The sequence below is a fragment of the Rhineura floridana genome, chromosome 11 (assembly GCF_030035675.1).
Source record: "Rhineura floridana isolate rRhiFlo1 chromosome 11, rRhiFlo1.hap2, whole genome shotgun sequence".
Lineage (NCBI taxonomy): Eukaryota > Metazoa > Chordata > Lepidosauria > Squamata > Rhineuridae > Rhineura > Rhineura floridana.
The window spans coordinates 25,073,139-25,125,466 of record NC_084490.1 but is presented as its reverse complement, the minus strand read 5'-3'; the positions used below and the strand labels follow the sequence as shown (position 1 = coordinate 25,125,466).

General features: G+C 40.6%; 3 protein-coding genes across 3 annotated transcripts; all 3 read right to left on the bottom strand.

The window, feature by feature from the left end:
• Positions 1 to 9,367: 9,367 nt before the first annotated feature.
• LOC133367564 (vomeronasal type-2 receptor 26-like) lies at positions 9,368 to 27,204 on the bottom strand. Its single transcript, XM_061591658.1, has 6 exons — positions 26,984 to 27,204; positions 19,640 to 20,006; positions 18,133 to 18,933; positions 15,240 to 15,467; positions 11,272 to 11,398; positions 9,368 to 10,269 (listed from the first exon to the last, which is right to left on the bottom strand). The coding sequence occupies exons 1-6, from the start codon at positions 27,202 to 27,204 to the stop codon at positions 9,368 to 9,370; spliced, it is 2,646 nt and encodes an 881-aa protein (XP_061447642.1).
• An 11,391-nt stretch (positions 27,205 to 38,595) lies between these two features.
• Positions 38,596 to 39,495, bottom strand: LOC133367563 (vomeronasal type-2 receptor 26-like). The gene has a single exon (XM_061591657.1). The coding sequence runs from the start codon at positions 39,493 to 39,495 to the stop codon at positions 38,596 to 38,598; it is 900 nt and encodes a 299-aa protein (XP_061447641.1).
• A 2,678-nt stretch (positions 39,496 to 42,173) lies between these two features.
• LOC133367562 (vomeronasal type-2 receptor 26-like) lies at positions 42,174 to 51,940 on the bottom strand. The gene is made up of 6 exons (XM_061591656.1): positions 51,726 to 51,940; positions 49,087 to 49,378; positions 47,533 to 48,390; positions 45,412 to 45,639; positions 44,719 to 44,845; positions 42,174 to 43,075 (listed from the first exon to the last, which is right to left on the bottom strand). Exons 1-6 carry the CDS (start codon positions 51,938 to 51,940, stop codon positions 42,174 to 42,176), a joined length of 2,622 nt encoding a protein of 873 aa, XP_061447640.1.
• Positions 51,941 to 52,328: the final 388 nt, after the last annotated feature.

Sequence of the window (52,328 nt, the reverse complement as noted above, 5' to 3'; positions counted from 1 at the left end):
AAAGAAAACAAAATCCTATTTTGTTTGTGGCCTTTGCAAACACCACAGGGCTGTTTGAAAAATAGCAACATTAATTACAGCCTTCTCATAATTAAAGGACTAGATAATCACCAGTTCAAAGTTGAGGATCCTCCACAGAATTATTGAAGAAAATATTTGTCATATTTGTGCTGATTTTTTTATAACTCACTCCTGAAACTAATATGGATTTCAGAGTTTCAGTTGACCTAATAAAGATATTGCCCTATTAAGGATTATAGAGCAAAGTTAATTCCTTTTATGCCCCCAACAAAAGCCCCTGAACCTTTTTGCCTGCAATGTGTTAGACTCAATCCAGTTGAACCTCAAATTACCTCAAACCTTCCAATATTAGGAGGAAGCACTTGGATTATTTCTCAGTTATCCAAAGCATGTCAGAGAGAATCATCCATCTCTTGCAGTATTCTGAGCTTCCTCACCATCAGCATTTGGGCTAACGAATTTATAGTGTGTCAGGGTTCTGGAGAAGAAAGCTGACTAATGTAGCCTCTGACCCGAGTAGAGCTTTTTAACTCTTTCTACATTTTGACCGTTTTTTTCTGCTAAGCCATCTTATACAGAGTGATATTACAACGAAAACATGCTATATTTGATATTGTTCACACACACACGGAAAATGTAACCAATAATTGGTGACATCCAGTGAAGTCTGTCCATTTATACTTTGGAAATCTTCTTGCACAATGGGAATTTTGGGTTTCCCTTCTCCCCACTGCAGACCCTCAAAACCTCCAAAATCTCCTGCAGAGGGGGCTGCAGAGAGAAGGAGAAGCCCCATTGAATGAGTGCACAGCCACTCATGCTACATCCACTATCAAGCATACAGTACAAAAAGTAAGGTAGAGTTTATCAGCAGTAGATACCTTTTTTTACTCTTTTAATTAACAGACCAGCATAGTTCATATGAAAACTTGCCAAATTTCATTTATGCCATACACATTGCTTCCAAGTTGTTATCATGTTGTCACAATGACTGTGTACTCTACTGACTCAAGTGTGACCACTGAGTGAAGTGGCATACATGTATCTTGGCAACTCAAAGGATTTCCTAAGCCATAGCTCTAGATTATTATTTTTAAAAAAAATTAATTTAAGACAGAAACTAAGATGGTTGCAAATTTGGTTACGTACAGAAAAGCATGGTGTCCAATCATGACATCTCAGAGAGCTGATAACTTTCCAACAGTAAAGATGTGTTTTACAAGGCAATCCTTACATGTCTACTTACTTTTTTATTTTTATTTAACAAAATGTATTTGATGTATGTAATGTATGTATATTAACAAAATGTACTTGATTGTAAAATACCTCTTACCATGGTGGTGTGATATTTGTTGTGGTTGTTATGTGCCTTCAAGTCGATTAAGATTTATGGCAACCCTATGAATCAGCGACCTCCAAGAGCATCTGTCATGAACCACCTTATTCAGATCTTGTAAGTTCAGGTCTCTGGCTTCCTTTATGGAATCAATCCATCTCTTGTTTGGCCTTCCTCTTTTTCTACTCCCTTCTGTTTTTCCCAGCATTATTGTCTTTTCTAGTGAATCATGTCTTCTCATTATGTGTCCAAAGTAGGATAACCTCAGTTTCATCATTTTAGCTTCTAGTGATAGTTCTGGTTTAATTTGTTCTAACACCCAATTATTTGTCTTTTTAGCCGTCTATGGTATGAGCAAACCTCTCCTCCAATACCACATTTCAAATGAGTTGATTTTTCTCTTATCCACTTTTTTCACTGTCCAACTTTCACATCCATACATAGAGATCAGGAATACCATGGTCTGAATGATCCTGACTTTAGTGTTCAGTGATATGAAGCCATAGAAAAGCAGCTTTCTTGCTGTCATGACCCCTGAATTCAGGAGCAATTCAGGTGCAGAGTTGGAAGCTGCAGAGATAGCAGATAAAGAAGTGGACCAGGCTGAGAGCTCTGAGATGACTGATGGAGATAAGGAGGCCACTGCCCCTGATGCTTCAGAATGTCGTTCCTAATTAGGGGCGTATTTGCCTCCACCATAATTACAGGGAAGACTTGGGAACATTCTCAATCAAGTGCTAGGAGCCACGTGAGATCAATCATCCTATCAGGGAGGGTGCTGAGCAGCAGATATAAGGCTGCTCCGTTCTTCCCGCTCTTGCCTTTTTTGCCTCGCGGCACTTACTGCTGGTTCACGCTTGCAGGGGCTCTTTCAGCGTTCTGTTGGTGATCGTTTCCTTGCTAAATACCTCGTTTACCCTTCTCTGCTCTTTCCTCCTGGTCCCGTCGCTCTTCATCAATCTCTGTTGTTGTTTTGAGCCCCAACGTGCAGCTGGGCTGCAGGCCTCCGCCCACGCCCCCTGCGGCTTCTCCCCGGCTTGCAGGCTGTTTTCCTTTCTATTGCCGGTGCTTTAAAGCATTTGTTGCTTGTGTAGAGCCCAGCTTGTTTTTTCTTAAGGTGTTAGTGGGTGGCGACGTTCCTGGTTGGGGTATTCCCTTGGTTATATATACAAATTTTGATTCCGTTTGTTTTGCCCCCCCCTTTTTTTCTTCTGGTTTGTCTTTAAATTGTTAAAGTTGCTTGCGTTTGTGTGCCTTGTTAGTTAGTTTCAGTGCTCTTTGGTTCTTAGATATATATATATTTCGATTGTTGATATATATATTTTTATTTATTTGCTATTGTGTTATAACCCCCCCTCTTCCCTCCGTTCTATTATTCCGCTGAGCAGCTGTGAGGCTGGAGCATCTGTGAGGCGGCGTGGGAGGCTTTTCCTTGCTTGCCTCCAGCCGTTTGTGTTTGTTTGAATTTCCCGTCTTTTGGTGTTATCCCCAGTTTGGTTTATACTTTATATTTGCAGCGTTTCCCCCACCCCTTATTTGATTTAGCAATCAAGTAGTGTTTAATTAATTGGATTTTGAATTAATTATAAATAAATAATAAATACATAAATAAATTTTAAAAAAATATTTCTTTGTTAACAATTTTATATACATATAAATAATATCTGTGTTATATTGATAGTTAATTAATTTGTAAGTTGTTTTAATATATATTGGGGTTTTCTTTGGCATAAATTGTTAATTATCGTAAGTATTGGGAATTGATTGGTGTTTCATTCTTTACCCCCCCCCATTATAATTATGTTTGTACTTCTACATTCATGTTTGGTTTTAAAATGCTGTTCTTGATCAATTAGCTTCATAATTTTGTTGCATTTATTGTGCATGGAGAAAAAGTATAGATGCTTATGTAATATCATCTAAAGGGCAATAGATAATTTATTTTAAGGTGAGTTCATTGGAATCCCACATCTCAGACTTCTTATGTGGCTTCAAAATATGTATAAGTGTGATTCAGAGAAAGGTAATTTATGCTATGCAAGCATAAAGGAAATGCTCTACAGCCAGGTGAACTCATTGTTGTGGCTTTCTGAGAGCCAATACGTTAAGGTTAATGGAAAAATAAATAAATAAATAAGTAAATAATTATATATATATATATATATGTTTGTTAAATCAGTGTTTGTTGGCTTTTTGAGTGATTAAGTTTTAACTGTAATTTTCTTTATGGATCTCTAGTAGTTAATAAGCTTATAACAATAGTTTTTCTACAGCAGGAGGGTAGCAGGAATGTTTTAATATGTTGGTTGCTTAAGGCATTCTATTGCCTGTAGTTTTGAATGCTTTTGTTTTATCCCTGAAATAGCTAAATGAAATATACAATATGCCTATTTTAGGAATGATAGCTTATTGGTTCTTGCTTAACCTGCTCCTCTAGCATTTGGTAAATCTATATCATGAAGCTTTTCCAAGGCATTTTTAATTCAATTTAACTTTATTCCAAAAATATGAATAGTATACTGTTTGTTTCACAAGATACAGGTACCCTCTTCAATCACATCTATTTCATGGCAGTCTCGTGCATACTAGGCGCTGCTACCTGTTAGATTCACATTCATTCATACGTCAGGATGGCAGCACTTGTTTACATCATATGAAGAAGAACCATCTGTGGGAAACCTGCATAGGTTGTGTGGGCTTTTGCGTTATGTCCAGGCTGTCGTCTAGATCCTGATCACTTCTACTGGGTTGTGCAAGTGCTGCTGGCCAGATGTGACTTCAACGGCCATTCTTTCTTCAAGAACAAAGGACTTGCTCCTGTAGCTTGAACTGTAGGTAAGCTCTGATGCAGTCGGTGGTTGATATTTTGGTGTCAGTTTAGGATCTTGGGTGTGCCGAATAATGGCTGGCTGCTTTTAAGGGGCCTGGGGGCTCACAATAAAATTTAATTTCTGGACTATTTTCCAACAGTGCTTGCGGTATATATGTGGCCTTCTGCCCTTCTGATCCGCATGATACGTTCAGTGCAGCACTTGGTTATGGTTATGTGGTAAATCCCCAGAACCTCAACGTGATTTGAGCTATGCGCCTTGTGCATGCGTTTATTCCGCAAAGTACCGTTGCATTCCACTCGAATGCCACCTGATCATATGAGGCTATCCCCCCCATGTATGAATGATGTACACCTTGTTGCAGCCCATGCTCTACTAAGGGGGGGCAGGACATTACCGTTGGGAATATATCCTGCCTCCTTTTTGCCTTTTTTCTTTAATTTTCAGGCCAAATGCATTCAAGAACCCATTTTATGAAAACCAAATGAGGCTAGTCGCATTCCACGCTGATACCACCTGGTCATACGTGGCCCCTGTTATACTGTTGATGTTCCTGCCTTCGATGATTCTTAGTGCCCCCCCCCTTCCAGGCCGGTTATCCTGGGCGGTGGCCTTCCCAATAATTTTAGGGAGCCTTTTGCCCTGGTAAAATTAGCTTTCCGGGCAAGTCATTGTAATATTTGAGCCCTGCACTTACATTGCTGTGCTGTTGTCAGCGTATATGTTTAAGACGGACCAGTGGGCTTGTGATTGAGTGTTGAAGCTGAGGGGCTGCCCATCGCCCTCTCTGTCCCTGGTTCGCTGAGGGACCTTTCTCTCTGATTAGGCCAGTGGGCCAGTACTATCTTTTCATGTATCAATGGCTACGCATTGATTCAGTTTTGATTATTGCTATGTTGTTCGCAAGGCCATTATGTTTAAGGATTACATTTCTTTCATACAGGAGCAGCTGCAACAGTTGTCATCGTGGGCACGTGTTCTGGAAGTATTCTGCTATTTATGCTGTATTCAAAGGGCAAAAACTTATTTCTGTCATAACTATCGCTTGACACTTCTCGGCGCTGGCCTTTAATCCAAGGCAAGAGGAATGCAGGATCATTCTGTGGATTTAGGGTCAGTAAGGTCCTTGTGGGTTGGTCACGTTCCGCTCCTAGGGCCTCTGACCGGAGAAGGCTAATCACGCCCAATGTCCTCCTTCAGATCCTGCCTTTATTTAGGTCAATGTGCTCATCTTGTATGAGACGCACCTGTTCGCCGCAGTAACTCTGACGATGTTCTATGGTGCTTTTCGCCCTAGTGAATTATTGGTTTCCTCAAAGTGCGATGTGTCCCATCGGGCCTTATGCTCTGGCGATTGCACGTTAGGTGCAGATTTAGTGAGGTTCTCCTTAAAAGTCTATAAGACTGATCAAAAGGACCATGGCAGTTTTGCTTCTTTATAGTTGCCAGGTACCTGACTTATGCCCATTTTCCGCTATGCAGCAATGTTTGTGTTTCAGGCCAGCTGGCTAGCGTTATATCTTTATATATGCAGATGGTTCTGCCCTGACTCAGTTTCAATTTTGGGCCGTTGTTCGGCGGGCCTTGTTGGCCAGTGGTTGCGATGTTGGAGTCTATGGGCTGCATTCCTTTCGACTTTTCGCATGGGCACGGAGCTGCCGTTGGAGTGGACTATTCCTGTGGAGCATCTATTGCAGTTTATGATACATTTAAAAGGGCACAATAATTCTGTTTCTACTATTGCCGGTCACCTCTCGGCGCTAGCCTTTATTTCCAAGGCAAGGGGGCTGCCGGATCATTCTGTAGATTTTAGGGTCAGAAAGGTCCTTGAGGGTTGGTCGCGTTCCGCTCCCAGGGCCGCTGACCAGAGGAGGCCAATCACGCCCGATGTACTCCTCCAGATCCTGGCACTATTTAATTCTTTATGCTCATCTCAGTATGAGTCACACCTGTTCGCCGCAGTAACTCTGACGATGTTTTATGGTGCTTTTCGCCCTAGTGAAGTATTGGCCCCTTCTAAGCGCGACGTGATTCATTGAGCCTTATGCTTTGGCGATTGCACATTAGGTGCAGATATAGTGAGGTTTTCACAGAGGGTCTCTAAGACCGATCAAAAGGGCCATGGCAGTATCGTGCTTTTACGAAGTAGCCAGGTCCAGGTATTGTGCCCTGTGTCTGCAATGCGACAATTCTTATCCATTCGGCCAGCGGGCCAGCGTTATTTGTTCATACATGTGGATGGTTCTGCCCTGACTCAATTTCAATTTTGGGCTGTTGTTCGGCGGGCCTTGTTGGCCAGTGGTCGCGATGCTGGAGTCTATGGGCTGCATTCTTTCCGGATTGGTGCGGCTACTGCCGCGGCCCTTGCGGGCATGAGTATCAGCGAGATACAGGTGATTGGCAGGCGGCGTTCCGATGCATTTAAGTCTTATGTCAGGTTTTAACAGATGACTTTGTTTCTGTTTCCTGTAGGTTTGAAAAACATCCCAATTCCCGTCAGGATCGTCTTGTGTGGCCACTCAATTGTGTTTTGGGCTCACCGGAGGGCGTCCTCGTCTGTTCATGGAACACAGTTGCAGCTTTCTGCCACAGCTACAGTTCATTGGGAAGCCCGGAGGGGCATGTTATGGGATGCATTGTTACCTGCTGTGTGCCGGATCATGTCATTGACTGACAGGCCGCACATATTGTTAATTCATTTGGGTGAAAATGATTTGGTGCAGTGTCCTGGGTTGGATTTGCTGCTAAAAGTTACGCGTGATCTCACATGGCTTATTAGATCATATCCCCACCTTCTGCTTGTATGGTCTGAAATGCTTGTTAGAAGGGTTTGGAGGGGTGCTGTTCACCCCAATAAGATAGATAGAGCTAGGAAATGGGTCAATAGGAAGGTTTGAGATTTAGTTTTGTCTTTGGGTGGGGCAGTTATTCCTCATGATAGGATTAGGTTCCATGCCCCACATCTATTTTGAGATGATGGTGTTCATTTTTCTGAGCAAGGGTGTGACCTGTTTTTGGAGGATCTTATGGGGGGATTAAGGGGATTGTTATCTTCATTGGGTGGAGGGGACCAAGCTTAAGCTGATCCCCTCTTGTGGCATAGAGTTCGGGCAGGTGAGGTATATGGAGGTTAAAATTAGGTGGTTAAGGCATCATGAAAAAGGGGCACTTCCTAGGGAACCATCAGGGCTTTGTGTCCGGTGGGGATCTGTGTTGTGTCCTTGTGGGACCTGCTTGCGCATCATGGTGAACGCCTGTACGGCGGGGCCATGGTGTGGAGGTTGGAACCACACAGCTGGCTCCAAGAGCAAGGAGGGAGGAATTCACCCACGTCCTTGACTATGGAGTCACGTGATGATGAGAAGTGATGCCTTAAGAAGGTGAGGGTGTAATCCCTCGTTGTTAGGTTTAGCCTCACCTGCCCGAAAAGATATAGATTTGAATAATTGGCTGTATTGCATTGGATTTAGGATGTTATATTTTAATAAATATAACATTATACCAGTTTGGTGTCACAAGTCTTCTTTGTGTGGGGGCAAAGAGCCGCAGAGGAATCTGTCAGACCCCCCCAGAGCCTGTACAGCCAGATTCCAATCCTTCTGGACATCTTCCCCTGTGCTTGAGGGAGACTATGGAATGGAGGAGGAGTGCCTATCTTCAGGTCAGGGGATTTACCTTTTCAAGCTCTGATGCTCTGTACAAGGAGATGGAGTTTCGAGGAGGTCATTTGGAGGCAGGCTTAAAAGGCACCTGTCTGACTTCATGCTTGCTACTTTCTCTGTGATTCCACATTGGACCAGAACATGGCAGTTGCCATTTCAGTGATTTCAGTGATATATAAATAAATTAATAGAAAGCACTAGATATGCCACAGGCTACTGTTACTTTCCAATAAAACAACAGCAACAATAATAATGTGCATGTTAGAAAAGTGATATGGCATTATCTGCTTATAACTCTAACACATTTTGAAAATTCACCAATTCTAAATAATGGGTTGGATCCAAAGGAGAGGGCTGGAACCAAAGTTACCCTTTGTCTCCCATGACTGAAAGGCTTCCATGATGAGGAGGGCACCTTTGGAGTCAATCAAATGTTATTTCCTATCAAAGCATGTTCCTGTATGATACACAAAATAAACCATTAATGCTGTGTTCCATACTTCATTAAACTATTCTGATACAGTAGAAATATAAGAACATAAGAACATAAGAAGAGCCTGTTGGATCAGGCCAGTGGCCCATCTAGTCCAGCATCCTGTTCTCACAGTGGCCAACCAGGTGCCTGGGGGAAGCCCACAAGCAGGACCCAAGTGCAAGAACACTCTCCCCTCCTGAGGCTTCCGGCAACTGGATTTCAGAAGCATGCTGCCTCTGACTAGGGTGGCAGAGCACAGCCATCACGGCTAGTAGCCATTGATAGCCCTGTACTCCATGAATTTGTCTAATCTTCTTTTAAAGCCATCCAAGCTGGTGGCCATTACTGCATCTTGTGGGAGCAAATTCCATAGTTTAACTATGTGCTGAGTAAAGAAGTACTTCCTTTTGTCTGTCCTGAATTTTCCAACATTCAGCTTCTTTGAATGTCCACGAGTTCTAGTATTATGAGAGAGGGAGAAGAACTTTTCTCTATCCACTTTCTCAATGCCATGCATAATTTTATACACTTCTATCATGTCTCCTCAGACCCGCCTTTTCTCTAAACTAAAAAGCGCCAAATGCTGCAACCTTTCCTCGTAAGGGAGTCGCTCCATCCCCTTGATCATTCTGGTTGCCCTCTTCTGAACCACAGGAAACAGCAGGAAAGTTGACTTTAAAAAAAAAACCCAGTGAGAATAAAAATGTCTTTGGTGCAAAAAAGACATTGAGGAGAGGCTTGGCGATTTTCTCTGAGGAGGGCATCCTATAAACAGTTAAAAAGGCTCAAAAAGACAATGTTGAAAAGACTTTTTCATAGCCACTTGACAAATTTCAGCTTGTGGGGCCTTTGTTAGTGATATGAGGGCATGGGTAGGTAGATATATTTGTGAAGATGTGACCCTTGCCCTTGGGAAGCACATGGAGAGCTTTGGATATATCTACACAGGGCATTGCTGAAGAGAAATTCTCAGAAAAACACATAATGGACTGATGCACACAAAACTCTGGATTGGAGACAAAAACAGACGACACAGATACTTTCAGTATTTTCTTCTTAGTAGTTGTTCCCTGTTGTTCAGCTCAGGCCTCAACAAAATAATGTAACATTTGGGGGCAAAGATGCAACCCAGCAGGCCGACACTAGAGGCTAAGATAGAAAAGATCTCAACAGCCACCATATATTGGCCCTTGGTGCTCAGATAGGTTGGAACAAAGGACAGCCAAACACTGCAAAAAATCAGCATGCTGAAAGTGATAAACTTGGCTTCATTGAAACTGTCAGGTAACTTCCTGGCCTGGAAAGCCACACAGAAACTCACAAAAGCCAGGAAGCCCATGTAGCCCAAGACACAGTAAAACATAGTAATGGAACCTACATTACATTCTTGGACAATTTCTTCAGCCACTGAGTTCATGTCAACATCTGGGAAAGGAGGAGAAGAAACTAGCCACACAGTGCAAATAATTGCTTGAATAAGGGAACAGGAAAGAACAATGGAACTGGCCACTCTTTTTCCCACCCATTTCCTCATGCTGCTTCCTGGTCTAGTGGCCATAAAAGCAAGAACAACAGTGAAGGTTTTTGCTAACACACAAGAAACAGCCACTGAAAAGATGATGCTAAAAGCAGTTTGCCTGAGGAGACACGTCACCTTCTCTGGTCGGCCAATGAATAGCAAAGCGCAAAGGAAGCAGAGGAGGAGGGATATGAGGAGAGCATAGGTGAGGTCCTGATTATTGGCTTTGACAATGGGAGTGTCACCGTGCTTAATAAATATTCCCAGCACCAGAGCTGTGATTAATGAAAAGGAAAGAGCAAAAGCAGCTAAAGTGAATCCCAAAGGTTCTTCGTAGGACAAGAAACTTGTATCCTTGGGAATACATATATTCTGATTTTTGTTGGGGTATTTTTCAGCTTTACATTCATAACAGTCATCCATATCTGAGAAAGAAAAGATTTGGTCTTACTTTCAAAATATGATACAGTACATGTACAGATGTATGGAGGCGTCTCTTTCATTTCATAAATTCCTCTCCAGCCAATTTTTTTTCTATGATGTTTGATAAACTGGGGGGAAAGCCCACCTTGGTGACTGCATGATTTTACATGCATATTGTTCTTGGCTATAGGGTGGGGCTGGTGGTGTGTATTTGTGAAAGGAGCCCCTGACTGAAGGTTGTGTTTTTTCCCCTCTACAGGTATCTATTTAGACTCATGCCTGGCAAGGGTGCAAGCTATTGGGGAAGGGCGAGAGCAAAAGGGCTCTTGTCCTGTGGCTCTCAGCTGGGGGTCAGCAGCCTGAGCACAAGATGCTGGCCTGTAATGCATTAATGGAATATGCCAGCTTACTGGTGGGGAAGAAAAGTGTTGTTGTTGGATGGTTTCAACAAGATGCATCTCTCAATCCCAGCCCAGGGACATACAACTAGTGCTACCACAGATCAGCATTTTTGGATTACCCTCAAGATGAGGGTGCACCCACTGTTGTTGTTTCTGTTATTATGGGTGTTGTGTGGGGGAGGATTGATTGTGGGTGCTCCCTGGTGAGAGGAAGAAGCTCCAAGGGTGGGAAGTGTGTAGTTTTGGCCTGCCTTTTGTTGAAAGCATATGTTGGGGAGGTAGCAGCAGAAGTGGGAGTAATGCTGCTACTTGTACAAATATGCTTGTGGGGTTGGCTGCCGCTGTTGTATTTTTTGTGCTTTGATCTGCCAGTAGTTGTTGTGATTACTTGGTTGTTTTAGTTTATATTGATTTTTAAGAAGATCTTTTAAAATGTTTTCTATTGTTTTCAATGTGCAATTTTGTTTTTATTGTATTTGTGATTTTTTTTAATTATACTATAGACAGTGTAGAGGCTTCTCTTGAAATATGAAGCAGTATACAAATAAAATAAATAAATAAATACAGACAAGAAGCTATAAATTTGTACTGTAGATTTCATACCCTCTTGATCTGAAATCTTCCTTTCTGGGCATGGAATACAATCATAGCAGCAAAATGGCTTCCCCTCCTTCACTTTCTTGCTAGAACCAGGATGGCAACTCTCAGTACATACAGAGTTAGGCTGTGTCTAGTTCATAAATGAAACAGATAAAATGATAAATCTGAGAACAACATGTTTGCCACCCTCACAATTTGGAAAATTTGCTTGTCTTGATGAAGTAGCAAATGAAGTTTCTATTCTGTGACTTCATCCTATACTACCATACTTTTGATAGATGTTCCCATGATGTTAATTGTCTCCTAAAGCACATCTGATATGCCACCGGTGTATTAGCATTAGCATTTCACTACATAATTAATCTGGGAAATGCTCTTATTAATGAAAAAATTGGTTTTACCTTGTGTTTAATTTAAACCAGCCTCTTGCGTTAACTTTGTTTTTGTCACAAAAGATGCCTATAAATGTGTAAAATGGGTGAACTCAAACAAACTAAAAAGAGAATGGAAGCTCCTTCTTAGGGGTGTACAAAAAAGTTTCATTTCAGTATTTTTCTTCATTTAATAGCTTGCTTCAATTCCATTCTGATACATTTTTAAACAATTCCCATTGATCACAATGTGCAAACTTCAATTCACTATTATTTTTCATTCTGTTCTCATTGTTAAGAGAGCCAGTATGGTGTAGTGGTTAAGGTGCTGGACTACGACCTGGGAGACCAGGATTCAAATCCCCACACAGCCATGAAGCTCACTGGGTGACCTTGGGCCAGTCACTGCGCCTCAGCTGCAGAGGAAGGCAATGGTAAACCCCTCTGAATACCACTTACCATGGAAACCCTATTCATAGGGTCACCATAAGTTGGGATCGACTTGAAGGTAGTCCATTTCCATTTTGTGTGACCAGGTATGTATAGCTCATTCTGCCACAATGACATTAAAGGGTCATGAGATTGCCCCTTAGTCGAGCAGAAAAATAAATAAAAAGGTCCCACCATTATAACCCTCAAAGTTCTAGAGTTAATTTAAAATATACTTGTTGAGCTAATAGCTTGAAATCTGACATGCATAATCTGCCTAATGAGGTCTACAAATGTGCCATTTTTAAGCCAATTTGATAAAAGTTGCCACACATACAGCAAATTAACAAGTGCTGAAAATTGACAAATTGTCCCTTTTTAGTGCAATATTTATGCTGGCATATCATATTTATTTCCAATTTTGATGAAAACTACAGATGTACGTTATTCAGGTTTATCAACAAACACACACTTCATTGGTATCATGACATTCTGAGCAGCAGTTCAAACATCATTAATGTTTTCCTGCCTGATTAAAGCAACTACTGGCAAAATAATGCAGTGTGTGCACAATAAAAATCTTGACACTGTTTTTGCTGGTCTGCAAAGCTTGCAGAGGGTGCCAGCTACTGGATGCTATGTGCAATGCCTATTTCTTTAGTTACAGAATATGATACTGTTGTGCAATAAGCATAGTCACATACTTTTTTGGGCCAATGGACACACACCGGGCCTCCACAGCAACCCCATATACATCACTCTACAATGCAACACTACACAATGTCTGCTCCTTTAGTTGTTAAATATGGAGATATTGTGCATTGTGCAGTGTTGGGCTGTGTGCAATGCCTACTCCTTTAGTTATGGAATATGCAGTGTAGTGCATTAATAAGACATGGAGATGCCAGCCTTTTTGTCCTGGTCTTGTATTGCCTTATGCAGCATCTGACCCTTACTGTATTGCTAGAGGAATCCTCCTGAGAGTTAACAAATTTCCTGGGTTTGTGGAGCTTGGGCTAACATGAATTGAGGTCTTAAAATGGCAGGTTTAAAAATATTTGAATAACAATATTAAGAACTCTTCAGTAGTTTTAGTGCTCCAGTAACATTTAGGAAAATTCAAACCTCTTTTTATGGGCAAAGGTGATTTAATGCCTATGTATGTTTATGATCTTGTAAAGAACATTTTAGATATCAAACACTATAACCTGCTCTTTACTTCTATCTAGGAATATAACAATCAGACAACAGGACTAAGGGTTTTATTTTGGTGCTTATGTAAAAGTTGATGTCACATCATGTGGCTTCCTTATGTAGGCATTAACTAGGCATAGATTTGGAGAAGAGGCAAAGATTTGTGACAGCCCAAGTGTTTCAAGCATTATTTAAGGTGACCCATTGAATGGAATTTGGTTATGATATGTTCAGTAAGGTCAATATCTATTTAGACTTCACTTCTCCAAGGTAATTAATATATTAATATTTAGTGAATACCACTTACCATGAAAACCCTATTCATAGGGTTGCCATAAATCGGAATCGACTTCAAGGCAGTACATTTATACTTTTTTTTATTCAGTGTAACAGGAACCAGTGTAGAAGCCAAGGGCCTAGATTGTTACGTTGATTCATACATTTTATTTTACTTATGTAACAAAATTTATATACCAGTTGAATGTAAAGACCTCTAAGCAGTTTACGAAAACACTGAAATTATCAATAAAACTGTTGAAAACAAGTAATTTAAAAACATTTTTGAAACAATTAAAACAGCTACTTACTAAAAAGATTAAAACAGATGAACATCTATGGGTCTGAATAGGTTTCCCTAAACTAAACAAAAAAGTTTTAAGCAGGCACCAAAAGAAATAGAGCGGAGTCACCTGCCTGATGTCAATAGGCAAGGAATTCCAAAGAGTAGGTGCTGCCACACTAAAAAAACAATTTCTTACAAGTGAGGAATAAATATTACATGCACAGAGTGAAGTGCTTGAATGGGCACACATGGGGTAAGGCAGTCTCACAAGTAAACTGGTCCCAAGTTGTTAAGGGCTTTATATACCAGTAGTAATACCTTGAGCTTGGTCCTGTAACAAATTGGCAAATTGTGTAAATCTCTGAGCAGAGGTGTTATATGCTGACAGGTTATCACTCCCATCAGCAATCTGGCTGGAGCATGCTGCACTAATTGCAGTTTCCGTGTCAAGTTCAAGGGAAGCCCCACATAGAGTACATTTCAGTAATCCAGTCTTGAAGCCACCAGTGCCTGAACTACTGTGGCCAAGCTCTCGCAGTCCAGGAATGGTTATAGATGTCTTACCAGGTTCAATTGATAAAAGTCACTTCTAGCCAATGAGACGACCTGGGCCTCCAGTGACAGAGCTGGATCCAGAACCATCCCCAGACTGTATACCAAATCCTTTGGGGGAGTGCAGTCTCATCCAGGGTAGGCAATTGACCAATTTCTCAGACACAGGAACCACTCACCCACGGTGCCTCCATCTTGCCACCACTGTGACCAGACACTGGTCCAGGCCCTGCATAGCCTCTCCTGATTCAGATGTTATGGAGAAATAGAGCTGAGTGTCATCAGCATACTGATGACACCTTGCCCTGAAACTCCTAATGACTGCTCCCAGCTGCTTCATATAGATATTAAACAGCATTGGGATAAGATGGTGCCCTGCAGCACACCATAGCACAACTGCCAGCTGGCTGAAAAACAATCATCCAATGGTATTCCCTGGACTCTGGACTCTGTAGGTAGGACTGGAACCACCAAAACATTGTGCAACCAATTCCAATTACATGGAGCCAGTCCAGGAGGATGTTGTGGTCACTGGTATTGATAGCTGCAGAGAGATTGAGAAGCAGGACTCCTTCTGTCCTGCTCTCTGTCAGGGCAACCAAGGCTGACTGAGTCCCATGGCCAGGCCTGAACCCAGATTGGAATGGATCTAGATAATCCATGTTGTCCAAGAATGCCTGCAACTGCCCCACAACTACTCTCTCTACTATGTTCCCCAAGAAGGGGACATTTGTGACTGCTTGTGCTACCTTTAGTCAAAAGACATGGCTGAACAATGTCCACTGAAATTAACTTCATATGTTAAGTTAGACAGCTAACTGAAAATGTGAAAACTTCACAAATGGGTGACAGTTACATCCTACCTGGTTAAACCAGTTGGGCCACGTTATGGCATTTTCACTGATGGTAAACACTTGCTCTGGAGCAGCCTGGGGATTTATCCTCCCAACTTTCACTCTATGGAAGGATTGGTTTGAGAATACAATCCAATTGTTGACATCAAATCCGGCTACTATCTCACCATTCTGGTCAAAGGAGACCTCGTCCCCAGCACTGTTGTTAAATGAGACACCCCTTAGAAAATGATGGAGCTAGATTGAAAAAGAAATGGCAAGAGTTTAGAAAAAGCTGCAATTCAGGAAGGGATAATGGTGTTTTGCACCTTTTAGACTGAGCTTTCTAACTGTCCCCTCTGGATGGAAGCAATTTTCTATTTATTTTTTTTGCAAGCAGTCATGCTTTAAATATATATTTTTTCAATCACTATGGCAGCTGTTTCAAAAGACTGTTTGAAATGTACACACAGCTATAAAGACTAGGGCAATTTACAGAAAGGTACTCTGTGCATTTCATTGTTTATACATTGTGAGTTTATATAAATAGCCTCTAAATACCAGGTTCAGAGGTAGACATGGATCCTTCTGCAAACAAAACAGTACCATCCACATGCAGGAGGAAGGTATGGGGAGACTTGGGGGAACCCCAAGCTTTGCAAAAGTACAAAACAAAATTTTAGGGGGAAAATACTCTGAGGAGGGCAGGAAACTCCAGAGTAACCCAGTGAGGACTAAACGTGCTTAGCATCCACAGAATGTGTATCTGTTAGGGAGAAAAACTGGAAAAAGGAGGGAGGGGTGGAATTGTTGTGATGTGTGTTCTATAAATAAGTTCTTACACCCCAGTCAAGCTAAGCAAACCCTGCGTTGCTTGTGTTAGCCATAAAGAATGTACACCTCTATTTTATGTGGGTCCTCACAGGCACTGAATGGGCATTAAATATGAAAGGTCCTTATAAAAAACCCTATTTCAATTAAAAAATCAAACAAAATTTGCAGGATACAATGAGACACCTGCCAGAAACTGAAGGAGCTAGATTGAAAAGGAAATGGCAAGAGTTTAGAAAAGCCTGCAATTCAGCATGGAATAATGATAATTTACACCTTTTAGATTGATGTTCCTGCTTTCATCAGGGACAGATTTGCTTCATTCTCTCATGCTGATGTCTGCTGATGCAGACAGAAGTGAAGATGGATGTCCCTGAATGCTGCAATTCTAAACACACTTACTAAGCCCCAAAGAAATCAATAGGACTTACTTCTCAGTAGATATGGTTAGGAGTGTGCTATTGGTAAGGCTTGACTAGGGTTTCTCTGCAAAGATATCCATATCCAAGCAGGGTAGGCAACCCCCTGCCTGGAATACCCTGCCCCTACCTTTTAACATGGCTGCTTCAATATTCTTTACAGACTTAGCCCTCAAACCTCTCTCTGAAGTGGTTTGAGAAATGAGTAAGAAAATTATCTACCCTGTCCTGCCTACCCTGTGGGCTGCTATAAACTCACTTTGACAGCCAACCCAATTCCAGTGAGTAACAACTGACAGAGAGAAAACACACATGGTTTGGTCTACTTCACAGACAGTAGCTTGGGAACAACAGCAATTGCAGCCACACTTTCACTTTTACCACTATTGGGCAAGAAACAAGCCATCATGCAACCAACAAAGTGCATCATCAGTGGATTTAAGAGGGTTGAGCTGAGCCATTGTAGAAAGAAAAGAGCCTAGTGTTGTGGAGATGTTAGATGGGAGCACTCTGGAGTAAAGATAGATGTCCCTGAAGGCTGCCATTCTAACATACTTACCCATATAACTCAACAGGACTTATTTCTGAGTAGATATAGTTTGGATTATGCTGTTGGTAAGGCTTGACTAGGGATCCTCTGCAAAGATATTGATATTCAAGCAGAGTTGGCAATAAAGTTGGGTATAACCTTTCCCCCCCTTAAGACCAATAGGAATGGAACAGCTGTCCTGTCTAACTCTAGAACAGCTTTCCAGATTTCTAGAATTCACTGCACTTTTTAAAAAAAGAAGAGGTGCCAGCACTCAAATCTCCATGAAGTTCCAGTTCCAGTTTATCATAGAAGGCTGTGTTTCCCCTCTCCCTGACCTGCTATGTGAGAATCAGTGTGCTAAAGACACTTCTCACATGCTCAGACATTAAACTTTTTAGATAAGATGATTGACTTAAACTGATAATATTGAAATCTTTACTTCTATCTGTTTTACAAGTTATAGTGGTGTGTTCATTTCACATTTCTTAACTGTTGTTAAAGCAACATCTAGGTCACAATATTTCTTTTAATTGATGCTTTGCTGACTTTTTGTTTTATTCTGGATTTTTATACTGCTGTATTGACTTGTTTTATGCTTGTTTCTATTTTATGTTTTATTATATTTTTATATTGATTGTGTATTTTTATTGTTTTTATTATGTTTGTAAGCTGTACTGAGCTCTGTTTTTAACAGTGGAAGGGCAGGATATAAATAATCTTAAATAAATATTTCATAAATAATAAACTAGAGTCTAGGCATTTAAGGCTGAAAATGTAAGCTTTTTTTTAGATTCGTCACATCCTCCTATCATTTTTGGTGGTAATTACTAGGCACAAAAACAAAACAACTGGACAATGCAACCATTAATATGCTTAATCTGCATAATAAGCAAATAATTTGCATAATTGCCCAGATTTGTGGAACTTGAATATGGCAACCCTAAAATCATGGCCAAGGGGAAAGTGAGGAGAGAAGATGCTCAGAAGCTTTGTGGGCACCAGGGAAAGATCTTAAGGTCATCACTGCACCCACAAATGCCATGCTAGTGACCCTGCTGTAGTTGCATGTGAAAGTGAATGATAGAAAAAACAAGCAGAATATGTTTTGCTCCTCACTGAGTAAGGATCTTCAGACCATTACCTGCCATAGTTGATGATTCTGAAGCTTCATTCCTGCTCTGTCTGCCATTCCTCTCTGTTTAATTCTGGATATTGACATGGCATGTAAAGCATGGGCCACAGCATAAACAGCATTGTAGATGTTGTAGCTGTGGCCAGTCAAGCTCATTTCAAAAAAAGGCCCAGGAAGGCTCTCCAGCTTCTCTTCCCCAGTACACATATCACCCTCTATGTTACCAACAAATTGATTTGGGAATACACAGCTGAATGCCTGTTGCCAGAAGTCCATAATAAATCCATCCCCTTTTGGGCTGGCAGGGTTTTTGCTCTCAGCAAATTGGTGAAATCCTGGTGAATTATTAGAATGAGTGGTGAAGGAAAGAACCCCATGGAGTATTTCTGTATCCCAAGTTCTTTGATAGACAAATGAAGTGAGCTCCACCTGAGCTGTCATTATCCACACTTTACTTACTGGCTTACTTGGCATGTGTTCTCGTTCTGATAGGTATGGCAGCCATCTCACAAATGACACAGTATATGATTCTCCATAGACCACCACTACATTGGCTTTACTGTCATTGATTTTATCATGTATTTTTGCCCCTTTTTGAAACAAATCATTCATTTCAGTGGCATAAGTAACTTTGTGACTTCTTTCTATGAAGGCAAAACAGATACCACTCTGGGAAAACAATGGAACTACTGCTTGTACAAATCTTTCTCCACTCTCATCGTTGAAAGTAAGGATCCCAATCCATGTCCACCTGAAATGCAGGAGTAAAGAAAGAATCCCCTCATACTGATGGACTTCCTTAGGAGCCATCTGATAGAATGAAAGGCCTGGGGTTTTATTGTTCATCACTGGAGCAGGTCCATATATGAACTAAAGAGAGATGTGCGGGGAGGAGAAAGAGAGAGAGTAATAATATTTGCATTTCAGTTTCAAGTATTTAGAGCCCTTGAAATATGTCAGCTGTCCTTAAAACAGCCCTGTAAGGTTGATGACTGGTATGCACAGATAGAGAGCTGAGTCAGAGAGAACATAAGTAATCCCAGTAGGTTCAAGGCTGAGGGGAGAACTGCAACTATGGTGAGGAGAGACAAAACCTCCACTCAAAACCTCCACTCTTTAAATAATTATAACAGTTGTCAGAGGTGTGTTTTTTAAAATCACAAGTGTATATCTTAGAAGCAAGCCAAAATCTCTTGGAAGGTTCAGAGTTCTGCCACCACACACATACCTCCCATCACCCATTGCACTTTATTTTATAGCAGGGTGGAGTAGCAGCAACAGCAGCAGTACTGTTTCAGGGATAAATGTGTTGTAGTAGTAGTTATTGCTGCTACTATTGTTGTTTAATTTCCCCCACCAACAATGCCCTAATCCCCTAGATGTAGACATTCCAAAAGATTTTGCTGTAAAACATGTGGCACAAATGTTTATTTAGAAATGCACATATTTCTTTCTCCAAACTATAAAATCCAACCTGGATGTGTTGTTCCCATAACGAGAGAAAGAGAAAGCCTACCTGTGGAACCTTATAGATATCCAAGAGTGTTGCCACATGAAGGGAGGTTTGGGAGTCCAGTCCCCCAATTACGGCTATCAGGTTTTTCTTGATGACACATATGTAGTTGGGGGCAAATGTTTCCAGTGCAGACATAAGTAACATTGTGGCATGGTAGGTCCATTTGGCATTGAAATAGCTGTCATAGATGCGGAAGCCTAAAGTGAGATTGGGTAAGAACTGAGGGTTCTCATTTATCTGCTTCACTGCAAATTGCAAGGCCAGGATGTGCTGGTAATTCTTGGGCACTACACTAGAATGAAAGTTGCATTCTGTATGAGAAGGATATGTCAGTTTATCACAACTATGTTCTACATCATCCTCACAACTATAATTTATAATACTATTTATATAACAACATTACTTAAGGCAATCCTTATCCTGAAAGGGTCTGCACTACACTAGGATCTGATAAGTTAAAAGAACATACCCTACACTTTTTCAGTAAAATACCTATTTAGAGTTGATTGTACCAAAACAAACTATATTATTCAAAATCATTGGAAGATACTATTTAATACATATACACATGTATGTATTTTCTACAAAATATCTACAAAATTATTATTATTGTACATTATAGCTGCTTACCAATACCTTGTGAAGACTTAACTTTAGAAAGACTTTTAATTTAACAAAGTTGCAGAATATGATGAAATCAGAGTAAGGGAAGACATTATAGAGGTTTATTAAGATTAGGCATGATATAGAGAAACTGGAATCTGGATAGACATTTTTTTCCTTCTTTCATAAAATCACATCCCAGGGTCATCCAATCAAGCTCAGTGAAGGAACATTCAAAGCAGGCAAAAATTATACTTCTTCACATAGCACACAGTTACCTATGGCATTGACTAGCACTGGATATAGCAATGAACAACCTCTTAGATGGCTTTAAAAGGGGATTTGACACATTCATGGAGGATAAAGGTATCAGTGCATACTAGACATGATGGCTATGTCCCTCCTCAAAGAAGAACGGACAGCATGTCTCTGAATACCAGTTACTGGGAAACAGCAGCGGGGAAGGTCTATAGCCTTCATAGCTATATCTATTGACAATTGGGGAAACAGTGTGGTTAACTGGATGGGTCCCTGGTCTGATCCAACACAGCTCTGAATGTTCTGACATCCAGAGCAAGTAGAAAGCAATCAATTGTATATCAAGAATCATGACTGCATCTACATAGCTCTCATAAGGTTAAAGGCCTCTACAGGCTTAATTATGTGAAATGAATAAACACTGCTGTTTACTCAGAAGGAGAAGCAACTGAAAATCATGTAGCAGAGAAGAATTGTTAAAGCATAAAAATGACTTCAATGTAAGTGGATTGTTATTATTATAAAAATAATGTCTTTCAGACTTGTGCTTTACAGCAAGACTGATGTCTGTGAGAATACTGTTATGGAGTATCAAGGAGAGAAAAAACACCCTGAAATCCTAAATTGCCATCAAAAGGAGACTGGGAAATGCTTTGTATGCAGATGGATATAGATTATAGTTTGAATATCTTATCTTAAATACAAGATGTGGGAACATGACTACTGTCTCTAACACTGAAGAATTGCTTCCAGAAGGAGTTAGCACTGGGCTTGTTGGACCAATGATAAAACACCATTAACACAACTTTATCACATCATGAGACCATCCTACTCAGTAGAAATGTCTGTAGGAAATTTAGGAGAAATATAATTTTTGAGAGGTTGTAAGAATAAAAAGCTGAAAGGGTAGAAATCTCTAGGCTTTTAGGGAAGGGGAAATTTTGTATATCATTATTTGGAGTGCTAAATATCCTTTTATTATTTATTAAATATTTATCCTCCCCTTCCTCCCAAAAGAGCTCAGGGCTTACAGAAATCAAAAAGATGATTTAATTATTTCTAAATATGTTGGCAAATAAATTTCCATATATGCTGACATGAATTATTATGAAAAACTATAGGTGTTTTATTTAAAAAAGAAAAAAAGAGTGAAGTTGTGGAGAAGAGTCAGAATAAAAGACATAAATTGAGAGAGAACAACCATGGTTAGTAGAGAACTAAATCAAGACATAAATTGAGAGAGAGAAACCATGGTTGGTGGAGAACTAAATCCACCCTTGTGCAGCTTTTCTCCCCCCTCTTGAGGTTCTTGAAGATGGAGAAACCCTCCCAATATCTACTTGGACTGGCTTAAAAAAAGATTGAAGAGATAACAGTTTCCCAAGAGAATCTGAAGGATTTTGAAAAATAACACTGATCCCTTTTTGAGAGTTAGGAAACTTCAATGTAGGTATCACTACATGAGATCACCCTGCTTGCCTGCAAAGGTGGAAAAGGGATGCAGAGAAAAATCCTAGTGATGGAGAGCCCAAGCTCTAATTATTTCTAAACCTGGCTTGGACAAACTATGGGGACATCCTTTCCTTCCTAGCATTCTCTTAGGATGCTGAAGGGAAGGGGCTCTAATTAGTTCCTCAACAACATTACATGTCCTGTTATGAGACCTGAATGTTTCCCCTTGTAAGGAAAATGGCAACTCCAGAGGTGAAGGGATGGTAAAAGAAAAAAAGTATGGGGTGAACTATTAACCCCATCCTCCAATGCTATGGCCCCAATCCAAAATTAGTGGACCTATGGCTGCTTTTAACATTTTTTTCAAAGAACTGGAGATTCTGACCAAAGATCTCCCATATCACATCTGTTTGGACCCAAACTGTATTTTATCTTCTAGGATAGAGGTGGAGAACATGTGGCTCTCCAGATATTGTTGGACTCTAATGCCCATAAACTCTGGCCATTGGGCAGTAACATCTGCAAGGCCTGTCGGCAACAACATCTGCAGGGAAACAGGCTAGCCACCCCAGCTCTAGGACCAGTCACTCCAGTGACCAAAGAAGAAATCAACATGCAAAATTGAAATTGTTAAGATCTTACTTAAGCTCTTCCCACAATGGTGATGGTGGTTCTTTGATGAAAGCTATTGAAGTGGAGATAATGATGAAGCTGTGAGAGGCAATACCACCTATGATGAGGTCTCCTTTCTGGAGATATTGGTGAAGTGGAGTGTGTGGATTTAACAATGTGAGGCTTGCATATTGCATGTGGAAATAGTATCAGCAGCAATACCAATAATGTCACCATCCTTCATACAAACCTTCCCTCTATACCTCCCCCTAGCATCATTAGAGACTCTAATGAAATGTCTGAAATCCAGAGTGTAAAAAAGAAAAACAGTGATCATACTGATGGATGCTTGCCTGTTCCTAGTCCTTAATTCCAGCTGTGATTGCTGAGAAGGATATATTTATACCAGACTTTTCCAACTTATACTCTATAGGTGTTTTGGATTTTAATTCCCATCATCCTTCCTTTGTCGTCTTCTTTGACTGTCTGAGGAGAGAGAAGATACAGTAGGGCCCCACTCATACGGCGGGTTACATTCCGGACCCCCGCTGTAAAGCCAAAACCGCTGAAAAGCAGAACTCATTGAATAGAATGGCATGTGATGCCCAAAAACCGCTGTAAAAGCGGAACAAGTGCCGTATGAGTGGGGCTTTAGTCTAATTGTGTCTAATTGAGACCACCGCATTAGCAAAGCGCCTTAAAGCGAAGCGCCGTAAAGCGGGGCCCTACTGTATCTTTGTCTTTGTTTTCTCTCCTGAGCCATGAGGGCAATACCCAAGTCTGGACATTGCGCCTCCAACTTAGTTAATTAGAACTAGGTATGCCTTTCCTTTCTACTATGTATTTCTATAAATAAAGTAGCTTTTCTTATTTTACTAAGTCTTACGTCTCAGTGATCTAAATACAGGGTAAAAGCCTGCTTCTAAGATAAATACAAACACTGGCACACGCAGCTCAAACTGCTGAGTATCTCTTTTTCTATATATACATATTTCCATAACAGTTGACAATCAAGGGGGAACATGGTTGATCGAGAATGTGGTAGAGAAATTAAAAGCCTATATGACCCCTAGTGTGACTTTTTCCCCCCACCAAAGTTCTTTGATGGATCTCAAGATCCCCTCAGAGTGACACCCAAGTCCCCCCCCAATAATAAAAGTGGGGAACAAATAGTTCTTTTCCCAGGCTAATTTGTGAGGTCTGGAAAATGATAACCATCCCTCCTCTAGAGGTTACAGAACTACATATACATGCATCAATACATGTGATTATCTGATTTGACTGCCATATTATAAAAGGGATGTTTAAGGTAGGAATACTAGGGTTGGAGATCCCAGGCCATAAAGTGCTTAATTACATACCCCCCAAAAATTTGCCTCTACAAATTCTTCAGCCTGCTTGTCCTTGAATCAAAATCCAAGTTGTTGGAAAATATGGGGGCTTCTCTCACCTCATTAGTGGGGTAAGTTTTAATGCTCCTTATGTTTACCATCCTGGCTTGGACAAACTCTTTAGAGATTATTTCACTGAGCATTAATTTAAGGAAAGGGGATCTAATCCTTTCCCCAATAATATTGTTGTGCCCCACCCCAGTCTCCAAGCAGTACAAGACTTCCAGGGGTTCCTGCACTTACCCAGGGTTTGGTTTTCTTGGAAAGAAAGCCAGCGGAGACCACAGTGTTTATTAGGAAATATGGTTTTAATTCACACACACACACTCTTAAGGTGGAGAAGTTCACATAATTAACAGTCCATCAAAGCTTGCTCCCTATTGCCCATAGCTTTTGGGGGTCCAGAGAGCAAGCAAACCTTTCTGTCTCTCTAGTTCCCAGCTTCTCTTCAGACTAGATTAAAATTAAAAACACAAACATGTCCTCAGGTCCAGGAGGGGGGGGAAGGAGGGGGAAGGGCTCCTCCCCTGAAAGTAAGAACAGGATCTCTCTGGCTCAGAATCTATTCACCTGTTAATGTGTACTTGATAGACTTGTCAGCTCACCTGGCCACTCTATTAGATAGACAAAGGAGACTAGCCTGACCAGTGGTGCAGGTGTCCTTCTTTGCAGGTTGTATCTCTCACAGGCACACAATTATAACCTAGAAAGGGTCTCACAGATATCATTCAGCCCCCCCAATCCTGTAACACTACCCAGTCAGGGGGAGAGATAAGCTTCAGACTTACAGTCCGTAGACCTTATCAGTAAGCACTCTCAGACTGGGACATCAAGGCCGCTGAGTCAGAGACGCAGGTGGAGAGATAATCCCAAGCACTGGCAAGAAAGATGACAGTCTGTCCTCCTCCTTCTCTGGGGGTGAAGTAGGCGAAATAAAATAAGCTAAAATAAAATAGATAAGACAAAAATGCTGCCACGAAGGAACTATTGTTAATGTTTGATCGAGGGGAGACAAAGAACGTGCGTCTGCCGCCATCAACAACCAACCAGAACCAACCAACACTACCCCAATCCCTGGAAATATCTGTCTCAAACCTGCAAACAAACAATAACAGTGTGCCCTGCAGAGAAATAACAGATACAGGTTAATAAAGGCATTTAAAAGAATACATCATCAAAAGCATAGTCATAACACAGTCACATTTCCACACAACACAAGTACAAAAATAGTCCACTCCTTCACAGCAAGTTTTCAGTTAATTCCTCTCACTTTTGGCTTCCTCTTCTTTCTTGGAGCTCCCAGTCACAGTTCTGTATCCACATGGCTTACCCAGTCCTCATACTTGGCAGTGCCCAAGATAGTGAGTTCCCGACATGTTTAAGCCACATTACAGCCTCACTCCTCAAGCTCCTTTGTCCTGCCTTGTTCCACTATAGCACAACAGCCCTCAAATGCACACACATATTTCCCTTTCTCTCCTAAACAGTTGTACATACACAAAATCTAACAGGCATAGTATAGCAATGAAAAAACCTATTAGTATAATTCCTAAAAAATCATCAGGGGTATAGTTGTCTGGGGTTTTGGGAGGTCTTAGACACCTTACTTTTTGGGGAGCAAGGTTGCAATGTCTCCAGCATTATGTGAGACATTCAGCATGAAAGGTGAGCATGTTAACCACTGAGAATAGTCTTCTAACATGCTTTCTTGTCCTTTCCTGGTTACTGGAGCCAATCACTCTCCCCTTTCATGCTGATTGGCTCCTAGGGACACCTGTTGTTGTGGGAGAAGGCATTAACAAGGATCTCCTCAACTGAGCAGCAAAAGGGGGGAGGGGGCATGGCTGTGACCAACATGAAGCAACCCTGAATTTCTGAATTTGCCACTACGCTACTGAAAACCGTTAAACAGTTCATATCCCTAGAAGCATTCAAAAGGCACAAATCAAAAGCATTTCAAAAGGCAATACTAAAACCACCAAGAAATATTCCTACGCAGTCCCATAAGCACACACCCCACCTCCAAGCCAAGCAACTGCCCACATGGCCCTTTGTCTTGAGATTCCATGTAGTTCCCAGTCCAAGCTGATCCCTGCTGCTACCTGCAGGGTTTTGGGATGCATCTCCAAAAACACATTTGTTTTCTCTTCAGCACACATCAGACTGTAGCCATCTTCTCACTTTCTGCCATGGGAAAAGTCCTTAAGCCAGTCAACCTCATCTCCTACCCCGACCTCCTAATCAAACCCCAGCCACAAGTCTTTATCTGGGGGGATCTTGTTCAGGACTAGCTGAAGCCTTTTCCTGTCTCCAGGATGTGGGGAGGAGGGGGAGGGCCTCTCTCCTGAAAAGAGTTCCAATAACAACAGGAACTTTCTGGCCCAAAATCTATTCACCTGTTATTCACAGACACATTAGCTCACCTGGCAACTTTATTGGATGAACAAAGGAAATTAGCTTGACGAGTGGCACAGATGTCCTCCTTTGCAAATTATATCTCTCACAATTATAAACTAAAAAGGGTCTCACACATATCATCCAAACCCACTACCACAAACTTATAACAATGCTACATCTCCTTCTATGGTATCTGAATGTTTCCCCTGTGGGGAAAATGGCAACTCCAGTTGGAAGTCGGGTGACTAAAGGAAAGCAGTGTGGGGAGAAGGGTGAACCCATCCCCCAATGCTTTGGCCCCAATCCAAAATCAGGGGAACAATGACTGGTATTGACATTTTGTCAAACAATTGGAGATCCTGATTCCAGAAATGACATATCCCATCTCTATGGACCCACCCAAACTAAACTTCAACCTTTAGTAGGGGTAGAAAATTTGAAGCCCTGTGTAACACCCCAGGTGTTGTTGTACTGCTACTCTCATCATCCCTGACCATTGGCCATACTGCCTGGGACTGATGGAGTCCAACAACATCTGCAGGGTCACAATTAGTCACCCCTCTTCTAGGACTGTAACTGCATTGGCCAAAGAAGGAATCAACATGCAAAACTGAAATGATTAACGTCATACTTCAGCTCTTCAAGCAGTGCTGGCGGGGGTTCTTTGGTGAAGGCTGTTGAACTGGAGATGATGATGAAGCTGTGAGAAGCAATACCACCAATGATGAGGTCTCCTCTCTGATGATACTGGTGAAGTGGAGTGTGTGGGTCACGGACATTGCATTTCACAATGTGAGCCTTGCATGTTGCATGAGGAAGTAATATCAACAGGAAGACCAGGAACACTACCATCCTTGGTACCAGCTTTCCCGCTACACCAGATTCCCCTATTTCCATCTACAACAGTATTATTAGAGCCTCTGAGACTAAAATGGCCTAACTTACTTGGCCATTTAATCAGCTGATATGTCTGAACTTTAGAGTCTAAAATGTAACATAGCGGTGATGGACCTCACTTATTCCTAATCCCAAGTCATGCTGTGATTGCTGGAAGGAATATTTATGCCATCATTCAAGACTGTCTGATTGTTTTTGCTAGTGGCCTCTGCAAGTCTGAAAATGGTTCTGACAAGTTGAACATTAATTACAGTCCTTTTCATAATTACAGCTGAAGGTTCAAAGCTGGGAATTCTCTGTGGAACTGTGGCGGGAAACATGTTTCTCACATCTGAAAAGAAATGTTCATTTCTACCTAATATACAGCACCAAGAACATTACTGATATTTAATAAAGGCAGTGTTGCACTATTAGTACAATCTTCATTGATAAAAGTTACAGTTGCTTCTGGGTCTTGTCCCAAGATCCATCTGTTGTGTATACTGATCTGGGTGTAGACACCAGGGCAGTTAGGGGTGACACACACATTCCCCTCAGCCAACACAAGCCAAGGCCCAACCTACCAGCAAATCAGTAGTCCTTCTAAATCCTCTTGTAAAGAAAAAAGGAAATTAAGATGCACTGCAAGGCCTATTCCATCTTTTATGTAACCAGCTGTTTACAGGCTAAACTGCCTATTGTGTAATGCAGGGTCAGCCATTACGATGCTTTCTTTTGAACACATTCCAAAAGATTTTATCAGTCTAATCAAGGTGTGTTCAATATATCTTGATGATACCATGTACATTTCAATTTTAGCAACCTTCTTCTGTGGCATATATTCAACAGAAACAATACCTCAACACAAACTATCTAACTAACTAGATGAAGGAGGAAGTAAGTAAAGTCTGAGAAGAGCAATCTACATATCAACAAATAGTTTATTAAGGAAGGAATCTGTGAGGGAAGAATAGGTTGCCTTTCCATCACACCTGTTGGTTCAGATCTCTTGTTACATACCTTGGCGCTTTACTCACAACACTGGGCTGCAACTTTGGAGGAAGTGGCAGTGTCAAGAGGCAGCCGCCATCCCCTCTGTCATTGGTAATGCTGAAACAGAGCTGTCATGTTATCTGACGGAGCCCATGGAAGACATTGCCACTGATCCCCTGGCCTGCTGGTCATCCTGCAGCCATATTTGGCAGGACCTGGCCCAGGAGGCTTGGGAAAGTCTTTCTTGCCCACCAGCCAGTGTCCTGAATGAGAGGCTGTCTTCTATAGCGTGTGACATACTTACACCCCACTGAGCCAGCTTGGATGCTGAACTGATGGAAGAGTTAGTATTTTTTAAAGTTAAACTCCAGCTGCTGGAATAACCCAGCCTGCCGACTTGTTTGATGCCTGCCTGTGCAGTATCGTAGTCTGTGACTGGCAAAGCTGTCTGCGCTGTTAGCTACTCCAGTAAAATAGTTATTAATGTACCTCAATAGTTGCTGCTGCCTGCCTAAAGTAAACTACCACTGCAATAGCTACTGCCTACCTGCCTAAACTAAAAATATCTCAGGCTCCTGCCTGTCAGTGGCTAACTACTGCCTGCCTTTGCTGCCTGCCTGTGCCCATCTGCCTGCTGCTGCTGCTGCTCTGCCACCTCTGTACTCAGGAGATGCCTTTTAGTGCCACTTGGCAAGGGTGTTTTCTGTTTTTCTGTGCCTGGGAAATTGAGTTCCATGTGCCCTTCCAATAACTTGTTTTCTAAAATCTTCATGGAACAGGCCAAACACAGGAGCTTGAGAATTGGGAGGATTTTTTAAAAAAATTGCCGTATGAGTGGCTGTATAGATTTTTCACCTTCCACCATGTTAAATTGAAAATTCATCCCATGCCATTCTATTGCTTCTCCCCTCCCCTCCCCTCCCCTACCTCCCCTCCCCTCCTCCTTTCTTCCTTTCCTTCCGCTCTTTGTCTTCCTTCTACCCTGCCAACTAAAGCCCTCCTTCCTTCTTCTGTGATCAGTTTCCCCTATTGTAAGCATGATTGTATGGGAGTAAAATCCACTAAACTCCATAAGCATGCAAATGATCAAATCTGCCCTCCTCCCATCCCCTCCTCCCATTCCCTCCTGCCTGGCCACTCCCCCTCCTCCCCTCTGCCCTTCCTCCTACCCTCCCTCCTCCTCCCTGTGGAAGAAACAAGGCTTCATGTTGTGGTTAAACCAGATCTTGCCACAGGCACTTTTACTGAAAGGAAACAAACAGTTGTTTGGAGAGAAAATTCAAACAGTCTAGGAGGCTTCCTGTTAGTCCAAACATTTCTCTGCTATAGACAATTTTCAGCTCATTCTTTAGAGCAATTGAAACATTATGTCAGCAATACTTAAAACAACACTATATAGTATATGACTGCTATGCGGTGGTGTAGTCGTGCAGGGTCTCAGGGGTTTTTAGACCCTTTACAGTTTTGGAAGCAGGATCCCAGCAGGGTCCCTAGGTCTCCAGTGTCCTATAAAGACAATCAATATGAAAGGGGAGAGTGTTAGCCACTGAGAAGAGTCTTCTAACATGCTTATTTGTCCTTTCCTGTGGATTGGAGCCAACCAGCATGAAAGGAGGTAAGTCAAACACTGAATGTAGCTAACATTCTCCTCTTTCATGGTTATTGATTCCTAGGCATTATCAAGGATTTCATGCTCACCTCCACAGCAAAACAACAACAAAAACAAGAACAGGGAGGGTGCATAGCTCTGATTAACATGAAGGGACCCTGCATTTCTTAATTCGCCACTACACTACTGATGCTATGATTCCAATGGAACAGACAAAGAGCTGAGGCAGAGAACAGATTGACATGTGCAAGGACTCCTAATTGTTGCAAGATTTAGAAGAGGACCTCAATCATGACAGGCACATCTTCGCTGAAAACTCCCACTCTGTAACTGTAAGGAAATGACGTTTTCATGCCTTAGAGCTGAGCCAAACATTTTCAGGGAAATTGGAAGATCCCCAAATTGTCCTCCCATTTCACTGAAATCCTCCAAAAGCTTATTTTAAAATATAATTGCACCACTGTGGGGAACAGCACTTGGAACAGCAGAAGTCTTGTCTCAAGGAATAGGCTGCAATTTTGTATCACACACGTGCACACACATACAGTGTCTCAGATGAAGACACATTCCAGTGTATTGTTTCTAGGTGAAAGCAGCTGCTACCAAAATGGACAACCAGTGAGAGTGCCAATTCTGGCCAGCTTGCATTGGCTGCCTGTATGTTTCTGAGCTTGATTCAAGGTGCTGGTTTTAACCTATAAAGACTTACATAGCTTGGGACCACAATACCTGATGGAACGCCTCTCCCAACACGAACCCACCCGTACACTACGCTCAACATCCAAGGCCCTCCTCCGGGTGCCTACTCCAAGGGAAGCTCGGAGGATGGCAACAAGGGAAAGGGCCTTTTCAGTGGTGGCCCCCAAACTATGGAATTATTTCCCTGACGAGGTGCGCCTGGTGCCAACACTGTTATCTTTTCGGCGCCAGGTCAAGACTTTCTTCTTCTCCCAAGCATTTTAGTATGTGTTTTTAAATTGTTTTTAAATTTTTAAATTGTGTTTTTTGTGTTTTCAAAGTTGTATATTTGTTTTTAATGTTTTCAGTTGCTGTAAACCGCCCAGAGAGCTTTGGCTATGGGGCAGTATATAAATGTAATAAATTATTATTATTATTATTATTATTATTATTATTATTATTATTATTATTATTTTGTAGCACCAATTTGTGTTGTTGTGTTGTTAACCCCCCCTTCACACATGCTAACGCAAATACATGAAACGGTTGCAGAGATCACACACTACTCATTTATTAATGAGCCATCAACACTGTATTACGTGGATCTGACATCATGCCCAAGATATGGCCCCGATTACTTGGAAAGCACATATGTCTTTCTCCAAACTAATCAATCTAATCTGCATGTGTTAAATAAATGAGAGAGGGAGAGGGAGAGAGAGAGAGAGAGAGAGAAAGAGAAAGAGAAAGAGATTACCTGATTACTTGGAATGTAAATATTCCTTTTAAATGACACAAACCAATTTTGATGTATTAATTATCATAACTGGACAGAGAGAAAAAGAAAGGAAGGGAGGGGGGGAAATAGAGATATCCCACCTGAAGGGAATATCCCAGGATTGTTGCCACTTAAAGGGAAGTTTGGAAGTCCAGCCCCCCAATGACGGCTAACATGTTTTTCTCAATGTCACACATACAGTTGGGGGCAAATGTCTCCAGTGTGGAAACAACTAACATGGTGGCATGATACAGCCATTGGACATTGAAATCGCTGTCATAGATGTGGGTTGTCATAGATCTCCATCACTGCAAATTGCAAGGCTAGGATGTGCTGGTAATTCTTATACACGACACTAAAATGAGAGTTCTATTTGCTAACAGAATGATGTTCGCACTTATCACAACTATATTTTGCATCATCACTAATTTTAGTATTTATGTAACATTATTTGAAGACATTCTTATCCCAAGATGGTCTACGATACCCAAAGATTAAACAATTAAACAACCACAGTGTTCATCTTCAGAAAAAGACACACCCTATACCTGTTTAATAAAGTTTAGCCATATTGGTGTACACTGAAAAGATCATGAGCCAGATTTTATAAAGAGCCTTACTCTGGTTCTCTGGGCTTAAATTTTCTTTAGAAACAATTCAGTTCTTCTTTCTTAGAGCTATACTGAGTACACCTGAATGTGTCACTAGGGAATGCCCTTAATTTGCTAGTTCATTGAATAGCTTAGATTGAATATACTTCGTTATTCATTATTGACTACAGATCTGTGCCTCTCCCTCTCCAATGTCTCTGGCATATCAGGTGCTGCTTCATTTCTTTTGTGTCTACATTAAAAACAGAGTTAACAGGAAGGATTTGTGGTTTTGGTCTGTCCCTCATCTGCTGTCTTTGGACTCAGTAAAGTGCCTATTTAGAGGTGGTTCTACTAAAACAATTGACATGATTCAAAATCATTTGAAGATACTATTATATCCTACACTATAGCTGGTTTCTAACAAAAGTTTCATGAAGACCCTTTGAACAAAGTTGTAGAAGAGCATGAAATGGATGTAAGGGATGATATCATAGAGGTTTATAAAATCATGCATGATATGGAGATAGTTAATGGATGTTTGTCTTCCTCTTATAATACCACATCCTAGGTGTTAATGAGGCTAAATGGTGGAATATCCAGGATAGACAAAAGCACACAGCACACAATCTATGGAATCTGCTAACATGGGATGTAGAGAAGGCCACTAACTTAGATGTTTTCAAAAGGGATGAGACAAATTTATGGAAGGTGAGGCTAGCAGCAGGTACTAGATATGATGTCTATCTCCAAGAAGAAAATAGCAATTTCTGGGAGACAACAGTGGGGAAGCACTATTGCTTCATCAATATCACGTGACACGAGAGAGAAAAGGGATGGTGAACTCGATGGGCCTTTGGTCTGATCCAGCACAGTTCTTCTTGTGTTCTTAATACTCCCATATTCAAAGCAAAGAGGAATCAATAAAGTTCCTATCAAGAATCATGATTGTGTCTTGGTGGTCTCAATAAGATACATTCCTGCAAGGTTAATTAGGTGAAATAAACAAACTCTTCTGTATGTCTCAGAAAACTGTATGTCTCAGAAAAAGGGCAGCAATTGAGAATTATATAGAAAAGAAGAATTGCTAATGCATAGAAATGGCTTCAACCAAAGAAGTTTATATTACTTTTTTTACCGAATGCATTTCAGATGTGTGGCATAGACCTTGATAATTCTCAAATGGAGTAACGGGGGCGGGGGGTGCAATCACCCAAATTGCCAGCAAACCATGACCATTGGGGAGGGAATGATTCTCAAGTTTCCATAGCTGGACAGTTGCAAATGTTTTATATTCCAATGAAAGTAGTTCAAATCTAAAATATCTTAAATATAGGATGTGTGGTTAGAGCTGGGATTGACCTCTATTTCAACCCTTGGAGAACTGCTTCATCAGACTTAGAACTGGGCTAGTTGGTGAAATCATATAACACATGTTTAACACACTTTCATTGAACTGTGTAACCATCTTGCTGAATAGAAAAGTCTGTAGGAAGTATGGGAAAAGACAAAGAATTTTGAAAGAGTTGTGTGAATAAGAAGGGATGTATGGAAATATCTTGGGAGTTTTAGGGAGAGGGGCTACTTAAATATCATTATTTAAAATGCTATGCTAAATACAGTGCTTACAGAAGTTAGAAAGATGATTTAATTTTCTCTTAATATGTTGCCAAATATATTTTCTGGTATGCTGACATTCATTATTATGGAAAACTACAGTTTTTTTTTAAAAAAGGAGGTGCAAGAGGAGACAGAAAAGGCATCACATAATCTGAGAGAGAGTAATGGTGGAGAAAGATGATTTGTAGAAAATTGGATAGAGAAATTGAGAAAAACCAAAATGGACAGATCCACCCATTGCTAATCACATGTAGAGAGTGGATTTCAGCTTTTATGTGATCTGTCAATTTTGGTTTCTCTCCGTTTCCCCTTTTCCCAAGCTTACATTCAGTTCTCTACAATTATTCAGTTTGCAATGTTGTTTAAGTCTTCATGAAAATTCATCTGCTTTTTAAAGCAAATTTCTCTTTATAAACATAATTGTGATTAACCAAACAGAGGTTTCAATTATATATATAATGCAATGTTCCCTTACACACTTTTCCAAAGCAACTTTCCCTAATATAACACAGTTTTCCATGTTATTTTCACTAATATACTCATTCATATGCACACTTTGCCTTAGTATATGCATTTTTGTACACATTACATAGCTGGTGAATGCCTTGCAAAATTCAGAGAAGTGCGAATTTTGAAAGATGGCTGTATTTCGGCTTTTGTATTTTTTGAAAGTTCACCTTTGAATACAAACTGAATTGAATCCCACCTCCCAGCATTGATCATTCACCTTGACTGCAAAGGTATACAAGGGATGTGAGTTGGGGGGGTGAATTCCACTCCCCACTATTCTGGATTTCACACCTTCAAAAATTTGCTTCTACAGCTTTTTCACTCTGTTCTCAGTTGATTCAGTTTAAACTGGTGGAGACTCTATGGGATTCTTAAAGTTCACCTCATTATTGAGGTAGGTTTTAATGAGCCCCTGAACTATATTTCCACTTCTGTCTTGGATAAACAATGTGGGCATCCTATCCTCAGAGATTGTTTCACTGAGTTTTTACTTTAGGAAAGGGGGTCTAATCCTCTTCTCAACAATATTACATATCCATGTATGATGTCTGTCATCCAGCAACATCTGAAGATAATATATCTCCCCCCCCCATCCCCAGAGACTGAAACACATTTTGTGTTGAAAGAGATGGGGTATGGGACATCTGTGGTCTGGATAACCAGTTGTTTGATTTTTTTCCAGACCAGAGATGTGCCATATCCCATATCTTTCAACACAACCTGTGTTTCAAACTCTAGGATGGGGGCAGGAGATATAACCTTCAGATGTTGCTGAACTACAAGTTTTACCATCCTGGACCCTGACATTTGCTCAAGCTGGCTGGGGCTGATGTGAACTGAAGTCAAATAACATTTACAGAACCTCAGGTAACTCACTGCTGCTCTGGGACTAAACATTCTAGTGACCAAAGGAAAAAATCCAAGAGTTGAAATAAAATTATTAAGGTTGCTCTTAAACTCTTCAAATAATGGTGCTAAGGGTTCTTTGGTGAAGGCTTCTGAACTAGGCATGATGCTGCTGCTGCTGCGAGAGGCAATATTGCCAATGATGAAATCTCTTTTCTGATGATACTGGTGAAATGGAGTGTGTGGATCACAGACATTGCATTTTACAGTATGAGGCTTGCATTTTGCCTGTGGAAATAGTGTCAGCAGCAACACCAATAATATTACCATCCTCCATACAAATTTTCCCTCTACACAGAAATTCCCATAAAATCATTCATCTCTCTAATAATGTGTCTGAAATCGAGAGTGTAAAAACAATAAAAACAATGATCCATACTGATTTCCCCAGTATCATTTGTCTCTCTGACATCCACAGTGTAAAAACAGAAAAATAGTGATGAATACAGGTGGGTCCTTGCCTGTTCCTAGTCCCTAATTCCAGCTGTGATGGCTGGGGAGGATATATTTATACCAGACTTCTCCATCCTATACCCTTTAGATGTTTTGGATTTTAATTCCTATCTTCCCAAGATGGCTGCAGCTGATGGAGTTGTAGGGCCCCAAGTTGATTGATTTGTCGTTTCACAGACTACCTCACTATCTTTGCTAGTCCAGTGCAAGTTCATGGGTTTTTATTTTTTCTAGGAGAGGGAATATTAATTACTGTTCTTTGAGATAATTAAAGGGGAGATAATCACTAGTTGAAATCTGGTAATTTTCTGTGGAATTGCAAAAGCAAACTTGTTTCTTTCCTTTAGCAGAAGTTTTCATTCCCACTTAGGTGAGATGGATCACTTGGTTTCACATAATGAACTAGGGAAAGATATTGGCAACACAAGGCTTTGTTGTGGCACTAGAGAGGAAATGAAGTGATCTGCTTGGTTAAGCAAGTTAGATCTGGCAGATGTCCAGCTCAGCTGGGGCTACACCAGCGTAAGTTCCCAGCTCTGGCTTAGCCAGAGATATACCAACATAAGTCCCTCATCCCTTTTCAGATGGGGCTCAGTTGATTCAGCCAAGGCCAGCATCAGTCCCCAAGAAGGGGTGTTCCAGGGGCATGGTGGTAGGGACACCAAGCAGAGGAGGATTTCCACTGGATCATAACTCTGTTCAGCTCAGTCACATGACCTGGCATCCCAGTGGAACTTACACTGGCAAAAGTGATGGTGTAAATCAAACTCTATTTTAGAGACTTGTTTTCTGTTTGCAGGATTGAGCCACTCAGCCAGCAGTACCTTGCTCCTGAATGGTGTTTGGATCTGGTGTACTTTAAGAAGGTTTAACTTAAGCTGTCATCTATCATGCTGGCTTCCCATAGTTAAGAATTCTCCCAGAAAAATCAGTCCTGAGTCATGGAAGACAATGAAAAGTATGCCAGATCAAAACACTATTTGAGTGTGAGGCTACTGCTGGCTGAGTTGGCCCAAGCCTGACAGAGGGAAAACAAGCCTGCAGAATAGACGTCAACTTTTACCAGTGTAAGTTCAACTGGTGGAAGTTCAGAGATGAGATGAGCAGGTTATGTTGGTGTAGCCCAGCTGAACAGGGAACCAGCCAGCTGAACCAGAGACCCACCATATTTTTACGAAGAAGATGCATATTTTATACAAAGGATAGTTTGACTTAGCAAAACAGATTTACAACCCTCACCATTGTAAATGCCACTGGCTCACTTTAATGGGTTTGCTTTCGCTTTTCATCCCCTTCGCTCAACTCTTAACCCAGGAACTTTATTTGAGAATGTTGGGGATTGACATGTTATTATTGTTCTTTATTAGATTTATTAGTCGCTTTTTACCCGAAGGTCTCTAAGCAGCTTACAACATAGTTAAAACCAAGATAAATACAGTATATCGTATCGTAAAAAGAAAAATCATCAAACAACCACCCACCTACAAACAAAAAAAACCTTTGGCAGCACACTAATACAAACAACATTTGGTACACATTTACCTGGGAGTACGTCCCATTGAACACAGTGGGTTGGATAATGGTATGGACCAAGGAATTTCAGAAGAAAATCACCCTGTGCTTTATAGATTACAGCAAAGCCTTTGATTGTGTAGATCATGAAAAACTATGGAATGCTTTAAAAGAAATGGGGGTGCCACAGCATCTGATCGTCCTGATGTGCAACCTATACTCTGGACAAGAGGCTACTGTAAGGACAGAATATGGAGAAACTGATTGGTTTCCCATCGGAAAGGGTGTGAGACAGGAGTGTATTTTATCAACCTATTTGTTTAATCTATACACAGAACATATAATAGGGAAGGCAGGATTGGAGGTATGAAAATTGTTGGGAGAAATATCAATGATTTAAGATATGCAGACGATATCATACTACTAGCAGAAACCAGTAATGATTTGAAATGAATGATGATGAAAGATAAAGCAGAAAGCACAAAAGCAGGACTACAGCTGAACATCAAGAAGACTAAAGTAATGACAACAGAAGATTTATGTAACTTTAAAGTTGTCAACAAGGTCATTGAATTTGTCAAGGATTATCAATACCTTGGCACAGTCCTTAACCCAAAAGGAGACAATAGTCAAGAAATCAGAAGAAGGCTAGGACTGGGGAGGGCAGCTATGAGATATCTAGAAAAGGTCCTCAAATGCAAAGATGTATCACTGAACACTAGTCAGGATCATTCAGACCATGGTATTGCCGTTCTCAATGAGAAAGTTGCTAGGAGAGGCCCTGTTCTTCTCACAGAGCTTCAGTCAGAGTGGCTGGCCACTGGAGTTCTGTCATGGGAATGGGAGTCTCCTCTCAGCACCCTTCACAAACTACACTTCCCAATATTCTTTGGGGGGAGCCATAACTGTCTCATGTGGAATCAAAGTTTGGTGTTTGTGTGGCCCCTTGATTAGGCAAGTCCAGCATCTGTGAAACTGGCTTTTAGAACAGTTGGTTCTTACTGAGCATGCCTGGTCATATCATTGAGTTTAATGCTAAATTTCTTACATTAATTAAAAATCAGCCAGACATTTTTTAAACTTTTAAACCGCAGAAGATGAAGATCAGACTATGGGGCAAGGTAAGTAATAGGATTACAGGTACTCTGTGAACATGGCTGATTTTTAATTAATTCCAACAGATTATGAGAAACCTGACAGAAAAAAAGTCCAAAAGGGGTCTGGTTTTTGTCTCCTTTTTAAATGTTGAACTCTCGATTCTCTGTGACAGTTGTATGTACCGCCATGAAAATTTAGCGGGTTGTTAAGCAAGTGTTTCTGAGTTCAGGACTACAAGTTTTGTAAGGTTTTGTTTTGAAATGAGTTTATGGGAAGCATCAGAATGGCATGGGGTTTATTTTCAATTTAACATGGCAGAATGCAAAAAATCCATGCTGACTATAGTATACAGCCACTCTTGTGGCTGTATAATAATCTAACTTGTCTGGGCTCCAGATAGTGAGCATTATACCCCACAGGAACAAAACACACAGCACACATAGATGCAAAAGAAACAAAAAATGAGGATTAAAATATATAATAGGGTTTTAAAAAAAGATGTTATGTATGATTTATTAATATTTTAATTGTATTTCAAATCACTTTGAGATGCCTTGTAAGAAGGGATTCATTAATGAAATACATAATAATACAGCAAATTACATGGATATTTGAATTCTTTAGTATTTCCTCCTGATTAGCTGATCCCTATCATTCAGCTCAGGCCTCAGCAAAATAATGTAACATTTTGGGGAAAAGATGCAACCCAATAACCCCGCACTGGAGGCTAAGATAGAAAAAATCTCCACAGCCACCATATATTTTCCCTTCGTGCTCAAGTAGGTTGGGACAAAGGAAAGCCAAACACTGCAAAAGACCAACATGCTGAAGGTGATAAATTTGGCTTCATTGAAACTGTAAGGCAATTTCCTAGCGAGGAAAGCCATCGTGAAACTATTAATTGACAGAAAACCTATGTAGCCCAAGACACAGTAAAACAGAGACACAGACCCCTCATTACATTGCAGTATAATTTCTTCAGGCACTGACATCATGTCAACATCTGGATAGGGAGAAGAGGTTGCTAGCCACATGGTGCAGATTACAACTTGGATAAGGGAGCAGGAAAGAACAATGGAGTTAGCCAGTCCTTTCCTCACCCACTTCTTCATCCTGGATCCTGGTTTGGTGGCCATGAAAGCCAGAACTACCGTGACAGTTTTTGCCAACACACATGAAACAGCCACTGAGAAGATGATGCCAAATGCAGTTTGTCTGAGGAGACACATCAGTTTTTGTGGATGGCCAATGAATAGCAAAGCACAAAGGAAACTGAGCATGAGGGAGATGGGGAGAGTGTAAGTGAGGATTCTATTGCTGGCTATGACTATGGGTGTGTTCTGGTGCTTCATAAATGTTCCCAGCACCAGAGCTGTGATCAAAGAGAAGGAAAGAGAAAAAGAGGCTAAAATGAGACCCAAAGGGTCGTCGTAAGACAGGAAACTTGTGTCCTTGGGAATACATAAATTCTGATTTTTATTTGGATATTTTTCATCTTCACATTTGTGACAGTCATTCATGTCTGCCAAAAAAGAAAAAAGAAAACTGCCTTAATCTCAAAAATATGATATATGCTTTATGCTACAAATCCAAACATAAGTTCAAACAAGACAGATGGTAAATAATAGAGCCTCTCTCCCCACACCCGCCTCTCACAGCCAGCCTATCCAATATACAGAACTGGCTAAGGAAAAATATGGTAGGGAGAAGGTAACATACCTTTCATTATTTTCTAGCACAACAGTCAGAAACCAAGCAGTATTTCCCAGTTTATATTCTGTAAACCCTCCCTAAAGCATTTTAGGAGGGAATTCATTAGCAGATACACATGTATCTAGCAGCCCACTCTTTGTTATTCAGTGAATCATTAATTTAAGGAACTATTATGAAATTCAGTCTTTGCCAATTTCTATCTGAAATGATCCAATCTACTTCCCTTAGACTAATGTGTGGATTCAAATTTCGCCCTTCACTGGTTTTTGTAGTTTTTCAAACATTATGACATAATTCTCTGAATTTAAAAATTATCAAAATATGCATTTAAATATTGTTAGAGGATTGAGAGGGATGATGACTTTCAGCTGCCCCTTTGCAGCCTCTGTTTGGGAATCTGTACAGGTGGAGTTGGAGCAAAGAAACCTGCTCTGCTAGTCAACCTAGTTCCATTCATAAGTAAACCATGCTGGCCAGTGTCTTATGTTTGCTGGATGGACCAAATCTGCATATGTAAGAATGTGGTCCAGACAAGTCCTGTTGACATAGGAAATCTTGCAGGAGAGTGAATTACCCATACAACAAGGAAGCAGTTTCTGTGTGTAATTTAGAATTAGTCTGAGGAGAAGCTGGGAACTGGAGACAGAGGGGTTTGCCTGCTCTGTGTGCCATGGTCCTGGAGTGCCTCTCTGGAAGCCTGATCAGAAACCAGGATCAGAGGGACTGTTGATGCTGAGAACCACTTTATCGTATGCTCAGTATGTGTAAATAAAACCATATATGCAAAAGGCAGCACAATCTCTGCTGACCTTCATTCCAAGGAAACCAAACCCTGGGTAACCACTGGAACCTCTGGAAGTCTCACACTGCTCATAGACTGGGGTGCATGAAACAAGTTGTTTTGTAACAATGAAAACACATTTGAATATTATTTTGAGTGAAAATATACATTTAAACAAATTGAGAGAAAATGCAGATTTAAATAATATTTTGAAAGGATGTTTTTATTTTAAATATGAAAAGATATAAATTAGGAGCAAAAATATGTGAAAGTGGCAAGCAGCAGAAATAGACAGGGTATCCAAATATTTATTTATTTATTTTATTATTAAATTTGTTAGTCGCTCATCTGGCTGGTTGTCCAGCCACTCTGAGCGACGTACACAATAAAACAGAAACATGATAGTTAAAATTTTAAAAACAGTAAAAAACGGTAAAAACTTAATCTGTCCTAAAAGCCTGCCCAAAAAGCCAGGTCTTCAGAGTCCGACAGAAATTGATCATAGATGGGGCATGGCGTAAGTCATTTGGGAGAGAGTTCCATAGGGTGGGAGCCATTACTGAAAAGGCCCCCTCTCTGGTCCTCACCAGCTTAGCTGTTTTAACCGGTGGGATCCAGAGAAGGTCCTCTGAGGTTGATCTTGTTGAGCAGCATCCTTGTCGACGCTGGAGGCGCTCCTTCAGATAAGCTGGGCCACAACCATTCAAGGACAAGCAGAACTGAAGTACATCAAAGTATTCAAATATAAATGTGTTGTAGATGATGAGTGCAGGCTTCTTATTGAACATATCAGCTGCAACTAAATATAAACACTGTCCCTCTCAGACACGCATGAACCTGCCTTTTTCACTGGGTCTGTCTCCAGCCAAATCTTTCTACTTTGTTTTAAAAACTGTGAAAGGAACCTTGATGAATGCATGATATTTATGTGTATGTTGTTCTTGATTACAGGCAACAAATTATGTGTTGGTACAATATATTTCTTACGGTCCAGAGCTTGTAAAAGTTACTTTTTTGAACTACAGCTCCTATCAGCCCAATCCAGTGGTCATGCTGGCTGGGGCTGATGGGAGTTGTAGTTCAAAAAAGTAACTTTTCCAAGCTCTGTTCTTACCCTCCTGGTCTGAAATCTTCCCCTCTGCGCATAGAATACAATCATAGCAGCAAAATGGCTCCCCCTCTTTCACTTTCTTGTTAGAACCAGGATGGCAACTCTGAGTACACATAGAGTTAGGCTGTGTCTAATTCATAAATGAAAGAGATAAAATGATAATCCTGAGAATATTATGTTTGCCACCCTCAAGTTCTGAGGAATTGGCTTGTGTTGGTGAAGTAGCAACGGATGCTGCTTCAATTTAATTTCACTTTATTTGTATGCCGCTTGTCGGGCGGCATAATTGGTGGCATTGAAGGCGCTCCGTGAGATAAACTGGTATTTCAGATAATTAAATGGTAATGTCAACTTGTTTCTTTCATTTAACAGTTTTTATTTCCAATTAGGTGAAATGGATCATTTGGTTTAAATGAGAAACTAGAAAAAGATGCTGGAATTAAAGATCTGGGTCTGGAACTAGAGAGAAAATGAAAAGTTATCAGCTTGGATGAGCAAGTTTAATCTAGTGGAACTCCAGCTCAACTGGGCCACGCTAGTGTAGTAAATGACATATATAATAATACCACAAATGACACAAATATTTGAATTCTTTAGTATTTCCTTTTGATTAGCCGATCCCTATCATTCAGGTGAGGCCTCAGCAAAATAATGTAACATTTTGGGGAAAAGATGCAACCCAGTAACCCAGCACTGGAGGATAAGATAGAAAAAATCTCCACAGCCACCGTGTATTTCCCCTTCGTGCTCAAGTAGGTTGGGACAAAGGAAAGCCAAACACTGCAAAAGACCAACATGCTGAAGGTGATAAATTTGGCTTCATTGAAACTGTCAGGCAATTTCCTAGCAAGGAAAGCCATCATGAAACTAATAACAGCCAGAAAGCCCATGTAGCCCAAGACACAGTAAAACAGAGACACCGAACCCTCATTACATTGCAGTATAATTTCTTCAGACATTGACTTCATGTCAACATCTGGATAGGGGGGAGAGGTCGCCAGCCACACAGTGCAGATGACTACTTGGATAAGGGAGCAGGAAAGAACAATGGAGTTGGGCAGTCCTTTCCCCACCCATTTTCTCATCCTGGATCCTGGTTTGGTGGCCATGAAAGCCAGAACTACTGTGACAGTTTTTGCCAACACACAAGACACAGCCACTGAGAAGATGATGCCAAAAGCACTTTGTCGGAGGAGACACGTCAGTTTTTGTGGCTGGCCAATGAATAGCAGAGCACAAAGGAAATTGAGCATGAGGGACATGAGGAGAGTGTAGGTGAGGTTCCTGTTGTTGGCAATGACTATGGGAGTATTGTGGTGCTTTGTAAATGTTCCCAGCACCAGAGCTGTGATCAAAGAGAAGGAAAGAGAAAAAGAGGCTAAACTGAGGCCCAAAGGTTCTTCATAAGACAGGAAACTTGTGTCCTTGCGAATACATAAATTCTGGTTTTTATTTGGATATTTTTCATCTTCACATTTGTAACAGTCATTCATGTCTGCCAAAAAAGAAAAAAGGTTTTAATCTCAAAATATGATGCATGTTTTATGTTACAAATCCAAACACAAGTTCAAACAAGACAGATGGTAAATGATGGAGCCTCTCTCCCCAACCTCGCACCACCAAGGCAGCCTATCAGATATACAGAACTGGCTGAGGAAAAATGTAGTAGGGAGAAGTTAAGTTCCCTTTCCTGATTTCCTAGCACATCAGTCAGAAACCAACCAGGATTTCCAAGTCAATATTATGCAATCCCTCCCTAAAGCATCTTAAGAGGGAATTCATCAGTGGATACATATGTATCTAGCAGCTCACTCTTTGTTAATCACTGAGTCATTCATTTAAGGAACTATTATCAAATTCAGTCTTTGCCAATTTCGATCTGCGATGATCCGATCTACTTCACTTAGAGTAATGTGTGGATTGGAATTTAGCCCTTCACTGGTTTTTGTAGTTCTTCAAACACTGTGACAGAATTCTCTGAATCTTAAAATTATCAAAACATGAATTTAAATATTGTTATAGGATTGAGATGGATGATGTCTTTGGAGGCCCCCTCTCCAGCTTCTGTTTGAGAATCTGTATAGATGGAGTTGGAGCAAAGAAACCTGCTCCACTAGTCAGACTAGTTCCATTCATAAGTAAACCATGCGGGTCAGTGTCTTTCTTTGCTGGATGGACCAAATCTGCATATGTAAGAATGTAGTCCAGAGCAGAGCTTGGAAAAGTTACTTTTTTGAACTACAACTCCCATCAGCCCAATCCAGTGGCCATGCTGGCTGGGGCTAATGGGAGTTGTAGTTCAAAAAAGTAACTTTTCCAAGCTCTGGTCCAGAAAAGACATAGGAAATCTTGCAAGAGACATTCCCCCATACAACAAGGAAGCAGTTTCTGTGTCTAATTTAGAGTTTGTCTGAGGAGAAGCTGGGAACTGGAGACAGAGAGGTTTGCCTGTTCTGTATGCCATGGGTCTGGGGTGCCTTTCTGAAAGCCTGATCAGAAAACAGTGATCTGAGACTCTTAATGCTGAGAACCCCTTTATATTATGCTGGAGTTGTATATATGTGTAAATAAAACCATATATCCCAAAGACAGCACAATCGCCACTGACCTTCATTCCAAGGACACCAAACCCTGGATAACCACTGCAACTTCTGGAATTCTTGCACTGCTCAGAGACTGAGGTGCATGCAACAGTATGTTTTGTGAGAATAAACACACACCTGATTTTTATTTTGAGGGGAAATATACATTTAAACACATTTTTGAAAGGAGTTTTTAATTTAAAAAATCACAAGTTATAAAATGAGCAAAAATATGTGAAAGTGCCAAGGAGCAGAAATAGAAGAGGTATCCAAACAGATTTCAAGGACAAGAAGAAATATATATCAAAGTTTTCAAATATAAATGTATTGTAGATGAAGTGTGCAGACGTCTTATTAAACATATCAACTGCAACTAAATAAGCACACACTGTCTCACACACACACACGAAACTGCCTCTTTCACTAGGTCTTTCTCCATCGAAATCTTTCTACCGTGTTTTAAAAACTGTAAAAGGAACGTTGGTGAATGCATAATCTTTATGTGTATGTTCTTCTTGAATACAGGCAACAAATTATACATTTGTACAATTCTTACCCTCCTGCTCTGAAATCTTCCCTTCTGGACATGGGATGCAATCGTAGCAGCAAAATGGCTCCCCCTCCTTCACTTTCTTGCTAGAACCAGGATGGCAACTCTGAGTACATACAGAGTTAGGCTGTGTCTAATTCATAAATGAAAAAGATAAAATGATAATCCTGAGAATATTATGTTTGCCACCCTCAAGATTTGGCGGATTTGCTTGTGTTGGTGAAGTAGCAACGGATGCTGCTTCAATTTAATTTCACTTCATTTACAGTATATGGCTTTCCCATTGATTTCAATGTGCAAACACCAATTCACTGTTAATGTTTTAATTGTTAGTAATTTTATTGTCTGTAATAAGGACATGACCAGGTTGAACTGTGTGTTATGCAGTGTAGTTTTTATTATCTTGTAAAACACAATTTCTTACCTTCCTTAAGTAGGCATGACCATACAATTTGGGGAAAAGACAAAGATAGGTAGCCTAAGCATTGCAGGCATTATCTAGTGTAGCTCATTGGGTGGAATTTTGAATTTATATGTGCTAGAGCATGAATTATGAATCTGTGTATATTTAGTATAAACAAACTCTAGTTATAATTCACAACATATATACTGAACAGTGATCACTTCATTGTGTATTTTACTCTAGAGTTCTCAGTCCAAGTAAAAAACCTTCAGAAATGGCTAACAGTTATACCCTACCTGATTGAACCAGTTGTGCCATGTTATGGCCTTCTCACTGATGGTGAAGACATGATCTGGAGGAGACTGGGGATCCATCCTCCCAACTTTCACTCTGTGAAAGGATTGGTTTGGGAAAACAATCCAGTTGGTGACATCAAATCCCGCTATGATCTTCCCATTCTGGTCAAAGGAGACATCTTCCCCAGCATTGTTGTTAAATGAGACACCCCTCAGAAAATGATGTAGCTCAATTCAAAAGGAAACAGCAAGCATTTAGAAAAGGCTGCAAGTCAGCTGGGGACAATGATGTTTTGCACCTTTCAGATTGAGCTTTCTAACTGTCCCCTCTGGATGGAAACAACTTTCCATATTTTTTCTCTCTATCTGGAAGCAAATGTGTTTTAAATATATATTTTTCAGTCACTTTGGCAGCTGTTTCAAAACTCTATTTAGAATGCACACATAATCATAAAGATTTTGGCAATTTATGAAAAGTGGATACTCTGTACATTTCCTTTTCTATACACAGTGGGTTTATATAGCATACCCTCTAAATATCAAGTTCAGAAGTAAACGTGGATCCTTCTTTAAGCAAAACAATACCATCCAGATGCAAGAGGAAGGTTTAAACAGACTTGGGAGAATCCCAAGTTTTGCAAAATTACAAAACAATATTTTAGAAAAAGAAACTCTGAGGAGAGTAGGAAATACCAAAAGTATCCCAACGAGGACTGAGTAGCAGTCACAGAATGTTGTCTGTCTGTTAAGAAGAAAAACTGAAGAAACAGTGAGGGGAATGGAATTATCATGATATGCATCCTTTATGTAAATTGTCATTCCCCAGTAGCTAAACAAACCCTGAGTTGCTTGTGTTAAGCAAAATGTGTTCACCATAAAGAATGTACACCTTGATTTCATGTGGATCCTCCTGACAGGTATTGAATGGGCATTAAATATACATCAAATTACTTGCGAGGAAGGTCATTATAACAAGTTAGTAAGCAAGAAATTTACTTAAGCAATCAAACAATGTTTCAGAATAATATTTGGTAGCAGTGAATAGAACATTCACTGAAAAAGGACAACCATTGTAGTTATAAGCAAGAACGTATTTCAAACTTTTCTCATAAAAATGGAAACAAAATTAAATTTCCCCTGCATCCCTTCCCCTTAGAATTCTGTCTAAAGAATAGAGATGTGGAGAAACTCAATTTTGTTTCCATTTTAATGAGAAACTACTTAATGTGTACTTTTTGAACAAACCAAGAAACAATTATCCTTCAAAATCCACACTTTCCTAAATTTTGGGTTGAAGTTTATATTAGGGGAAAGAATGCATAAAAATGCATACATATGTGAAAAAAATATATTAGATTACAGAAAATTAGTTTTAAAAGTATGTATTAGGCAACTGGGTATGGGACTGATTTCATAACGATTTCTTTAAAAAAAACTAAATTGCTGCACAAATTAGAACAACTTAATTTAAGATTAGATAACCAAGAAACCAAAATTGGCAGATTTATCCATATCTATAAAACCTTATCTTTTCTCTTACCCAAGAATTGCATGATTCTGTTACCTAAAGGATCTTTCTGACCTCTTCTGAAAGGAAGAGAAGATCCAATGACCAAGTGAGGGACCAAGTTGTCAAAAGCCTCTAAATGTTTATCTGAACTTTCTCTATTTATATTCTGAAACTCATCTAGATCAGAAATAATCATTAATTTGTCTTGACCAATCATTCCTAATGAACCATAAGAAGTCCAGATTTTGTCACCAACATGTCAGCAGTTCCTAAACGGCGAGTTTACTTTGTGGTTCAAAAAGGAAGTCTTGATTTGATGTCAACTATGAGTTCCCTTCCTTACTTGCAACCTTTAGTAGAACTGTTTTGAATCGAACTTTTTCCATTACATGTCCATAATGTCATGCTAAGAAGTAAAATAACAAAACTAGCGTATGAACTTATAAGTGAACATATATAAAGGTGCCATAGGCCAGAAATAGATTGATCTCTCAGTTCCTCGTTTAGGAGCAGTGCTGTAGTTGCATGTGACAAAGTGGCAAAAGGGACAGACAGAAAGGAAACCAGAATGTGTCTTGCATCTCTTTGAGTGAGAATATTGAGCCCATTACCTGCCACAGCTGCTGATTTGGGAACTTCAGTCCTCTTCTCTCCACAGTTGCTCTCTGATTGACTCTAGACAACATGGCATGTAAAGCATGGGCCACAGCATACACAGCATTGTAGATGCTGTAGCTATGGCCAGTCATGCTCATTTCAAAAAAAGGCCCAGGAAGCCTCTCCAGTTTCTCATCTCCAGTGCAGATATCCCCGTCCACTTCACCCAAAACAGCATCAGGGAATACACAGCCAAATGCCTGTTGCCAGAAGTCCCTAATGAAACCATCTCCTTTTGTGTTGGAAGGGGTTTTACTCTCAACAAATTGGTGAAATCCTGGGAGATCTTTAGAAGGGAGGCTGAAGGAGAGAGCCCCATGGAGTATTTCTGTATCCCATGTCCTTTGGTAGACAAATGAAGTGAGCTCCATCTGAGCTGTCAGAATCCACACTTTACCTTTTGGCTTTCTTGCCATGTGTTCTCTTTCTGATAGATAAGGCAACCATCTGAAAAATGGCACAGTGTATGATTCCCCATAGGCCACAACTGCATTGGCTTTGCTATCAATGATTCTATCATGTATTTTGGCACCATTTTTAAATAAAGCATTAATTTCATTAACATAAGTAAATTTCTGAGTTCTTTCTGTGAAGGCAAAACAGATACCACTCCGGGAGAAAAGTGGAACCACAGTTTCTACAAATCTATCTCCGTATTCATCTTTGGTGGTAAGGATCCCAATCCATGTCCACCTAAAATGCAGAAGGAAAGAGAGAATCCCCTCAAACTGAAGGTCTTCCTTGGGGGTCATCTGGTAAAAGGAAAGGCCTGGAGTTTTATCTTGCATCACTGGTGCAGAGCCATAAATGAGCTAAAGAGAGATGTGGAGAAAGAGGCAGCTATAATAACAATAATAATAACTTTTGCATATCACTTTCCAGTACTTAGATCACTTGCAATATATCATATCAGCAATGCTTACAACATGACTGCTGAAATTCAGTTCTCCAGATTTCTACTGCATTTTTTAAAAAAATCCTCATGAAATTTCTTCAGCATTTAATATTTTCCCCTAATATACACATTTTGTGTATACAGTTGATGACTATTGCTCACATTTTTCCAAAAAATTTCTATTAATGTATATTAATGTATATTAATACATTAATTTCCTTGCATGCTTTCCCCTAATATATGCATTTTGTAAACATTGTTTGGTTGGAGAATTGCAATGCAAAATTAGGTTGTTTTATTCTTTCACAGGATGGCTGCATGATGATGATGATGATGATCTACATTTATATGCCTGCACTCCACTGTCACAGGGTGGGTTATAAAATCTAAAATTCAGTATCAAAAAGGATTAAGACACATTTCAATCACAATAATAGAGTGGGTTATGAAAACATACATCTCACAAGCCCAAGGTCAGAGTAAAGAGTTGTGTCTTTAGCATTTGCCAAAAACTGTACAGCATTGAGAGGGGGGGGAAGGAAGAGGGATGGAGGGAGGAAGGGAGGGAGGGGGTGGAGAGAGAGAGAGAGAGAGAGAGAGAGAGATCTCCCACCTGTGGAACCTTATAGATATCCAAAACTGTTGCCACTTGAAGAGATGTTTGGGAGTCCAGTCCCCCAATGACGGCTAAGAGGTTTTTCTCAAGGCCACACAGGTAGTTTGGGATAAATGTCTCCAATGTGAATATAAGTAGCATTGTGGCATGATAGGTCCATTGTGCATTGAAATAGCTGTCATAGATGTGGAAACCCAAGGTGACATTGGGTAATATCCGAGGGTTTTCATTAATCTCCTTCACTGCGAATTGCAAGGCCAGGATATGCTGGTAATTCTTGGGCACGACACTAGAATGAGAGTTGCATTCTGTATCAGAAAGATATGTCAAATTTAAATATATGTTCAACATCATCCACACTATTTAGATTATTTATTACTGGAGGAAATTCTTATTCCAAGGTAGCCTACTGTATCCAAATATTAGATAATAAACTATGTAAATGCTCATCTTTAGAACAGAAAACACCCTCTACACTCTTCAAAAGGTACAGCCACATTGCAAAAGTTAGGAACCAGAGTTTATATGGAGCCTCAGTTTGGTTCCCTGGTCTTAAATTCTCTTGCTTTTTATTTACACACACACAAATACTTAAGGGGGATGGGTTCTCATCATGAACAGTCCATCATATCTTGCTTCCCATTGCCCATAGCTTTTGGGGGTCCAGAGATGAAGCCAACCTCTCTATCTGTCTCCCCAGCTTCTCCTCAGACTAGACTAAAAACACAAGCCCCTCCTTGGCTCCAGGATAGGGGGGAGTGCCTCTCTCCTGAAAATAAGAACAGGATCTCTCTGGTCCAATATGTATTCACCTGTTAATGGGCACTTGACAGATCCATTTGCTCACCTGGCCACTCTTTTAAATGAACAAGGAGACTAGCCTGATCAGTGGGGCAGGTGTCCTCCTTTGCAAGTTGTATCTCTTACAGGCACACACCTGTAAACTACAAAGGGTGTCTCAGATATCATCCAAACCCACCATCACAATCCTATAACACTACCCCATTCCCTGAAAATGCCTGTCCCAAACCTGCAAACAAACGACAGAATAACAGCATCCCCTGCAGAGAAATAACATACAGGTTAATAAAGGCATTGAAAAACATACATCATCAAAAGCATAGTCATAACACAGTCACATTTCCACACAACACAAGTACAAAAATAGTCCACTCCTTCACAGCAAGTTTTCAGTTAATTCCTCTCTCTTTTGGCTTCCTCTTCTTTCTTGGAGCTCCCAGTCACAGTTCTGAATCCAAACGGCTTACCCAGTCCTCATACTTGGCAGTGCCCAAGATAGTGAGTTCCCAACATGTTTAAGCAGCACTACAGCCTCAGCCCCCTTTGTCCTGCCTTGTTCCACTATAGCACAGCAGCCCTCAAACACACACACTTACCTTTGCTCCCCCAAACAGTTGTATACACACAAAATCTAATAGGCATAGTATAGCAATGCAAAAACCTATCAATGTAATCCCCAAAAAATCACTAAATAGTTCATATCCACACAAGCATGCAAAAAGCACAAAACAAAAGCATTTCAAAAGGCAATACTAAAACCATCAAGAAAAATTCCTACACAGTCTAATAACCATAACCAACACCTCCAAACCATGCAGTTGCCCGCATGGCCCTTTATCTTGGGGCTTCATGGAGTTCCCAGTCCAAACTGATCCCTGCTGCTGCCTGCAGGGTTTTGGGACACATCTTCAAGAACACATTTGTTTTCTCTTCAGCACACAGCATACTGTAGCCATCATCTTCCTACTTTCTGCCTTGGGAAAAGTCCTTAAGCCAGTCAACCTCATCTTCTGCCCCAAACTCCAAATTAAATTCCTGTCACAAGTCTTTATCTCGGGGCATATTCTTCAGGACTAGCTGGCCTAAGAGTAGACTAAAAACACAAGCCATACTTTAGCTCCAGGATGGGGGGGGGGCTTCTCTCCTGAAAAGTGTTCCAGTTACAATATGATCTCTCTGACCTAAAATGTATTCAACAGTTTATGAGCACCTTTAGCTCACCTGGCCACTCTGTTAGACGAACAAAGGAGACTGATCTGACCAGTGGTGCAGATCTCCTCCTTTGCAAGTTGTATTTCTTACAGGCACACAATTACAAACTAAAAAGGGTCCCACAGATATCATCCAACAACTCCCCCCAAATCCTATAACAATATTACATGTCCTTGTATGATACCTGAATGTTTCCCCCGGTGAGGAAAATGGCAGCCCTGGTTGGAAGGGGGATGACTAGAGGAAAGCAATGTGGGGAAAAGGGGGAAACAATCCCCAGTGCTGTGACCCCCAATCCAAAATCAGGGGAACAATCACTAGTATTAACATTTTGTCAAACACCCAAAGATCCTGATCCCAAGAATGCCATATCCCATCTCTTTGGACCCATCCAAACTATACTTCAGCCTCGAGGAGGGGTGGATAATTTGTAGCCCTCTGTAACCCTCCAGGTGTTCTTGGACAGCAGCTCTCATCATCCCTGACCATTGGTCATGCTGGCTGGGGCTGATGGAGTTCAACAACATCTGCAGGGTCACCGGTAGTCACCCCTCTTCTAGGACTGTAACTGCATTGGCCAAAGAAGGAATCAACACACAAAACTGAAATGATTAACGTCATACTTCAGCTCTTCAAGCAGTGCTGGCGGGGGTTCATTGGTGAAGGCTATTGAACTGGATATGATGATACTGTGAGAAGCAATACCACCAATGATGAGGTCTCCTCTCTGATGATACTGGTGAAGTGGAGTGTGTGGGTCACAGACATTGCATTTCACAATGTGAGGCTTGCATGTTGCATGAGGAAGTAATAGCAGCAAGACCAGGAACACTACCATGCTTGGTACAAGCTTTCCCACTACACCAGATCCCCCAATTTCCATCTACAACACTATTATTAGAGCCTCTGACACTAAAACGGCCTCACAACCATTTAATCAGCTGATATGTCTGAAATCTGGAGTCTAAAATGTAACATAGTGGTGATGGATCTCACCTCTTCCTAGTCCCAAGTCGTGCTGTGGTTGCTGGAAGGAATATTTATGCCATCATTCAAGACTGTTTGATTCTTTTTGCTAGTGGCCTCTGCAGGTCCACAAGAGGTTCTGACAAGTGGAACATTAATTACTCTCCTTTTCATAATTCAAAGTTGGGAATTCCCTGTAGAACTGAGATGGGAAACATGTTTGTCATAACTGAAAAGAAATGTTCACTTCCACCTAATAT

What these genes read in the sequence shown, in the direction of transcription:
- LOC133367562 (XM_061591656.1), bottom strand. Translation starts at nt 51,940, where the DNA reads ATGGTAGTGTTCCTGGTCTTGCTGCTATTACTTCCTCATGCAACATGC. An exon ending in ATATCTATAAGGTTCCACAG is followed by an intron (nt 48,391 to 49,086) that starts GTGGGAGATCTC and finishes ATCTCTCTTTAG; the next exon opens with CTCATTTATGGCTCTGCACC. An exon ending in GGCACAACTGGTTCAATCAG is followed by an intron (nt 44,846 to 45,411) that starts GTAGGGTATAAC and finishes TTTATGAATTAG; the next exon opens with ACACAGCCTAACTCTGTATG.
- LOC133367563 (XM_061591657.1), bottom strand. Translation starts at nt 39,495, where the DNA reads ATGAATGACTGTCACAAATGTGAAGATGAAAAATATCCAAATAAAAAT.
- LOC133367564 (XM_061591658.1), bottom strand. Translation starts at nt 27,204, where the DNA reads ATGGTAGTGTTCCTGGTCTTCCTGTTGATATTACTTCCTCATGCAACA. An exon ending in ATATCTATAAGGTTCCACAG is followed by an intron (nt 18,934 to 19,639) that starts GTAGGCTTTCTC and finishes TCATTCTATCAG; the next exon opens with ATGGCTCCTAAGGAAGTCCA. An exon ending in AGAATCATCAACTATGGCAG is followed by an intron (nt 15,468 to 18,132) that starts GTAATGGTCTGA and finishes TTTTCAATCTAG; the next exon opens with CTCCATCATTTTCTAAGGGG.